Source organism: Rhipicephalus microplus, chromosome 2 (genome assembly GCF_043290135.1).
Source record: "Rhipicephalus microplus isolate Deutch F79 chromosome 2, USDA_Rmic, whole genome shotgun sequence".
In the NCBI taxonomy this organism is placed as follows: domain Eukaryota; kingdom Metazoa; phylum Arthropoda; class Arachnida; order Ixodida; family Ixodidae; genus Rhipicephalus; species Rhipicephalus microplus.
Window position 1 is genome coordinate 78,049,911 of NC_134701.1, and position 72,089 is coordinate 78,121,999.

The 72,089-nt window shown below is 46.7% G+C and overlaps 1 protein-coding gene and 1 pseudogene across 1 annotated transcript; both read right to left on the reverse strand.

The window, feature by feature from the left end:
* Positions 1–10,832: 10,832 nt before the first annotated feature.
* On the reverse strand, positions 10,833–31,334 carry LOC142789997 (uncharacterized). Its single transcript, XM_075885028.1, has 6 exons — positions 31,156–31,334; positions 30,754–30,942; positions 25,895–25,983; positions 20,917–21,021; positions 18,934–19,107; positions 10,833–11,137 (listed from the first exon to the last, which is right to left on the reverse strand). Exons 1-6 carry the CDS (start codon positions 31,332–31,334, stop codon positions 10,911–10,913), a joined length of 963 nt encoding a protein of 320 aa, XP_075741143.1. The 3' UTR covers positions 10,833–10,910.
* Positions 31,335–40,261: 8,927 nt separating this feature from the next.
* Positions 40,262–40,380, reverse strand: LOC119170916 (5S ribosomal RNA; annotated as a pseudogene).
* Positions 40,381–72,089: the final 31,709 nt, after the last annotated feature.

Below are 72,089 nucleotides of genomic sequence, written 5' to 3' on the forward strand. Positions count from 1 at the left end.
AGGTGGTTGAAACGATGTCTTAAATGAAGATACGGCATACGGCAATAAAGATACGGCAACCACACTGGCGAAAGGGGTCGATGACATGCTTGCCATTTCTCCTCTAGTACAGGAAGTGATATGCATGATACCGGAGGTACCGGTTCGTGACGGCAACCTGCAAAGAGCGGTTGTCAATGCAAACCAAAAGATATGGCGAATAAGTCGAAAGAAAGGCTTTGATCAAGTGGAAATAAACAGAGAGGTGCATAGGTGGGGTAATTTCCAACGAGACAGAATTCACTTCGATGGGAGGCCAGGTCATGAGGTGGTTTGGCGACTTGCAGGACGCGCAGTAGTTTTTGAGGAAAGGGGAGGGGGGCACGCGGTCCTTCCGGGGTCCAGGATAGCTAGTAACGGGAAAAACATTCAGAGATGCTTTTTGACAGGTGGTATGGAGAGATAAGATTCCAAAGTTGAACAATATTTAAGACACGTGGAGTCCGGGGCAAAAATTGACGTAGCCACGAGGGCCGACCAAATTCAGACGTAGGGCGTATTACATTCAGGGTAGCAGAAATAGTAGGAAGAGATAGGAAAACAGCTAAGGGAGGAGAGTCTGATAGTATATAGGTTTGTAAAAACACATCTTAGAGACATAGAACAACCGCCTAACAATCCAGACTACGCATGGGAATATTGTAATAGAACAGAAGGCAGCAGAACAGGTGGTGGTATTGGGGCATTTATTCATAAAAGTACAGACTGGCAAACGGTCAAGAAGCAGTACAAGGAACATTTATGGCTAAAAGGGAAAGTGACAGGGCAAATGACGCTCCTGTGTTTGTATACTTCTGGATGGGGGCAGAGAGGAAAACCAACAAACGGTGCAGAGCATGGGAAATGACATTGACGAACTAGGAGAAGAGTGCGAGGTGATTTTACTAGTAGATATGAATGCGCACCTATAAGGGGGATATACTCGTCCAACAGGCAGAATGACAATGGTTATGGGTGAAACACATGCTTTATTATATGTAACAGCACCGAGCAATGCGAAGGGCAGATAACATAGAAGGTGGGAAGGCTACAGTCAAAAATATATTACGCAATAATGTAACATAGAGTGTGTGATCGGCTAAGGTGATGATCATAGATGAACATGGGTCCAGAAGCTTAGGTAGTGATCAGAAACGTATGAAGCTGAGTTTCGGAAGATAAGTGAAATTGGTAGGGCGGCATTACGAGCATTCACACGGTAATATTTTTCAGAAAGGCAAATAGAAATAGCAACTAAGGAGGTTAAGAAAATAATCACGAAGGATACTAAAACAGAGTGGACGTACAAAAATCTAACTCGATTATTTAACTTAGAGCTTGCTAAAGTACGAGTCAAATCAACCGGGAAAAGCAGACACAACCCCAAGAGCTGGTGAGATGAGTAAGTTAAGAGAGCCACACTAAGACGTCAGGAAGCCTCCAGGAAACACAGGTAAGCTAAACAGAGGGGTGAACCGGATGATGATGATGTCCAAAGAAAATGGGATAGCTTTGTCAGCTGCAGCATGGAAGCAACCGATTAGACCAGTGATGAGATTAGAAGGGGGCCCAATGGATGGCGGAGGTAAACAAACAGAATAGAAAGGCAGCTTCATTATTTTGGAACTACCTCAAATCTCTGAGTAATAAGACAACCATAAAACAACGGTTTATAACAGTTATATGGATCAGACTTTAAGGCGATGAGGCAAGTGAATATATAAAATCAACGATAACAGAACAATTTATGCACCAAGAATGCACTGCATGCACCGTACCACATGAGGATGGGCCAACTAAACGTCTCCACTGGGACAAAAAGAGTGGGAAAGGGCAGAGAAAATAGTTCCTAATAGCACATCAACAGGCCCTGTTGAAAGTCCAATCATGCGAATAAAAAATAGGACCAAACTCTAAGCAAACATTAGGAGATGCAGTGAGCAAAGCAATAATGGATGGTGAAGCTCTCAATGGGTGGTAACTAAGCAAGATGAGCATATTCCATAAAGAAAAGAAGGAGAAAGCCGATATAAACAACTACCGTCCTATAACAGTGACATTAGTAGTTCACAGGCTGATGATGCAGATATTAAAGGAAAGACTACAGACAGAGTTGGCGAATGAGGGGGTGCTGAGAGAACTACAAAATGAGTTCCTTAAGCGAAGGAGGTTGAAGAACAATCTGTCTCATAGAGTCCAGAACGGAAATAAACGAACCATATGCTCTTCAAATGTGTGCCCAAAAACTAAAACACTGTCCAAATAGCACAAACTAATCTCCTGTTTCAGTACGCGAAGAATCGAGTCCACAAATCTTTCAAAAGTTGCGAGAGCATTGCATAGGCCAAAAGACATCACATTCAACTGATATAGTTCATCAGGTGTCAGAAAACGTGGTTTCTTCGTTGTCAGCAGGGTGGATGCGGATCTGCCAATGTCCTGATCGTAGATCGAGTGAAAAAAAGTAGGAAGCAGAATTGAGACAGTCAATTATGTCGTCGATCGGAGGCAGCGACTATACATGCTTTATAGTGAAGGCATTCAATCGTCTGTAATCAACGCAAAACTTCCAGAAACCATCTTTTTTGCAAACCAAAACCACTGGTGTGGCCCACGGGCTGCGCAAATTTCCAATAACACCTTTTTTCAACATGTCCTGGTGTTGTTCAGCTATAAATTTGTGCTCGGATGACGAGAGTCTGCAAGTTTTTTTTTTTTTTGCCAAACCGGATGGGCAAAGCTGGAGTCAACAGTATGCTGCAGCTTCAGAGCATGGTAAAGGCAGTCACTTATTCTTTTCGCCGCAGTCAAACAGCGACCCATGTCAGTTTTATAGTTCACCAATTCTTCTTCTCATGTGACCATAGCGTCTTGCTAACCATGCTCAAAATGTTCGACTCATGGAAGGTACTGCGTTTAGTGGTGCCCACGCGTTTCTCACTTTCCTTGTCGTTGATGGCAACAATATTATTTTCCGTGACAACATGACGAGGTTCCAGTTTTATTACTCAAGGAAGGATAACTGGCGCAGACGAAGAGTTAAGTGCCCACAAAACGCGCAGCCATTAGTACTCCAAATAATGGAATGAGGCACTATTTCATCTTTATGAACACACGGAACGGTGAGAGGTTGAATGATGGCATCAAAGGGTGATACTGCAGCTATTGGAAAAGATTCGGCTACTAAACTCGTAGACCATGGTGGTAATGCCAGTTCTTTAGAAACAACCAGTAAGTCCTCCGTAGGCACCAGCTGCTCAACTAGGGCGGGAAGGGCATCACCACCGCTAACAGAAACTTTACCCGTACAGCAGTCGACTAAAGCACCACACTCTTGAAGGAAGTCAATGCCGAGACTAACATTATGTGTACACCACATCAAAATCAGAAACTCAGTTAGGAACGCCTTTCCCGGCCAGCAACACGTTGACAACACATCCACCTACGTATTGAAGTATGTCACCGGCCACGCTACAATATCTACTGTACCCTGGTAGGAAAAACTTCGCGGCCCAAGCTATCTCTGAACGAACTACTTATAGCAGAAACTGTGGCACAAGTATTCACTAAAGCCGTTCCACACAATCCGTCTATTGATACACATATCCGGTTTTTGTCCATAGTAACTGGTGGAGGTATATAAGGTGAATCCTGTTGTGCCAGCTCTCCTTCATGGGCAGCGCCAGCTAGTTTCCCGGCAGTGGTGGTGACGTTAGCCGCCGTAAAAGTGAAGAAGGGGAGCGACGCGTTCGACTATGCGGAGGTGTGAAGCTACGGTCAGAAGCGGAGAAGGTGCCATGCCAGTTCTCTTGTCGTAAGGTGCTATTGGGATACGTGGACCACCAGGGCTTGTCATAACTGTGGCTACGTGACTAAGTCTTGACGATGGCTCGTATCTCGAGGTCATCTCACTCTGCCGATGGCAAAACAAAGCAATGTGTCCTGGAGCACCACAGCTGTAGCACACGAGAGATTAACGGTATGCATTTCGGAAAGCATCGCGAAGACGTTGTGAACAGGTGCGTATGCGTTCGGGTTCTGGTAGACGACTGCCTACTGTCGAGGATAGCTGGAGCGGCGCTGGTACGTGGAGTCTTGGTAGTGACTACGCTGCGGCCTCGGTGCTGTGCAAGAAACGTAGCTGTACTCCCCCATGCCTGCTGCAGCAACGGAAACAGGATGCTGGTGCTGATCTGGATGTGGTAAGGGTGTAGCTTCACAAGGCGACGCGTGAGTGTGTCGACTAAATTCTTCACGCACGATCTTACGTATTGTATATACAAGATCAGAGGCGCGTAGTTTTCAACACTCGTTACCGTGGTAACATTCGGTAATGACAAAATTTAGGAGCAATACGCATCTTCTTCAGCGTCTAAAAAGTGCGACAGTGCCGTATGACATATGCTACTGTACCAATGCTGTCTTTGCCGATGACAAAGTGAAAAACGCCCTCTACAATGCCATTAAATACGTGGCCGACTTTGTCCTCCTCGGACATGCCAGGATTAATGGTCTTGCATAGCTTTAGGATCGCCCCGATATACATCGTGCACGTTTCGCCTGGGACCTGGGCTGTTTGCAGCAGCATTTGTTCGGCTAGCTTCCTCTTTGCCACAGTGTCCCCGAAACACTCGTTGATTTCGGACATGAAGCGTTCCCACGTTGTCAGGGCGTCCTTATTGTTTTCATACCACGTGAGGGCCGTGCCCCTCAAGGAAACCACGTTAGTAAACGGAGCTCCCACGTCTAGAGAGTAGTAGTTGCTCACCCGCTTGTAATGTTTGAACCACTCATCCACGTTTTCGGCAGATTTGACTACGAAAAGACGGGACTCTATAAGATGCTGATGCTGCTAAGGACCAGTCGCGGCTAAGGTTGGCAGTAATGGTGTCACTGGAACAAGTGGTGAAGTACCATCAGCTGCGGGGTTCAGAGTTCCGTCGTCGCCGTGAAACGTCTTGACGGCCAGCAGGTAGCGGAGGTAGTCCAGCAATGTGGCGGCTTTAGCGCAGCTGAGCTTGTTGCAGAACCGTGTTCCCTGGTTATGTACCTTGCTCATTTGATTGATTGATTTAAGGGGTTTAACGTCCCCAAAACACCTGAAATAAATTTATGTGGCGCGAGGTGAAAAAACGGACACAGGAAGGAATAGACTGAGAGGACAGAGTGCCTAAATTTCTTTCATAAATTTCTTTCAAATGTTTCATCAACAAGCCCACATCGCCACTCTTGTCCCAAAACGCCATATGATTATGAGAGAAGCCGTAGTGGAGGGCTCCGGAAATTTCGACTACCTGGAGATCTTTAACGTGCACCCAAATCTGAGCACACGGGCCTACAACATTTCTGCCTCCATCGGAAATGTAACCGCACAGCCTGGATTCGATCCCGCGACCTGCGGGTCAGCAGCTGAGTACCTTAGCCACTAGACCACCGCGGCGGGGTGGTTAGGTACCCCGCACTTACACCATAAATCTGTTACGGTTAAGTTGACGTAAACCATGTTTATTTATGGGTAAAATCAGGCGAGGATCAGCGATGATGGCGAAGATTGGATGAAAAAATTAACTTTTTCTTCCTCTACCTTGGTCCCAAACAATGGCTGGCTCATACCATATCATAATCACGCTGCGAGAGAAGAGGTCATTGGTCCCAATTTTATCGGCGATTCTAGTGGAGATGACGTGCTCAACCACCTCTTTTACACAAGACGTGAAGGAGATTCATAAGTAGCCTCTACATCAAGTGTACAAATTCAATCACCAAAGTCTTATTATTTGAGTCTTGGGAATGACACTCGAAGCGGCTGGTACAAATTGGCTAATCATTGACAGATTCTTGAAGACGGATAATGTCATATGTTTAATCAAGTGGGTAGGTGATGGAAGACGAGGCCTGAGCGAGCAAAGCCCAATGAGGTTCATCCCCGCTTTCTTGTTATTCCACTTCACGTATGTAGCGGTTGTGTATGCCTGGAAGGGAGCCGAGCCAAACAAGCTCACAGTCATGACAAGGAGTAGTATCAAAGTGCATTTGAACTACCAAATTACTCGCGCCTTGTTCCACTCCTACCGTTATTTATTCCCAATACCACGGAAAAGGTTGCAGAAGCGCAAGGAAGGGCACGAACTGTCAGACTTTTCGGCACCAAGTGGCGCAAACGACCCGTCGTAGACGTGGGCATCTCGCCTACCGAAGTTGAAGACACCTACTAGGGCATTTCGAAAGAGCAAAATATCACCGCCATATCCACAACGCAAATGATGTTAGAGGAGCTCGCTCGGAGGTGCACGAGGCGTTTCTTGGCGAGACCATTCCTGTGCGAAGGTCTAACAAGCCGGCGCGTGGTGTGTACGTCGAAGACAGCGTTATTGGGCACTTACGGCGGCCGGCGCTGAACTGTGTTGCCCACGCTGATAGGTACGCTAACCACCTGCCGCTTTATGCCATACTGCCCGCTGCCGTGAGTAAAATGCCTAACGCTCACAAATGGCAGACGTAGAGCTATAAGCCGTTCTTCAACGAGGTTGAGAGCACGCAGGTGAACGAGCTTGGGAGGATATCGGTACCCTTGCGTAGCACTGATCGTAGAAACTTTTCACGCGCTGCCGTGCCTACGAAGCGACGACGTAGTAGGGAGGAGGCCAGCGCGTGGGCCGACGAGAAAGTGATGGATGGATGGATGTATGAATGAATGGATGTGGCTGTACCCTTTAGATCGGGCGGTGGCTAGCGCCACCAAGCTGTAACACCTAATGAACCAAAAACTATATTTATTTTTTTTCCTTAAAAAGTGAGTTTGAGGATTCGTACTTTGCAGTGAAGAGTTTAATTTTCACTCGTGTCTTGACTTTAGCCACCAATCAGATAACCTCCTTCTGGTTAAGTCTACCCGCTTAAAGTTTATTTTGCCCTCCCGGTCCCTAAACCCCAGTGCTTTGAAAAACTCTGCGCCATCATCCTGAACTATGAGGTGAAGCCCTTTACAGAACATTATCAAGTGTTCGGAAGTTTCTTCTTCCTCTCCACACGCACTGCATACTGTGTCTACCCCTTCGTATTTGGCCCGATATGTCTTGGTTCGCAGTACTCCCGTCCTGGCCTCAAACAGTAGGGAACTACCCCGAGTATTATCATAGATCCTTTCCTTGGCAATTTTCTGCTTAAAAGTTCGATAGATCTCTAGTGCGGACTTCTTAATCATGCCCATTCTCCACATGTCAGTCTCCGTTTCCTTCACTTTCTTCTTAACCAATAGTTCTTTTTGGTTTGGCCACCTGCTGTTTTATAAGTATTTACCAGTCATTTTCCTGGTTCGCTACCTCCATTTTGTGTCGACATCCTTCATGTACAAGTAGCTGAAAACCTTCCTAGCCCAACGCTCCTCCCCATTTCTCTCAATCGCTTCTCAAATTTTATCTTGCTGCTAGCTTCCCTGCCTCAAATGATGTCCATCCCATATCACCTTGTAATCCCTTATTTGGTGTAATCCGGTGAGCTCTTAAAGCAAGCCTACCTATTCCACGTTGCTTAATTTCTAATCTTGCTTGAACTTCTGATCTCATGCACAAGACCACACTGCCGAACGTCAGCCCAGGGACCACCTCTCACAACATCATACCTATTGTAATTCCACAGTGCCCTATTTTTCATCACTGCTGCATTCCTGTTACCTTTAGTCATCACGTATATTTCGTGTTCCCTCAGGTACTCGGTCCCATTGCTTATCCATACGCCCAGATATTTGTATTTATCTGTTATCTCTAGCGTGACTTCCTGTATCCTAAGCTCACTACTTTCGTTGTCATTGAAAATCATGACCGCTGATTTTTCCTTACTGAATCTAAAATCTAACTATCTCCCTCATTACCGCAGATGTCCATCAATCTCTGCAAATCTTCCTTGTTTTTGGCCATTAGCACTATATCATCTGCGTACATTATAGCTGGTAGTGCCTGATCAATAAGTTTTCCTTGTTTGACTAAAGAGAGGTTGAAGCCCAGGCCACTTCCCTCTAATTTTGCCTCTAATCCTTGTAGGTACATCATGAATAATGAGGGTGACAGGGGACACCCCTACCTAGGCACCCGTTTGACCTCTGCAGGCTTGGATACCTGTTTTTCCCACTTTATAACTACCTTGTTACCTTTATAGATACCCTTTAAAAGATTAGTGACTACATGTTCCACGCCTAGTGTGTCCAGTATTCCCCACAATTCCTCTTGAACCACGCTATCGTACCCTCCCTTGATATCCAAGAATGCTAGCCACAGGGGCCTGTGTTCTTTTTCTAACATGGTCATAGGCGGTGTCATAGGTGGTGTCACGCCATCTAGTGAGTATTCTTGCGATTACAGGAGAAAGTGCCTGAGCAGCGACTGGGGAGAAGTCGAACAGTGATCTAGACGATGAGTGTTGCCTGATGCCTTAACAGATGCGTGATGTTTTCTAAGGCAGTCATTCACGCATGCTCCTAACTGGCCTATGTAGACTTTTCTACAAAAAAAGGTGCCATATACACCTAGTCTTTCAGATCACTGTAAAAACTGTGGATGTTACCCTGTGTGTGAAAAAAACAGAAATATTATTTCGACACAAGGATCAGCTAACACGTGAGATAGCATAGTTTTACCACATCCGAAAGAGGGGACATGACTGTGATAGCCAAGCTACGATTATGCTGCATGATAAAAAATATGCGTATCTTGACACCTAGTGCTTGCCAATTATGATAAATGGCAAATAGTATGCACTATATTGTAATCTCGATTTGAGTGGTTTTTGTTGCATTCCGTTCAGATGTACATGCGTGAAAAAAATATATAATCACTTTAAATACTTTTTCTGACTGATAAAACTTCAGTTGTGAGAGCAAGTGCTCTCCTTGTCAGCCTCTTCTGTCTGTCAGTTTTTTACTGCGTTTAAATAAAGTTTTCAATCATGTACCTAATATAAATAACCCCACTTGCAATCTCACTGCAACTAGGGCCACGGAAAAAGTGTAAGGGAGCACGTGCGCAGTGCTGTCTCTCACTTTCTCTTTGTTCTTGTTTGCATTAGTCGCAGATAAATCATTAGTGAATTGAATTTTGTACCAGGTTCGGTATCTGGAAACAGAGCGGCACAGACAGTTTAAAGGGCCCCAAGCCAATTCAAGCTCAATGACAAGAGAGTTGTTTCTTAGACACTTTCACTTCTATCCCTACAGACGCTATCTCATTCGTGGTCATTACGGAGTTTTATAATAGCACACCGTGAGCCCTTGTGGCGCGATTGCTGTCACTGCGCATGCGTCGTAACGCGAGTCTGCGTTCGCGTTCGTGGACCGCACACAAAAAGTCCAAAATTGCGCGCGGTGATGGCAGCCCGCATGTGGCCCGCAAGCGTTGGTTTCGAGGCTACGGTCTCACTGCGATCGTGCGTCGCGGTTTGCAGCAGGGCAAACGCTATTCTAAAGCTCAAATGGCACGCGCTACGCCCACAACGCCCGCAGCGCTTGCAAACGGTATTCTAAATCTCCCTATTGTTTCTTCGTGAAACGAATCATTAGGCGTTGAGACACTCGGATATTCTGTTTTCAGCTACAAGCTAATATCTGCTTCTTTTTCGCTGTCGAATACAGACAAAACAAACGGAAATGATTTAGCGAACACGATAGCCAAGCGAGACAATACAAAGTGTGCGCGGATGCATAGTAACGCAAGGCGAGGCGATAATTTACAACGGAGATTTTGATATGAACCGCTCGAGAGTGATGCGTAAGGAACGACACGTAATCACAATGCTGGCGTCACGAATTGTCTTAGGAATCGTATACGATGAGAGAGAATAAAGTTCTCATACGTCACACATTCAAAGGTTGCTTGGGAGTGAGATAACGTCGAAAGTACGTTCATGTGGGCTGCTAATCTCGCACTTACCAACTTACATAAGGAGAAGCGTGGCAATATAAGAATTGCCTTTCAAGTGCAGCGCGGATTATATTACTTCAGCAACCGAACCGATAGTGCACACATGTTTATACGTGGTAGCAGTTCATGTATGTGCTTTGGTGTGCACGCAACATTATACTTGTCAGAATGGCTGCCAGTGGTCTCTTACGTAAATTCAGTCAACTTGTGCACACCAGGTGTTCGACTGGTCGTCCATTCATTGCATGTAGCCTGGACACACTCACAGTAAAGCGTTCACTACAGGCAATAACAAGGCTAGCATTGCTAGAACTCGGGGTAAAGTCAACGATGTCTGAATTACTTAACAAAAATAGTCAAAAAATAGTCGTATTATTATATTTAAACACTGGGAACAATTGAGCAACGTGAGGCTGTGTAAGGCAACTCAAAAAGGGGTGAATTTCCTTCAAGCGGACTCCCTCAAACTCGCGGCTTGATCTCAGCGTGAGTGAGTCAGAGGGAGTACACTTGTGAGTGAAATTCACCGGCACTAATAGAACGCTGTGCAGGCATCATGTATGTCAACAGCAGTACCTAGTATGAAGTCCATAATGGTAGCAAAGTTTAGCGCACATGTCCACGCCGAATCTGTGAATTTGCCTACAATAATTTACTTGTGCCGGGAAAGCCTGCATCTTTACCCCAAACACTGGTATTATTGACGCTTTCGTAAGAGGGCAAGTAGGATATCTAAGAACGGGACTTCATCTTGTCCCCTTGAAGGTGAAGTGGTTTCAGCGCATGATAATTACTGCAGTGTTCCTATGGTGTACCTGTTTTGAACACCAAACAACACCAAGCTCTGAATCACCCGTGCAACGGATCCTGCCGTACTTAACAGCAATGAACCAAGGACATGTTAGTCCAGTACCACTGCACACTTATTTGGATCTAGCGAACAACATTCTGAGAGCAGATACCATGCCCAATGCAATGCACTCACTCTTGGTGAATGCCGATGCCGAATTCAGTTCTCTCCGCTTGCCTGGCTGTTTCTAAGAAATAAGCGAAATCGTTGGGATAGGGTGGGGCCAATGAAGCATTGTTGCGATACAACGAGTCAAATATAATTATGGTGCAGAGACCGTCAGGCGGGAACGTGTACGTTGACTTGTCGAAACCCTGGCCAATGGTGCACACAAGAGATCCCGGTGGCAACGGCACCTCTGCAAAATAAAGCGCCAACTGTTTAAGGCTCCAAAACACTTGTAATGAGACGGCAGGTAACATGTAGCGCGCAAAAGAAATTCATGCAACAGTTTTTTTTGAAGGCCGCACTCCAACAGTGTTAATATGTGGTAAATATTGACAAAGAACTCGCAATATAGGATTTAACAGTACTTGTCTGAGTAGTTTTCCTATTGTATACAATTTCATCTGATTCGTACAGTGAATGCCGAAATTAGAATATACGTAATTGTGCTCTCCCCGTTATCTGAAACTATAACTGTAAAATAACAAGCACAGAAGTGAGAGGGTCACCTGAAGCAGCGTTGTCGTCGTAGGAATTTGTTGGCTCTCTGAGGAGATTGCAGCAAGTACTCGGCATGAAAGATTAACATGTAATATGTACACGGTGCTGCAATTCACTATGTTCACAGGCTGTCACGCCACCTAGTGGAATTCAGGAGCGTCCTCTCGAAGATGCTATGTAGGCAGACGCCCCCTTGTTAAGCTCTGCTAGCCTTACTCAGTGTTAACGCTTTAGCAATATACGAACACAAACCTATTTGTGTGTTTCGTGCATCAGTGAATATACCGGACAGTCCATGACACGATAAATATGATTCGTTCTTGCGAGACGCAAAGTTTTCGGGAAAATACGTAGCAATTAGCACTTTTGATTATAGCCCACAGAATACATATTAGCTTCGGGAGATATTGGATAGTTAAATATCATCATCTGACCTTTGCAGTAGAAAACTCGGCTTGTTATTCGTGCGTATAGCATTCGTCAGCGCTTTTGTAGTGCATGAATCCCTAAACATTCATGGTGCGCGGAAAGTAGCGCAGGCTCGCGATTTCCTCTTCCAGACCTTGGCAAATACGGGGCCCCTTGATTTTTTTTCGTTTGGAGATAGATGGCAGCACACCGCAAGCAGTTCGCTTTTTGCTGGGTTTCAGAGCGAATTGTTCTCCGTGTCCATATAAACATAGGGAGTGAAGCCGTATTCGTGTTGTGCGAGGTGAGTCACGCGTTGTTGGTGTTATCGGAGTCGTTAGACGGAGATAATTTCTCAGATTACTTTCAGCAGTGGTGTCCGAAAAAACCATCTTGATGTCGAGGATTTTCACTGGACGTAGAAAGCACGAAGAGGGACAGCGACGATGAACGACCAGAAGCTAACTCACGAGCAGCGAGTTGCACTACACATTCACTCGTGTGTTGATGTTTTTCACGCTTTTAAGTCACTTCGGTTGTATGTATAGTATAATATACATTAGAAAGCTCAAAATAAAACCATATTTTTTTCTTATGCATTGACTGTAGCCAAATTACAGTGAATATTACTGAGCGCCGCATGCCACCAACATGCCCGAGCTCGACCAGCGAAGCAAAATAGTTAGAACAATAAAACGTGGAGTTACGACTACAGTCAACGCCTCTCTGCTAACTTCTGAACTTCACCGGTACCATCTGAAAGATGTTGTTCAACGAATATTCATAACTTTGCACTTGCTAAAAGCGTACGCGTGTATTAGTTTCGATATTCTTGTTGAGATTGTGCTGATTCAACCTGCAACATCCGAGTGCAGTGAATTGCACACTGTTAGAATGTGATCAGGGCTGTGACACAAGCGCTACTTAAAGAGAAGTTAAATGCTTCTGTTTTGTTGAAAAAGCAACTGAATGGTGCTTACAGCGCAAGTAAAGATGACGGCGTAATATGTTTGCAAACCATGGCTAAATTAACCATTCGGTTCCATGCAGCCGTGACGGCGCACTACTTGCTAATGGCCCACTACAGCGGCAAATCCGTGAGGCAGGCTCGACGCAAGGTATCTCCGAGTGCCGTTCAGTTCATACGTCAGTCAAGTTCAGCTCGCGCAGTTTTCTGTAGCACTCGCAGGGTAACGCAAGGCAGTGTTGATGCATAGTCGATCAGCTGACATGCGTCCTTCGCACGGCGGCAACAAATGAGGTAGCGAACATTTATCAGATCCTATCTTTTGAGAAAATACAATGGTCTCATATCCATTCACTAGTCGATCAAGAGTTTATCCGCTGAAAGTGACACGGGGTGTAACTCCGTGCGTCCTATATTTTCCTATGTGCGTCCACGGGTTAATCACCATCCAGCAGTCATGTTGGATTGCATGGCGCACCACCTATTGGTGGACATTGCAAATACAGCAAAGGATTTTTGTTGTTTTACAAGGGTTTTTCAAAGAGCATGTGGTGTAACGCGACGTACCCTCTGAAGTCGTTAAAAAAAACTGGTGACCATGCTTTATTGACCATACAAATCCTTAAGTCTCATTCACACCGAAGGCGGGGCGCCAGAATCTGCAAAGCGGCAAAGTGGAAAACTGGGAATCCTTTACTCCTGGCGGCGAAAGCCGGCAAAAAACGAGGTGGCAAGTGCTATCAATCCCGGAGCCATATTTTGGCGCCAACTTAAACTAAGAATAATTCTGCAAGATCTCTCTTGAACCAACTGTGGATATAACATCTTCGAGTACATAAAAAAATTTCTTCGGTCGACAATCTTTTATTTAAATACAAAATGAAAAGCACCGTTCCTAATGTAGGGGAACGAGAGGGACACTACAGGGCACAGTGCTCTCGTCATTGCTTTTTAATCTGGTCATGGAGAAACTCCCGGCTCAGCTGGGAAAGGCATAATGTGTCCAGCACGCGTTGTACAACAATTAAAAGTCCATCTGAGCCAAACATTGATTGGCTAGAGACATTGAGGTCAACCTGCAGGAGTTGGCGAAATTGGTGGACACTTATTCTCGTCGCTGCGTCCTTCAATGCTTCCTGTCTAATTCTGAATTTGTGCGCATTCGTGGGTCGCCTAAGCGCACCACGAAAATTCAAATACCCCTGCCTAGCAGCGCTACACCTGAACACGATGAGATTCGCGTGCTTGGTCTGTGTATCTACACACAAAAACAAGTTGATACAACCATAGCTAAACTGCGTAAAGGGGGTAACATGTGGGTCGCATGTTCTGCTGGGTATTCAACAAATGTAGAGGGTCGCGATGCAAAGACGCCTTGTGGCTGGCGCATGCATTCGTCACCAGTCGAGTAATATACTCGGCTCCATACCTCCATCTGTGCAAATTTGACGTGAACTTCCATGACGTGTTTCTTAGGAAAATTTACAAGCGTGCTGTCGATCTCCCAATAACGACTCCCAGCAAGTGTCTCATGGAACTGGGGGTGGTAAATACTTTTGCTGAGCTTCGAGGGACAGACTTCCGCAATCAATAAACAAGACTTTAAGAGATGAGATCGGAACGCCGCCTATTAGCCCGTCTATACATCCACCAACTAACTTTGATTGAAGGGCGCGTACGCATCTCCGAAGTCTGGAGATCCACCCTGCACGTGTGTCCTCTTCCGTTAACATGACACGTGACGACCACAGTGATAAGCACCTCGCGCAGGTGGAGGCACTGGCCCGCCACTATGGGAATAAACCCGCAATATTTTCGCAGGGACGCCTTCTGACCCCACCGTAAGGGCACGGCCACAATCGTCCGCCAAAACATTGTCGTAATTGGGTTGAGATTCAGAGCTCAAAACATAACACATTCGGAATAATCACCATCACGCTAGCCGCCGCAGACATGGTCTGCGTGTCGTTATCACCGACTCGAGAGGGACCTGCAGAAACATTGATCAAGGGTGCATTCCTCACCTCGTGTATCACAATCTTCAAAATAGTGAATGTGTCGGGGCCCCCATTATCCCTAGTGATGAGAGCTTCGGCTCATATCGGGCCTAGAAGGCAACGAAACAGCTCACGCTGCCACCCGTGCAACCCGATCTCCAGGCAACACCTTTCGCACCTTCTGAAATGAATCCAGAACCCAATCCGATCTTCCCTTTTTGAAATATTACCGAAATATACCGATTCGACCATGTAATAGATCTTAAGCCCTGTAAGGAGCTCACAAACGCAAAGGAGCGCACACTCTTCTGCCTTTAAACCAGTACACTGCTGTGCCCGGATGATGAAAGAAACATTTTGATCCAGCCTGAACAGAAAAATACCAACACTGTGCAGACTTGATTTCAAATGATTTGCACATTTTGAAGGCACACCAATCAACGCCGAACCTGATCCAAAAACCGAACTTCACCCCTGAGGCTTGTTAGGTGACCCTGCTTCGCTGCTCCGACTTGGCAAGCCAGCAGGCCCTGATCGACTAAGCCCCTGTTGGGGCGGTCACCAACGGGCTCCACCAATGAGGAGCCCACCTACTGATTCTCAAGGCTGTGGCCCCTGCGGGCCCTCCTCAAACTTACCCATATTGCACCAACAATATAAGATTGTCAAGCAAGCAGGTTCACCGCTTTGTGACGTCAGGGTCAGCCCAGGAGGAGACAGCTACAAAGCGACCATCATTCCGGGCAGCAGCAATCAGCTATCGTGTGAGACAATCTCCACCCTTCGGGGCTACACAAGGCGTCTCTTCCCGAGCTGCACACAGGCTGGCCCTTTTGAAGAGCGCAAGAGGACCATGCGCACCGCTTCTGCGCAACACGTGGCGCTATCTCTTGATAGCCGGTGCACGTGGTTTCCACAGCTTATATTTTAAAAAACGTACAAACTCGATTCAGTTAAAAACGCGCCGTTCTGTAAGGAACTTGAACAGTTTTAAGCCAAAAGATCAAGCAACATTGTGCGTCAGCCTTGGACGCGCGAGCGTTGACATGGTCGACGCATACCAGTGGTTGTGCGCTCTTTTCCTTCACTGGCGTGACAAGACGCTTTTGATGCGTAGGCGTGTGCATACACGTGCAACGCGCGCCACGCACGCCATTTTTAGGCTGATAACGAAAACGCTTCGAGGTTGCTGAGCTGTGAGGTCTGCCAACAGTAATTGTTATACAACGCCTCCTCCATTTCATCAATGCCAGCTAGATGCGCCCGATTCAGCTGTTCACCATCCTCTCCTCTAGCGCCCTCCTGCTCTCTCCCATCACTTAGTCTTCGCGTGTGCTTTGTGGTCATGGAGGAGAGAGCCCCTCATGCAGTGCCTCATGACGAAAATTATATGAAGTATTTTTAGGGGCGAAGCTTTTTATAGCGGCACTCGTTCGTCCCTCGTAGTCGCCGTAGTAGTGTGTAACCAGTCTTACATTTGAACCTACAATGTGGTGCCGATGGGAGATTTCTTCTGTGCGTTGATGAACAATAAAAAAATCCAAGCGTGCGCGTTAACTAAAAGCCGAATTCTCCTGTCTCTCATTCCCCCTTAGCAGCCATTGGCATGTAGATTAAGCACTATCTGACAAGAAAGGGTTGCTACGTTATACTCGCTGGGCGTAACCTCCCTGGTTTTTTGGAAAGGTTTAGTGAGCGTTAGGCCGCAGTGCCATGAATACAATGAACTAGTATATACCATGAACTCGAGGTGGTTAAAGGTGGGAAGTAGACGCGAAGCGCAAGCCATAAGAAAGTGTGCTTGTGCTTCCTCTAGTTCAGTCCTTGGAATTCCCGCTGGATCACGGTGCTTCTATATGAGGAATATATGATGAAAAGATGCTAGAAGGTGGTACTTGGAGTGTTGAATAGGTGGTCGAACGGACACACAGACAGATGCATGGACGGACGCATAGATGGCTGCACGGACGGATGGACGCATGGACGGACGCAGGAGCAGATTCATGGACAAACGCAGGGATGGACGCACAGATGGACGTGCGGACGCACGAAGAGACGCACGCACGGACGGGCGTATGGACGCATGGACGGCCACACAGACGCACGCATGGATGGACGGAAGGAAGAACGAATAGACGGACGGATGCTTCGCCCTACTCTCCATCATTCACTCCGTGGATATGCTGCCATTTTTTTTTTTGCTCAGTTGTGTACAGATCTGTACGGCGGCGTCTTGGATTCCTTGTGTTTACAATTTTGCGAGATGGTGGTACTTGGAGTGTTGCATAGGTGGACGAACGGACACACAGACAGATGCATGGACGGACGCATAGATGGCTGCACGGACGGATGGACGCATGGACGAACGCAGGAGCAGATTCATGGACAAACGCAGGGATGGACGCACAGATGGACGTGCGGACGCACGAAGAGACGCACGCACGGACGGGCGTATGGACGCATGGACGGCCACACAGACGCACGCATGGATGGACGGAAGGAAGAACGAATAGACGGACGGATGCTTCGCCCTACTCTCCATCATTCACTCCGTGGATATGCTGCCATTTTTTTTTTGCTCAGTTGTGTACAGATCTGTACGGCGGCGTCTTGGATTCCTTGTGTTTACAATTTTGCGAGATGGTGGTACTTGGAGTGTTGCATAGGTGGACGAACAGACACACAGACAGATGCATGGACGGACGCATGGATGGCTGCACGGACGGATGGACGCATGGACGGACGCAGGAGCAGATTCATGGACAAACGCAGGGATGGACGCACAGATGGACGTGCGGACGCACGAACAGACGCACGCACGGACGGGCGTATGGACGCATGGACGGCCACACAGACGCACGCATGGATGGACGGAAGGAAGAACGAATAGACGGACGGATGCTTCGCCCTACTCTCCATCATTCACTCCGTGGATATGCTGCCATTTTTTTTTGCTCAGTTGTGTACAGATCTGTACGGCGGCGTCTTGGATTCCTTGTGTTTACAATTTTGGCGGTCACGCTTTCTCTTTGATAGACGCTTTATTTTGAGTTACCATGTCGCCGTTCGTGGAGCTATGCGGGCAACGAATGGGGAAGCATCACTACAATGCTTCTGCATGAGCTGCTCCTTGACGTGGTGGTGGCGTTGCTTCTAGCAACATTGAAGCAGCCCGAAGGAACAAATCTGACAGACGTAGAATATTGAAGTGAGAAACTTCTCTATCGCATCTACGAGGAAAGCGCTCGGAAGCACATGTGACCAAGCAGCGCTACCCATCATGTAGCGTCAAATCCCGACCACTGTCTGAACTAAGGCGGGCCGATGGCTCCCGTTGAGAAGCACGTGTTCAATGGATTGATTGATTGATTGACCTATATGTGAAGTCTAGCGTCCCAAATCCACCTTATGATTATGAGAGAAGCCGTTGTGGAGGGCTCCGGCAATTTTGGCCACCGGGGGTTTTTAACGTGCACCGAAATATGACCACACGGGCCTACAGCATTTTCGCCTCCATCAAAAATGCAGCCGCTGCAGCCGGCATTCGATCCCACTACCTGTGGGTCAACAGCCGAGTACCTTAGCCAGTAGACCACCGCGGTAGGGCAAAAGCGCGTACTTGCAATGATGTTGAAATAAATAAAGAAGGCGTTCTGTTATATTCAAATTTTTAGCCGTTATCATCCTCTACAACCAACTTTTTTTAGCGTAGTGGTTCGTGTCGCGTGCTGCGCAACAAGATGTCGGTGGTTCGAAGTCCTTTTTCTTCCCATTTTTGTCGCTATATGTTAAATTACTTTTTGCAGTATGCGTGATGGAAATACGTCAGCAGAGCCATGACGAACCCCCGGCATAAAACACCTTCAGGTTGAAATTTTCAATTTATCATGCTTGATAGCAAATATTGCGGCTGCCTTATCTACACACTAAATGCGGCTGGTCGCAATCGACACACTGCCGTCATGATGAGCTCCATGTCGCACCATGGTGTGATGTCACATCACGAGTGTTCCGTTCAGATATGCGTGCTGCATCAAATTAGCACCAAACGGATCCTGGTTACAAACTATCGGTTTGTGAATCATATGTAGAGGGTATGCTAAGTGCAAAACGTACGAGTTGTCGTGGTAGGAGGACCAATCGTAGCCGCCGTAGTAGATGTTGTGGTAGGTGCTAGCGTCGATGCCAGAATGTGTGTTGTCATTGTTAGTGGCATAGTTGGTACTGTCACCGGTTGACTTTGGCTCGGCGCTTGTGATGGTGTTGCCGGGCTTGGGGTTGACTCATAAGCTGGAAAATACGAGGAAGAAATGCTAAGTTGTCAAATTGTACCAATGCAATTTTCAAGCTGCTATCACAAATCCCGATTTCTGTAATTGGTGGAGAAATGGGTTTTTTTACTATAAGTCTTGAACCTTCGCAGCAACTTGAAACAAAGAATTCTAAAGAGCTTCCTAAAAATAACACCATGGGGCATATTTTTTTTATTAATGCAGTTAACGCTTTTCTGGTGAGATTTCTGTACTATATAATATAGTCATAATAATAGTAATAATATTAGAAATAAAAATAAGATTACAAATTTATAATAATAATATCTGCGGTTTAGTAAACTAATATATGACGATGTAATAATGAGCCACGTGGTAGAAAGAACTCTGAAAATTTTTATTATCTCGTTGCTAATTAAAGTGCACAGAATTGATCTGACCCAGTGCACGGGCCCAGAACACTGCGCCTCCACAGAAATGCGACCATTGTGACATGGATAAAACTCGCAACTCTCTGACAGGCAGCCAAGCTTTACAATTGCGGTGCAACCATTGCCTACCATATGTGCTTGTAGGACCACGAATACACTAAAGCGGCAAGTAAATCAAAACTCCTCCTCTAGTAGCCCGGCAGTGGTTGACACGCCCTGTTGCGGCAGAAGTGTTTTTGGTCTGTCCACCACGCCACTATACATGAAACGCTTTCCGTTTACAGGAATAAGCAATGTGAACTGCTCGTGCGTGCCCCCGGTTAACATGGCCGCACCTCCAAGAATGGTTGTCATCCTCCTTGACTATCAAGTAGTTTGCCGACCTGTATCTCATTACCTCCGAACTGACGTTTTTATTTTCTTTAAGGTAGGGTCCTTAGCTTGAACAACGAAGTTGTGTCTATTTGGTACATTTAAAAAAACACATACTCAAATATTTGATGCTGCAAGCTTAGCGAGCGTTGATGGGCTACTTAGCGATCTCGGAAGACAGAGAATATGTTTTGTCGTTGTTGTTGTTTTTTAATGTCTATAGTTCACGCCACTTGGTGTGGCGCTAGCTACAGCACTCGCTATCTATCACGACACCAGGTGTTTGCATTAGTATATCTCCAGACAGACCACAAAAATTTATTTATTGCTAGGTCCAGCGAATATACGATACTCATATACCAGCAAGACGAAAATTTGAACAACCTACACGCTTGTGCCGTTTTCGTCCCTGCTTAATGGGTACCTCTAAAAGAAGCTCCTTTTGAAACATCAAATCACAGAAGGTTAGGCAAGCTTCTAATAAAATAAATAATAGCTGCATACCAGTGCAAAATGAGCACAGTCGAAAACAGACCGGAAAAGCCCTAAGCTCAACGTCAAAATTAATGATGAGCACAGTCAAACACAGACAGGAGCCCTAAGCTCAATTTCAAAATTAATGATAGCAAAACAACATAACCATCATTTGATTAGTGCACAAGTGAGTACAATTAGTTTTATTAATTCTCAGAGAATGACTTGCTTTTTATATGATATTCGCTACATATTCAAAAAGGATCCGCCGATGCACTTTTCGTACTTTTGCGTTTTTATTAGAGCAGAACTCACGCATTCCTCTTCACAAACTACATTTTTTAAAATATGGGCTTTGTGCTTCGGGCAAGTTTATTCGCTGCTTGTGCAAGGCTATTTATAAGGAGCAGGTGTAATGTGTAACATGGTGCCTGTAAGGCAGGCGCCATGTCAAACACTGTAATGCATCTGCATTAACAGGGCCGTGAATCGGCATCTTGAAGTCACAGGCAGTGACTATGCAGTAACCAGCAAAATTTTCCTCTTAGTACCTGAGGTTTTCCCAGTTGTCGTTGTCTGGGTATAAAGGACGTTTCCACTCGGACCATTTCCGTCTCCAAAAGTGTCGTCATCGTAATCGTGGCTCGATGAAGAACCTGCACAAACGAACATGTTCTTGAGCAATCAGTCAGAAAGGTGCCTTAAAATGGTGCATAGGTTCTATATGCCGCTGCCAAGTGCTTCCTACCACTGATTAAAAATGAAGTCCAAAGACAATTCAAAATATCAAAAAAACAAAGAAGCATGCTGTACAGGCCAAGGTTTATGAAAGAGGTTTTTTTTCTCTCAATATGCCACTGCTGGCACCCATCTACATTTCACCTATTCGTAGAACACTGACAGCTGTTCGACCTGTAAGTAACTGAAAACCGCACTTCAAACAGAGTGCACACACAACATTTAGTAAGTAACTACAAAGTGTGTGTGCTTCAACTAAGCCTAACGTGCCAACAAGTGACGGATTGCCGAAGATTAGTATCAGGTTGGAGAGCTCCTAACATAATCTGCGTGCAGCAGCGCTATTTCAACATCTATTTTCAGCCAGCGCTATTGCATGGTTGTTGTAACATAAGAAAGTCGAAATAGCCAGATGCTAACCGCGGCAACAACATTTTTTGTTCTCTACGCGGCTGGCAACAAAGCAAGCACGTCAACAACGCTTTTATGTGGTTTGTGCATGCAGACAGATAGTTTAGGGCAAGGGATGTGCTAACAGCCCATTTACCACGAAACGTGGGCCTTTACACTAGTTGTGCATTGTGATATTAAACGGCCTCAGTGATGTCTAAACTGCTAACATCCTTTCCACCCCTTTACGTGAAACAGCTTTCGTAAATGAAAGTGACGTGGTCTCTCATACGTTTATCTCAGGCGACTCTAAAGAAAAACATCTTCTCAGTCGATTGTATTGATTACGGCTCCCGCCCCTACCTCTTCCTAAGCTTTCTGCACACCGTCACTGCCTCCACGGTCGGCCAGCCTTTCAGGTATCAAGCGACGATTCCAGGCGATAACGCCACAATTTATAATCACGTTATGCAATGTCATGATGTCAGAGTGAAGTCGTAGTGCTGCCACTGTATACTTTATGCCGAACGATGACACTTAGATAACGTCATGTGTCTTCACCGGACATTTTGAATCGATCGGACATGGTTATGCCTGCGGTCACTTTTGTCGTTGGGCTGTCGCAATAACGTGCTCAGTAATGGCACGCAAGCACACGCATTTATTTACCGTAAATAGGTTTCTGCAGATGAGTGCATGAGGAGCAAAACGTACAAGAAAACGGTAGACAAAAAAAAAGCAGCAGAGTCGCGTGGAGAATCTTGCAAAAAAGCATTGTGTGCACTCAACGACAACTTTTCACGACAGCCCTGTGGAACCTACGCAACCGGAGCGCATGCCTGCTACCACGCCATGAAATAGTACCGGTAAGTTTTTTTTTTTCATGTTGGCTCACTGACACAAACTGCGCTTTACTTAAACTACTCGAACAGTTGCGGGAAGTTGTACGTAAAATACACTTATCATTAATACTGAAACCATGCCATGATTCATTTTTTTTATTTCTTTGACAGCTCCTTCTCAACACACCCGTTTTACAAAGTGAGCATAACGTAGGGGATTAGTGTGCAGCTTCAGACGCACTGTTTACTTATCCAAGAAAGAAATATTTATACCGGTAACATGTTACTAAAGTGCACATTGAACCATTGATTTTTTTGCATTCACATTTTGTGTCTGAAACATTCTGAATATTTTCACGGTGAGGGCGAGAAAAACTATATTCAAGCGCAAAGCAACACTAATGTGCGGAAGCCCTGCCTCCAGGCACTTCCCTTCATTGTAAAGACAATTCATCTCCTAGTATGGTCAGTACTTGAATCTGTGTTCCTTTCAAGTTCTTTGGGGATAGAAATTTTATGGACACTCTCGGCTAGAATTTGCCGCTGGCGCCGGGGTCAACGTCATTCATCCTATATGTATACCTATCTATATATATATGAGAAAGAAAGAAAGAAAGAAAAAGAAGGAAAATAACCCAGCCAGAACTTCCGGTGCACGGAATCAAACAACCAACCTTTCGTTCGTGAGCGCGTGGCGTTAGCCACTGAGCCACGAAGATTCAGCTCCATCGACATTCAAACGGCAAGCTACTTATGTCAACGACTTAGTGCTGCCGGTGCCTATCTCGCGAAAAGTAGGGCGTTTTCAGCGTTACCAGGGAGATGGTGCGCTAAGCATGCTCAGTGTAAAAGAGGCAATAGTACAGTGTCTAGAAAATACTGAGTAGTGTGCTGAGGGCACGTATTTCTTACAAGAGAGGGGTTTGGGGGGCGCATGTGATGACTGCACTCAGATGCCACAAGCTTCGCTGCGTGTCGAGAGCGTGCCCGAACACGCGAAATTCTTCTCGTCTTGTTGCTGCCGGAGCCTCGCCACGTTTAAAATCAGTGTGTGACAGCTGCCATCTGATTTACTGTGAAGTTAGACGGCCTCATATGTTCACTGCAACACCCTGATATGTTAAAGCTAAGCGGTAATGCAAAGAAAAGATGTGTATTGTGCCGCTGTGTCAAAGAAGTTATCGGTGGAACAAGGAAAAGGTGTGTTGTTCCCCGCACTAACGGATTCAGCATGCTTTCCTGAATGAAAAAGTAGGATCAAGAGGGCAGACAGAAGGCTGAAGGCGAAGGCTGTCGTGTGAGAAAAGCATTCTTAGAATTACTTCATTGAACTGTCTTTTCGGATTAAGGTGAATGGAGTCGGGAACAAGATCACCGTTTCGGATAATTTCAAATATCAATATTTATCTAAAAAATTGAAAATACTCTTTCAAATTTCATTCACACACTTTTTCCCTCATTTCAACGTCGTACTCTCTTTCAAACGACGTAATGAGTATCATATGCGGTGAGTGTCAGATTGTTCACAGGCATGTTATCATTATTTGTTTTTACTCGAATCCTAATTGTATGCAAACTAAGAGTTAAAGGTTTTTCGGTCTTATGTGATAATTATTGCTCTCAAGAACAAAACACATTTTAAAAGTAACCCTGATGATTATACTGTCAATGGTTTTTAAATTTACTTTCTTTGCGTACTGCAACCGCTTTGAGCACCTATCTATCTATCTATCTATCTATCTATCTATCTATCTATCTATCTATCTATCTATCTATCTATCTATCTATCTATCTATCTATCTATCTATTTATTTATCTATCTATCTATCTATTTATCTGTATGTCTGTCTGTCTGTCTGTCTGTCTGTCTGTCTGTCTGCCTGCCTGTCTGTCTGTCTGTCTGTCTGTCTGTCTGTCTGTCTGCCTGCCTGCCTGTCTGTCTGTCTGTCTGTCAAATCGCATACGTCTGGGTGCCCTCACAATCACCCCCTTAACTTAAGGTACACCAAAATTAGTGTGGGTGAGTAATATAGTTCGATGAATATGACTCGCTGGTTCTCACATGAACAATTTTACAATCCTGTCACGTACGCCATCAAGCCCTTCTCGCCACATCTTCTTTTTAACGCGTGAGCGTTAAGCTGACATTAACAACGTTGACCCTACGAATGCAAATAAGAAACGTTTGCGCCCTAGCAGATGAATCGAAGCCAAGCGATCTGCGTGGAAACCAAGTATTCTACTACAGAGCCACGCCAGGTCTTCAACATACTTTGCAAGAAGAGCCAAATGTTCGTGAGACGCCAATGCTTGTTCCAGTGTTGACTATTGAATTCCTCGTATATATTTAGTGCCACTTCATAATGTATCGCTTAATAAAAAATTAAACACAGTCACCTTCCATCAGCATGCTTTGCATAGCATTAATTCCCAAGTTACGTGAGATCTGCTTCTTTTTTTTTTCTATCAGTACCGGATGGCGAAATGTATGCCACGAAATGATCTTCGTTTGGTATTTCAAAGCACCAATACTTTGAAAGCAATCGAGTAGTTCTTATACAATAAAGCATTATGCAAGGAACACTCCGAAAATGCAGGAAAATTATAGTTGGCCTCGCCCGGCTTGGCCTTTTGAAAGCTTCGCAGCGTTTGCGGAGCACAAGGATTGAACGCAGATGCACCAACTTGTACAGCAGCGCACCATATGCGGGCTCCGCCGGTAGTCATCGGCTGCGGGGCCATCTCCTAGGCTGCGCTAGGCGCACTAGGCAGTATATTTCTAGACAATGTAGCTTTAGCTCGGCGTAAAGCTCGGCGCCCATCTTGTCGCAACGCGCCGTTGCGCGGTCATCTCCCACGCGTGTTTTATTCCGAGACGACTTATCCGCGCACTTATTCAGTGATCGGGGAGAATCGCGTGCCTTCAAATTCCATCGGAATGATTGCGTTTAGTTGTCGGGTGCATGAAATTTACTTCGCTCGCTCGACAGGCCTCATTTGCGAATGAGTGCGCTTTTCAAACACAGCAAAGTAGCAACTGGGACACTTGTTACTTCGCACTCAAATCTGTAGCTGTGATTAAGTGATGTGTGGTTTTTCTTTAGAGAGTGCGTCAAGTGTCGAGCTGTAAACATTGTTTGTTAGCTCTCATTTGTGTGTGTTGTTCACGTGCGTCATTTGTGCTTGAGCAACACTGCTCGTTTTGATCTGCTTGCCGTTCTCAGCGTTAAATTTCAAGTTGTTGCTATGGCATTCATTGCTTCACCATTACGGTAAAGCTGTGGTTTTTTTCTACAGAATCTCCAAACACCTATACGTTTTCTCAATTGCTCAAAAAAGCGTTTCCTTCCTTCTTAAAGTTTCAAGCTCCTACACATATACAGCGTCTCTGTGTGTTTGTTTTTGTGCTATATGACTCAAGCTGATTTTCCGTCATCACCATAAGCTCTCACCACGAAGCATGAAACAGCTGCCACTATTTCGTGCACTGGCAACGTATATCGCAATGTTTTCAATAAAAAGTTGGTAACTTATTTATTGAGGAAGTTTGTGCACTCACCCAGTGTCAGGAAGGCCACCAGGGCCACCGCCAGCGTAGTGACGAACACACAAGCCGCCGGTACCACGAGCCACGAGTACGGGCTCGCCCTGTACGTTAATATTGTCATGTGATTACAAGATGACCACAACGTCTGTTCACAGGAGCAGCAGCACTGGACGTCGGGCTGAACTGAACGTTAGACCACGGGCACAACAAACAGTCCTCTTCTTTTTCACAAAATGACACATACTCGCATTGGCATGGCTCAACCTCGTTCCATGCCTGTGGCATTACCCCCTTCCAAAAAAAGTACCACCCTTATGCTCAATGCCGAATAAAAGTTAAAGTAATCGCGTACACGCACAAAGGTGCACGATGAAGCAGTGTCAGGTGGCTCGGGGGTAGTGTAGCTTCATCAGTGACACATGAACAATATCCGCCTGCTGGGAACACCGAGACCGCCGAGCTGTGTCTTCAAGCAGGATTTCATAGTTGACATCTGTGTGGTGCCGTAGTATCTTATGAGGACCGAAGTAGCGATGAAGTAACTTTTCCGAGCGGCCCCTTTGGCGAACAGGGATCCAGAGCCACACCAGATCACCGGGTTGGTAAATAATATGGCGAGGACGGGAGTTGTATTTCTGCGAGTCGATGCGTTGTTGTTTTCGGATCCACTCGAGCGCAACTTACGGGCTGCGTTGGCGAGCTAGGTAAAGTCGTTCGCATCAGTAGGAATATCGGTTATATCAGGCAAGAGCATGTCATCCAGCATCGTAATTCCTTCTCGGCCGTGAAGCAACCGGAGAGGAGTAAAACCCGTAATCTCTTGACCCGCAGTGTTGTAAGCGAGCGTTACGTATGGCAAAATTTCATCCCAGTTTTTGTGATTGTGGTCAACGTGCATAGTTAGCATGTCAGTGAGCATCTTGTTTAATCTTTCCGTCAGACCATTGGTTTGTGGATGGTATACGGTCGTTTTGTGATGAGCTGTTCCACTTAGTCTCATGACAACTTGCTTCAATTTGGTTGTAAAGGCTGTTCCGTGGTCAGTGATAAGAAATGTTGGCGCTCCATGGCGGAGGACGATGTTGTTGATAAAAAATAACGCAATATCATTGGCGATGCCTCGTTGTAGCGATTTCGTTTTGCAGTACCTTGTTAAATAGTCAGTAGCGACTACGATCCAGCGGTTGCCATCATGTGACTTCAGGAAGTGCCCAAGCAAGTCCATGCCGGTTCGTTCAAACGGTTGTGACGGGGGTGCAACAGGCTGTAATAAGCCAGCACGGCGCACAGGTGGGGCTTTACGGCGCTGGCTATGATTGCACGTTTTAACGTAATGATTGACATCCTGGGTGAGCTTTGGCCAGTAGTAGCGAGTCCGAATCTGGGCAAGGGTACGTGCGAATCCTAGGTGGCTGGAGGAAGGCTCGTCGTAACAGGCAAATAAAATGTCAGCACGTAGCAATGGTGGAACGATGAGAAGGTATCCAGTCGCATAGTGTTAAAATTTCTTTTTGTGGATGATGTCGTTGCGGAAACGAAATGACCCTGAACGTGCGAACGCCGATGGTGGCCTCGAGCTGTGAACTTGAAGGTATTTGATAAGTTGTCAGATCTCTGAATCATTCCACCGTTGTTGGGCCAAGTCAGATTCATTGACTGCACAAAGAAAATGGCCATCGGTATCATCGTCGCTCGACGTCGTCGCGAGGGGAGCACGTGAAAGGCAATCAGCATCAGTGTGCCTGCGGCCCGACTTTTAGACGACTGTGACCTCAAATTTTTGAATGCGCAAGCTCCACTTCGCGAGGAGCCCTCAAGTGTCCTTGAGATTGGCCAGCCAACAGGGGGCATAATGGTCCGTAACTACTCTGAATGAACGGCCATACAGATAGGGTCGGAACTTTGATATCGCCCAAATAACAGCAAAGCATTCCTTCTCAGTGGTTGAGTAGTTAGTTTCTACAGACGATGAAATGCGACTAGCATAAGCAATGGAACGCTCGCAGCCGTCTTGCCACAGGACGAGCACTGCACCAAGACCGATGTTGCTTGCGTCAGTGTGAAGTTCAGTGGCGACATCTTCATCAAAGTGCCCTAGTAAGGGTTCACTCTGAAGGCGCTGTTGATTAATTTGTGGGGTTTAACGTCCCAAAACCACCATAAGAATATGAGAGACGCCGTAGTGGAGGGCTCTGGAAATTTCGACCACCTGGGGTTCTTTAACGTGCACCCAAATCTGAGCACATGGGCCTACGACGGTTCCGCCTCCATCGGAAATGCAGCCGCCGCAGCCGGGATTCGAGCCCGCGACCTGCGGGTCAGCAGCCGAGTACCTTAGCCACTAGACCACCGCGGCGGGGCCTGAAGGCGCTGTTGAAGCTTGGAAAAAGCGGCTCACTGCTTTGGACCCCATATGAAAGGAGTATCTTCTTTCGTTAAGCGGGTGAGGGTTTCAGTGATGTTAGCAAATCTCTGCACAAAGCACCTGTACTAGGCGCAGATACGCAAAAATCGGCGCAAATTTTATTTCTTTGAAGGTGAAGGAAATGCAACAACGGCCATGGTTGTTTTCTGGGTCTGGTCGAATGCCATCGCGACTGACAAGGTGGCCGAGGAACTTTAGTTCTTCGTAGCTGAAACGACACTTCTCTGGTTTTAGCGATAGGCCTGCGGATCAAATAGTGACGAAGCTGCACTGAAGTCGTTGTAAATGTTGCTCAAATGTCTTGGAAAAAACAACAATGTCGTCTGAATAGACGAGGCAGGCTTCCCACTTCAGACCGAACAGGACGGTGCTCATCATTCTTTGAAAAGTTGGCGGTGCAGAGCACAATCCAAATGGTAACACTTTGAGTTCGTAGAGACCGTAGGGAGTTGTGAACGTTCTTTTTTCCCTGTCATGTTCATCGACCTCAATCTGCCAGTAGCCGCTGCGTAAATCCACTGATGGAAAATATTAGGCATGTCGAAGTCGATCCAGTGAGTCATCTATGCGTGGGAGAGGGTAGACGTCTCTCTTTGTCACTTTGTTGAGCTTCCGGTAATCGACGCAAAATCGAAGAGTGCCGTCTTTCTTTTTAACAAGTACGATGGGTGACGCCCATGGATTGTTCGAGGGTTGGATGACGTCGTCGTCGAGCATCTGTTTCACCTGAAAACATATTGCCTCTTGTTGTATTTGCGACACGCGGTAGGCGTGCTGTCGTACAGGCCGTTCGGTAGGGTGCGTTATAATGCTGTGCTTCACGGTTGGGGTCTGCTTGATTTTGGAGGTGGACGCAAAGCGATCACTATACGTACGTAAAATTATGCGTATCTGCCGCTTCTGGGCAGAGGATAGCTGGCAATTCACGTCAACTGTACTGGCTAATGCAGTGTCACCTTCGGCAGCAGTGGAAATCGGAGCGATGGTGGAACATTCTTCGTCATCAATGGCTTCAAAGTTCGCGATTGCTGTTCGCTTTGCCAAGTGTTGGTACTGGCCACCAAAATTCATGATCAGAAGCTGAGTCCTCTGATGTTTCAGTTGGGCGATAACGCGCGCGACATAAATCTGCCGAGCCAAGAGCACCGAGAGGTTAGTTTCCGCGATGCCACTACTCTTGTTGTCACAGTCGTTCTCCACAGTTACCAACATACTGGCTCGCGGAGGAAGTGAAATGGTGTCGTCAGCAATTCCAAATGTTGTGGTCGGCGCAACTGCATCCTTGTAACTGGCTGTATGGTCGTTAGAGAACGTTATGAGCAGGTCGCGAAAGTTAATAGAGGATCCATGCTCGCGGAGGAACTCCATTTCGAGAATCAGGTTTTAGGGCATTTGGGCAATACGACGAAGGAAGCAATGCATATCAATTCCCGAATTCAGAGCCAGGAAGTGCATACACCGAGCGGTGTCAATGGGTGACCTCCCGCAGTCCGGAGGATGGTTCCCTGTCCCCAAGGTGTCGTTACCCTTCTTAGCTATGCGGTGAGGTCAGCGCTCATAATGGAATAATCGGCACCCGTTTTTACCAGAGTGGTTGGTGGGTGGTTGTAGACAAAGGCGGAGATGCGAGCAGAGACACGTTTGTCGTCGATGGCACACGTCCGTGAAAGGATATTGTCGGATGTCGGCAGGCAGTTTGGTGGAGGGTCTTGTAACGGTCAATCAACAGCGGCCTCACACCCAGAAATCGCTGTTTTTTAGATTCCCCGGCGCGGGCTCGTCGATCCAGGCGATCTTCCTGCAAGGACGTCCGCAAAGGTCGATTGTTTGCCAGGTGACGTGGAGTGCAGTGGAGACAGCGTGCGGGCATGGCGACGCGGAAGGGTTTGGCACTGCTGGCTTGCCAAGTATTCGGCGATAACACGGGGCCGCTCACTATCTTCTCTGGGTCGACGAGCATCCGGACGAAAGTCCGGAAGACCTATGTGCCTGTATACGCACTCACGGTAGATGTGACCTGGTTCACCACAGTGATAATAGAGAGGCTGGTTATCGGGAGCACGCCATACACGAGATTTCCGTGTAAGTGGTGGGTTGCCGTACTGCGGTGGTCCTGAGTAGAATGACGGCGCCGTCTACAGGGTGGACAGACGGGATGGATAGCCAACAGCTAGTGATGAGTACGTAATGCTTCCGCGTACGTTGATAGCGGAGCTTCGACTGGACGCGGGGCCGTCATGGGTTGGACCTCGGCTGGACGCAGAGTCGTCATGGGGTGCACCGGCTGCTGGACCTCTTCGCGGACGACATCCGTTAGAGCAGCCACATGGGACTGAGAAGACACCGCGCGCAGCTTTTGCAGCTCCTCGCGCACAATACTGAGCCGAGCTCCATGAGATCTCTCATAGTCATGGCGTCAGGTGTTGGCATGACCAATGACACTGACGAAAAACTGCCAGGAAGCTCATACTGATACGAACGCTTACTTAGCATTCTCTTTATCATCGTGGCTTCGCGGAGGAAGTCCCCTACAGTGCTGGGAGGGTTGCGCACCAGTCCAGCGAACAACTGCTCTTTCACTCCCCGCATCAGGAGGCGCACCTTTTTCTCTTCGGTCATTGAGGAGTCAGCTCGCCTGAACAGCCACGACATGTCTTTAAAGAACATGGAAACACTCTCGTTCGGACGCTGATTTTGTGAAATGAGGAGTCATTCCGCTTGCTCCTTTCGGTAAGAGCTTCGGAAGGTATTCCGCAACTGGTTGTAAAACTCTCGCCAGGTTGTCATAGCGGCTTCATGGTTTTCAAACTATGTGCGCGCAGAGTTCTCGAGGTAAAAGTAGACATACCGAAGCTTTCGCTGCTTGTTCCAGTCATTGACGCTGGCGCAACGGTTGTAGTCATCAAGACAGTCGTCGACGTTTTCATAAGAGTCACCGTGGAACAGCTTCGGGGTTCGCGGAGCGTTGAAGAACCATGGAGGAGGCAGCATCGATGTCTCTTGGATTTGCGTTCCCGCACTAGCCATAGTACTGCTGATATGTGGAAGCGGCCCGAATTCAGGTGGTAGGCCTAGTTGCCGCCTGCTATGCCGTAAGTCAGCTGGTTCTTCCACGTCACGACTAGTGTCGGGATCTTGCTACTGATTGCAGAGCACACAACACTACCCAGCACCTCCACCAGAAAATGTCACGTGATTACAGAAACACCACAACGTCTGTTCACAGGAGCAGCAGCACTGGACGTCGAGCTGAATCAAAGTCAGACCACGAGCACAACAAACAGTCCTCTTCTTCACGAAATGGCACATACTCCCGTTGGCATGGCTCAACCTCGTTCCATGCCTCTGGCAATATTTACTTTTTGTGTCGCCGTTTTTCTCACGCAATGTGAAGCTGGGATGATCGTGCGTATATAAAATCTGCACCAACACACTAGTCAACTTGAATTGTTTTCAAACACTATGATCATTAAGTGCGGCACAGTGACAATCTCAAATGAACGCCAAGAAATACAATTTCCAATTTCCATTGTCGATTTTTATACAAGTATAAATGTTTTGTTACGCTCATCATGCCATTAGGTAACAATTACGATCAATAATAAGTGCAGAGTGCTTTCAAGGCTAGGCTGCCATCTCATGACTAACGCCATCTGCTTTCGTTGGTTGGCGTCATGCAGCCACAACCTTGCATCACGTATAGCCATGCGTAGAATATCCCTATAAGTTGTACTACGGCGGGGGGCATGAAAAAGAAGTGTGGCCAAAATGAAGGATTTGAGTGTGAGGAGATGAAAAATAGGGGAACATGAAGAGTATGCAATAGCCATGAAAACTATAATATAGGTAGTGTAGATAGTAGTGCAGGGGTGCATAAGGTAGGTAATGGTAATAAAGAGCTAGGCAAGCAGAAGGGAGAGTAAAAACTATATCCTTTACATTTATGGTATACTATAACAATCAGCATTTTTTTAAACCATGGCTTCTGAGCGAGCTGCACATCTGCAACGCCAGCAAGCCTACTCGCGAGCGCCAGCATTGCCAAACCACAGAAGAATCCCTTCTTCGAACTTCCTGCGATTTTCACGCTGAGGGCTACAACATAAAATTTTATTAGGCAACCATATGCCGACAATCAAGTGATAAAATGTACATGGAGGATCACTTCATAACCTGAAGGAGCAAAAGGTTTCGTAAGCTCACCATGATAAAAGATGAAGCCTACTCTAAACCAATGGCCTTGGGCCTTTCTTTATAGCATATTAGCTCGACATGAGAAATGACGTTTAGCCGTTTAAGTTCAAATATATACATGAAATAGAGACTGTCACATGAACATGCAGAAACCAAGAACACGAAAATGTAGAAGCTCTTATCACCAACATAACGTATTTCATTGGATTGTTATGCCGCAGAGCCTCCATGTACTAAACGATTTTCAAAGACTTTTACCGAGAGTACGGTAGCTTGAGACTGCGAAAATGCATGAGTGTATAAAAAGTAGTGTTAATAAAGACCACGAGATTTTCCCAGGTAAGGTTCGATGTTGAGCAAGTGAAATGTCAACTTTGTGACTTACTCTGTCTGTTCGGAACCTGAAACACCAAACGAAATATTGCTAATCAATTCGTTGACATAAAAGGCCATTATATATGCTGCTGTAAATGAAAAAGTGCTGAACCATAGAAAATGCATTCGTCTACACGACAGCATGAAAAGATATAAAGACGTTATTCAAACGAAACATTGTTTTCAATTTCCTTCCCTATAAACAAACGTCTCACGCAAACATTTACACAAATGCACAAAGTATTTTTGGACCTCTCGAAATCATACAGAATATTCATTTCGCATACATGAGAATCATTATCCAAGCAGTCCTCTCGTGAGCACATCGTTGTAAGCGGATAATATGACAGGAGTGACTTGACTTTACCGAGTGTCAGTCAAAATGACTACTCGGGCTGAAACAAACAACAAAAATACTTCGACCATCTCGTCGAAGGGAATCCTGATGCGATGCGAAGCAGCAGCGTTGCGCACAGATGGCGTCAAGAGTTGAACGGCACTGACTTTGGTGCTCCAGTGAGCGCTGGAAGATTTGTTTGAAGCGATGACTGACGCTGGTCTTGTAGGTGAGACGTACAGACAAGTTTCAAAGCGTACCTTAGGCGCACATCAGGTTTACTGCGCGTGAACCGACGAGTAGGTGGTGTAGCGAGTGGCGGTCACGGCAAGTGTTGCCGGTGAAAGACGAGGTGGCAGTTTGGGTGCAACGGAGAGCTCACGCCAGGTGAGGGAGAAAGATGTCAGAGTGCGCCGAGGCGTGAGCGTGACGTCCACGCGCAGTAATGTCATGACCTATTTGGCGCAGCGCAAACGCTTGCCGCACGCGGCACGTTCGTAAAGAGGGACAGCATTACACAGGCAAGTCGAAGAGCTGCTTCGCATATCAAAAATGGTGATGCGAAAAATTTGCGATTGTATATAAACCGAGGCAAAAGGCTCTTGACCAACTGTTGTGAACCATGAAAGGTTCCAAGCTAGCAGGCTTCAACGCATAATGCATCAGTACAAATTCTAATTAGAGGGTCTTGTTGCTTCGAAAATCTATTGTTTCGAACAGCGCTGCAATAGCAGATCGGATGAAACCAAACCAACATGGGCGTTCCTTCTCATGACAAATATTCACGGCGCGTACGCCAACGAGAATAGAAAGCGTGAGAGAACATGGGAAAAAGTTTTGAAAAATATATTCACGTGCTCCAGGCTTTGAAAAATGGGATAGTGCATCAGATAAGCGATCACTTATGGCGCTGAAATTGACGCATATACGTCCGCTATTGACTTGACGAATTTCCAGAATGATTTCGCGTCCACGCTGATGTGTAACTTAAAAATATTTCACTTGGTTGAGATTACAAATGCAGTAACGAGACTTGCAGTGGTAGAGCTGTAGGCTGCTGTATATTGTTACCATATTTCTGTTAACCCACCAACAGCACAACTTTGATCTTTAGCACCTTGATTACTCCCAATAAATTAGAGACAGCTGTTGTTCTCCTGTATTCATTGTGGGCATTTCCAGTTGTCCGTCAGTAGGTCTTCGATGTTGATTCCACAAAGAAGCAACCACTTCGATATCTGCATCTAAGCTCATCTACGTGCTTTCTGGGCCACAATTGTTTTGATTTTTATTTCACGTTCTTGATCTGGTAAGCAACACCTATGAGCTATTGGCACATATTTCAGTATTGCAACTATTTAAACATTTTTTACCATAAAATAAACTCACATCGCGATTGACGGATACCTAATAAAGCGATTTCAATGGCAGAAACACAACAGTAAATGCGGTGTTTCTTTTTGGCACCTGTATGATGTGAACATTTCTTAGCTCAGGTGGGAAATTTTGGGGTTCGTACAAGCTCTATAATGCAGCCCCAATTTTCAGCAATATTTTCTTGCCTTAGAGTTCTAAAAAATATTCAGAATAGCTTCCTTGGTTTACCTAAAGCCACATTTCTTTTGGTTGATAATTATCTTATTTACAATAAACGTGTACAAAGCTGCAGTGTTTTGAATGTTTCGAACGTGTGTAAACAGTGTAGAAGTTTATCGGTGTGAATATTTACTATCGCGTTTTCATTTCTGGTCTCATGACTCACTTCCAAGTTCGACTTAAAATTTCTGTTACAGTCCAGCTCAAAATGCTCTTCGAGCGTTGTAATGAGATCTGGTCGTTAGAAATATGCACATAAAGCGTGTGTTCGGGGGTTGCTGCATCTGAAGAGGGGCGACAACTCTATTCCCTACCATCATTAAGTCGTCCCTGCACTCTCAGTGTTTAAAACTTGTGGTTTAGGCCACACAGAGTTTTGACAGAAATGGATGACGAGGGCCTCTCATGATCTATTTAACAAAAGGTTTAGGGGTAATCTTGAACCCTGTAAGCATGGGTACTGAAGGCAGCTCGTAATGGAGAGAATGCCATTGCTCTACTTTCATTTTTTTTGCCTTCACTATGGAGCTGTTTTTTTTTTCTGAACTCAACCAGAAGGAGAGGGGGGCTGTGTTTTATCTGCCCCCGCCACTAATCAAAAATCCCGCGCACGCTGACGAATGTTCATATTATACCTTATTCTCAAACACAAACCGGAGAGCGGAAAAATAATATGGGTCACGTTGAGTAAATAGAGCGTTAGATGAAAATAATTTTTGGTAGCCCGCAACGGAGCAATTTTTGGATACTCTCATTTTGCACGGTGGATGTCGCTTTGTAAATGCTTGTTATATTTTAACGCGTAATAAGGTTGAAACTACACCAGCCCTGGTAGTCTTGTGGTTATAGCGATTGACTACTGACCTGTAAGTCACGGGATCAAATCCCGGCCGCTACGCCACGCATTTTTTAAGGAGGTGGTAGTGCTTCTCCTGCACCTAGGTTTAGGTGCAGGATAAAACGCGCCTTCGGAATTTTCGGAGTCTTCAACACCAGCTTGTGCCATAATCATATATCGTCGTTTTGGACGTTAAACCTACAAAATCGTTATGTTTTAGTCGCTACTGCCCTCAGTTACCCTTAAATACATTGTTATGCATATAAGACGAGTGAATTCCTTCGAGGGCAAACATTCATCTTCTGCTCATGCACTTCTGGTCACCCACAAATTGGAGTGACTGATTGGCACAGGAGAGAATAGGAGAAAGCGAAAATGGTGCATGGAAAAAAAGAGGGGAAAGCAAGAGGGGAAAGCAAAGCAGAGTAGAGTGTTAGCACGAGAACAAATGCAGAGGAGGAGACTAGAAGCTGAGCAAACTAAGGACTGCACATGTGCGCTTCTTCTTTTGGTCTCATTTTTCCCCGACACTGCAGCACAATAAAAACTGTTACACTATTCTGGTTGTAATACAGATGTTTCCGTTAACGGACACCTACTAACACCTTCGTTACACTCTAACTTTGACAATTGGGGTGTTCCTAAATGAACCACTCTTGCAATACGCCATTTACACCACTATCGTAAAGATGTTAAGAACAAGAAATTTTTGGGCAAATCTCCTTGTATTTCAAGTATACAATAAGCATATCAACAACAGCAAGGCCCCTTCCACTAACTGCTCGTGATTCTGCTAATGAATTGAAGCAGGAAGTAGTGCAACCGAAACGCAGTGTTCTTGATAAAGCGCGCGAACTACACAAGAGGAGCACAGTGCCGCTTATCTAATGACGCAAGAGCCAACACTCTTGTGTCTGTTCCTCTTATCTATGTCATTTGCGTGATTAGTGAACACTCACAACGTGTACTAACTTGCCTGGATGAAGGTAACGTTACGCACAATGGCGTAATGATGAGACCCCCCCCCCCCCCCGCCATATGATCGAAGCTGTTAAAGCTTGTGATAAAAGTTCCACTTTCTGAAAAAAAACCATCCGCACACTTGACTAGCCATAACCTTCACCTCAACGGGCTATCAGATTTCTTTCAAGAATGAATATTGAAGTGACGTATTTTGCAGAGGTACGTTTTATTTAATTACTGTTTCAAATATTCCTCTGCTTGTTCTTAGAAGTGCGTCATAAAAATTGGGAAGAGGACACGCTAAATAAATAGAATGCGAAAAAAAGACGTTTCGGTGACCTCGACGTAGCCTTCCTCACAATGGACTTAAGACTGCCCATGTGGTGCTGTGAAAAATGCCACCATATGCAACCCCACCGACGCGCTGCCCCAAATCGGTAGTGCAAAGAGAGTCATCTGCAAGTGAAAGTGCATAGGCCCTCCTGTTTTGTTGGTTTAAAGACACCATATCCTCAGTATTCAGGACCTGGCAATCTTCTTCCTTCAGTCCAACGTCGCTTCAGAACAGTAGGAAGCTCATCAAAATGAACCACGAATGCGATGCGAGAGATGTTTCATTTATTTCGGCGTACTGCAACTGGCAATTTAATTTGAAGTGAGCATCGCATGACATCGAGTCTGAGGCAAGCACTCCGACGTGCGTTCTGTAACGTTCTTAAGCTTGGGCACATGATGCCGAAATGATGTAGTGCATACACGAGCATTATATCTTACGAGCAGTGGAACGAAACTCGTTTTATTCGGCACGAATTGGCCGGGCAATTTTCGCCTTTGCATTTGCATTCTCCATCGATCTCTCGCTGTCTGTTCGTTGTACTGTTTTATTACGCATGAGAGAATGCTCTTCGACGGTTGCCATCCGTTTGTACATACCGCTAATAGTGACATGCGTGCCCACATTTTCGGTGTAGCATATAAGGCAAAACCGAGGCCATCGAGATAGCTGTGGCAATGGCGGAGACTAACGCTCCGAAAAACGTGATAGTGGTCGCGATGATTTCGTGATATACCTGTATGACATACGTGTTTGCATTTCCTAGTTAAAGCCGTAACTTGGAGCCTCCAAAGCCCTACATGCGTAATGCCGTGTGGTGGCGACAACTTCATATTATGGGTGGTCGTGACTATGCGATGTTTATCGCGCGCGCCACCTGTCTACTGCTGCTCAGCGCGCACCGTGGCCAGAGGCTCAGGTAAAATCAGTTACCACGGTTCTCCGTCAAAGCAACTCAAAACAGTAAGAGGAGGCCTAGATTATCACACTTTCTCATTGAATGGCTGTGGAGAACGCGAGTAATCCGCTTACCCAACCCGGTCGCAACGGTCCAAATCCAGTGCTCTCGCAGCTCTGCTTCGCAAAAGTTGCAGAAATCAGTAAAGCTGTAGGCATTTACGTCCCTGGAATCCACAACGCGATTGTTGCGTCGACGGGGGTCTTTTTTCGTAGAGTGCGGAGCTATTGCGTCTGCTTGTTTTCGCCGTCGTTCTGGCGAGTGAACCAGCAAGAACTTCACGGCGCTTCAATGACACGTCCGACTAGTGGAGAGAAATTTACAGCTCTTTTTCTAAATGTTCAATGCACAACTACACCTAATATTTAGCTGAATCGTTGTTCCGAACGCTGTAATTACACCTGGTTGCGCAGTAAACTGTGCTAGAGAGTCGGGCCAGTCGGGCTTTGCACTACTCAAAACTGCGTCGACAGGTGGCACTGCGTGTCCGCAAAACTCCAGAGCCTCACGTCTGTGGCAGGAGTCTTGTTGGCTAAATTGGGAACAAAGCTGTCCACAGGGGAGCCGAAACGCCTTCCTTGTTGATGTATTTTTTTGTAAATACCCTTTTAAGGTTGTTGTGCTTCCGGAGCAGACGTGCTTCAATCAAGACGTCGACTTCGTAGACAACGAACAAATAGACATTACTGAATTATTTTCAGCCGCGGTCTAATTGAATTGACAGCGAGATAAGTACAAGTAGGTCTTCTTAACGAATATTGTGACAGCCGATGCGTGCATTGTTGCGTGGAGCTATGTCTTTTTCGAAAATATAGGTGCTGATAAAATATCGCCTGCGTGGGCCTGAATGTGCCGTCTTTAAAGACTCATATAAATAAGACTAAAGCTTTCAGATTTACTTTTTAGGTGGGTGCAGGTCCGCTAAACTTTGCTCTTGAATACTACATTTGCGCGCTCGGACTAGCAGCTCGTCACAATGCTCACTACGATTCAAATACAATAAAAAAAAAGTATATCACAGCGGATCACTGTCACGATAAGAAACCTGCGGCCGCGCAACTCGAAACCTGCGGCCGAGCACGCGTTGGACCGGAGCTAGCCCGATTACTAGCGCCGCACAGTCTCATCGTCTACGCAACATCGGCTGCCTGCACTGCCACGTGAGTGCAGCGGGTGAAGAGCACGGGAGAGGGAACGGTTTGATGAAACCTGTCACTGCCTGTGCTGAGAAACTACATAAAACACTCTCCCGTTTGTGTGCGTGTGGTGCGCGTCGCTTCTCGAACAGTCGAGCTTATTAGTCGTTGTTTTGTTTTTTGAAATGTGCCCGGGCTCTATGCTCGTTTTGTGTGTCCTGTCGGTGCTGCTTATTAATGGAGGCCAGCTTTAAAGGTATTAACAAAATGGGCTTTATGCACCAAAAATATGCGGGAAAAACATGGTTTTAGGCCCCCAAAATTGTAAATACATGGACTAAACTCAAATCTTGACGAAACTCAAACTTTCGAAGAGATAAGTGCTGGATCTGTGCCGACGACAAGAAAGGAAACAAATCTTTTAGTTTATGATGGTAGAAAGGTACCAATCATTTAGCATAACCATGGAATCTTTCCCAAAGGGTGAGCAAAATACAGTCTCGCCTATCTAGTCCAGAATAGTTAGTGAAGTGTCAACCATCAAATAAACATGCTCCTAGGTCTCTGTATTTTTGGCATGCTGAAAGGGTAACTTGGGTGCAAAAAGCCAGAGCCCAGAAGGGTCTTTTTACCTGGAAATAACTTGAGCTAACAACACAGGGTCAATTTCTTTGTCAACACCTTAAAGGGCTCTTCATTAGGGCCGAGAATTTAGATCAGGCTCGAGGAATGCATGCACTGGGTACTCACAATCTTATCTGACAAAATATAAAATTCTACGTGACCTGAAAACAGGCGAAATGCCACAATGCACGCCGCTTGACTACCTCACGGGCGTGTGCCCTAACATAGTCGAGGAAACGTATGCATCTAAGAATGGCCCTGCGCGTCGAGTAGTACGTGACACTGCAAGAAATATTCGAGGTCACGTGTGCAATTTGTGCAATATGTTGCCTGAATAGAGGTATGAAGGTTGATAATGATATGTGGTGTTTATCGTTCCAAAACCACTATATGATTATGAGAGACGCCGCAGTGAAGGGCTCCGGAAATTTCGATCACCTGGGGTTCCCTAACGTGCACCCGAAATCTGAGCACACGGGCCTACAACAATTTCGCCTCCATCGAAATTGCAGCCGCCGCAGCCGGGATTTGAATCCGCGACCTGCGGGTCAGCAGCCGAGTACCTTAGCCACTAGACCACCACGGCGGGGCACATGAGTTGCCATCAGCACTCGGTGTTCCCAGGTGGTCTCCCTCCCAAGTATTGACCGAGCCCAATGTTGCTTAAGTTCGGTGATTGGACGAGAACCGGCGAATTCAGCATGTCATGGCCGATGGCTATTTGCATCATGCTTTCAGGACTCCTAATGAACCAATGAAAAAAAAACTGGTGGTACAAACGTTTTCATTGCGCACGCAACAACGTCCAGTGTATAATTAAAATACCTCATTATGTCTAGTCGAGTACCATTTGAGAGGTACATGAGAAGCATAACATTAGCCTGGTGGACACCTTCTTTTTTATCTACACTATACTTTCCCCTGACGACATTCCATGGCTTTGTATTCGTTCTTCACCGTCCTGCGGCAGCACAGAAGCACCTCCAGTCTCCTGCGCATGCGAGCAGGAGCCAGAGAGATGCAGAGCAGACGACCTTACGAGAATTAACACACGTGTAAAGGCTAATCGGCTTTCTTGATGATTAAGAGCGCTTGCAGCTTTGACTGTGCTGAATGGAACCTACAAGATGGAGTATAAGTTGCAGCCCGTAGAGTTCCAAAAGCTCAGTTTGCCTGATAGTCTGAATAATTGCCTCCAACAGCAGTAGAAAGAAAAATTCGAGGCTGAACAGCGTTCATATTGACAATGATATTGAAAATAGGCATTTATAGACACTTGTAGGAATTGATGCAAAATTTCCGAAATAGGCATATACTGGCACAATAGAAACAATATAAAACCTCTCATAAACCACTAATTCATGCTCATATAGCGAAGTGGCACAATAGAAACGGAAGAAACAAAATAGGCATTTGCCTATATTCCGATCTCTACTATATACGAAGATGCACTATATTGAAGCGCAGACCTGCGAATTAATATTGTAGAGCACTCGAACTAGTATCGCTCTCATGTTGCTGTGGTCACCGCTTTTTTAACTGTGTGAACGCTGAAAAAACGCCTTGAAACAATTTTTAACTAGTTGATGATAAGTAAGCATTTGTTTACCTAGCGAGGTTATTTGTGTGAACGGTTTTACCAGGATTATGACAAAGTTGTGTGAATGCAGGAAAGCTGTTCTTTTTGCTGATTGTTTGAAGTAAAAAGCTGAGTGTGCATGCGTGGTTGTGATTCAGCGAGAAACGTGGACAGAATTTTAGTGGTACCCTGGCTTGCTGGCAGTGGTTCTTGGGGACCCACTGGCCACGAACATATATTTCGGTTTAATAATACCTGCGTGGGAACGGTAGCTGTCATCCCTAAGCGTCAATCGTGTCTGAGATGCGTATTCTTGGGTTTGTTGGCAATTAATTTGCTCTTCTTTTATTGCTCAGAAGGATCGAGGACTGAAAACAAGGGTGTAGTGTCCGCGTCATTCTTTTCTGTCCTTGTTAGTTTTGTGGACTAAAAGTACCGTCATACTCGCGTTTATGGATGGGGGAATAATACAGCATATTGATTCGTGTTACGTGCGCCTCGCGAAGCTCCTTACGTGCTAATACATTCTATTTCGTCAATTTTTACCGACATATTTCTTCACTCGCAACATAGATCGCACGACATTGCCGGCAGGCGTTAATATGTAGCCGATCGTTAAGCTGTTCTTGGTTGTGAACGGATACTTCATCTGTGTGTGTGGCCGAATCGCCATGCCTGAACTCTGCAAGCGCTAGTTTGAGCATGAGTGCTGATGGTCGAGCAGAATTCTTTTAATCGGCTTGTTTCAACGATGTGTAATATTCACAATCATCTTGTTATTCAAAATTATATTTACATCCCCCGTCTTGACACATAAACTCGCTAAGTAAATTAATTTCAAATGAATTTTGCTTTCTTAAGCATAACAGTCTATGCTTGGTTGCATAAAAACACTATAAGGTTACTTATACTGCACGATATTCGTCCATGTGTGACCAAAAGATCCAAGATTACACAGCGTAAGTACCTGAACACATAACAAACATGGAAAGCTTTTTTTAGTATCTTGGCAATAAATAAATTAAGTACCTTTAGGAATCGGTTTCACCGAATATTTATTGCGTATAAGAAAATTGCGGCTAAAAGCTTCAATGATTGTGATTGGTGTATAGATTATCAGAGGCGCTTAAAGATTTATTGTGATAGCACAGCGTTCAGGAGCGCTGTTTTGAGGTTTCGGCATTTACATTGTTTTAAAGCACAGCCACTGAACATCCATTGCTTCATTAGAAAGAAAATCTCCATTATTTACCTGACCAGCAAAATTGAAACTAATGGCACAAATTTGTGCCGTAAAGGTCAAACTTCTCTCGCAGTGTGCAGCGACGTCACTCATCACTCTCTCCTTCGCCTGCCGCACGCTCGCTGTGTCACCTCTCTCTCGTTTCAACCTGTCCACTGCTGGAAATGATCGAGCGCACATCGAGTGAGCACTCTTTTGACTCGTTTATAATTGGTGGACAGGACGCCGAGAAGCGAAGCTCCTTCACCCGCCGAAGCATAGGCCAAATCGCTTTGGTCTAACCCAGCCGTCGCCGGCGTTGCGAGGGTTAGCAAAGCCGACCGCGTTTGTGAATGGCGACGTCCTGCCTGCAACACCGAAAAGGCGTGAGGTGAGCCAGTAAGGCCAAATGCAAGTATCGGCAATGAAAGACCAACTGAACCGACGAAGTGCGAGTCAAGCACGCCGATCGCATTCTAAAATGAAAACGGCACGCTAGTAACACCGACGAGACGTGAGCCAAAGAAGCCGAGCAGAAGCGCAGACAGCGGAAGGCCAACGCCGGCGAATCCTTGACGTCTTCATCGTCGGCAACTTTGCGACAGCGTCTCAAAAGCGCCTCGTGCCCTCCGCCGAATCGTCCGCTTAATCGTCTTTTGCAACGCTGCTGCGTCACATCCCATCACGTTTCTATTTTTGAAGATGTCGTCAATCATTTTAAAGTTACCTACACTGGATACCTTACAATTTCGCGTACTGTCATATATGCTCAGTGGCATTGTGCTTTTGTGCAATATAGACAATATGTAACATATGATTTTCAGCGCTTTTTATATGTTACTCATCACTTTTTATTCAGTTTATGAAACAAATCGTATGAGTACCATGGTGGATTTGCAGAAATGCACATGTGCTTATGTGAATGCATGCTTGAGCGTAGAACATAACATTCACTTACACGTGGTCCTTGCATACAGCTAATGAAGCAATACCGCATTGGAACTGATATTTCGTATTAGCCAGTGCGAGTGAGCTAAAAGATAAAGTAAGGTTCACATCTATACCATGAAAAGCATACAAATTCTGCCTAAGTGCGCTTTCTTTGCGGTTTATTATGCAGCATACACTTTCTTGCAATTATTACTGCAGTGGAGGCATCTGCCACTTGATATGCTGGGTATGCACTGCATTTATACTTACACATAACTAAGAAAGCAGTTAGCTATGAAGATTGCATACTGCATGGAATCTTCGTGAAACATTTGGTCATTGCTCGCTGTGTATCTGCGATTGAACATACTGTACAAAACAGCGTGGCCCAACTTCTCTCGAAGAAACCAGTCATCTTAGCAGCTGAAGATGATTGTGTAAACACCAGTGACAACCTGTGGTTTTGCAATTAGACGTGTATGAACAATCGCAATTCATTATTGCGACACCGGTTACATTGTTTCGTCAGATTTTGTCACTTTTACAGCCAAGGTTTATATTCTTACTTATAGTGGGTTGTAAATACCTCTACACAAATGTAAAACACCAGCTTACTCTTCCTACACGTTTTTGTTATATATATATATATATATATATATATATACATATATACATATAAATATATATATATATATATACATATATACATATATATATATACATATATAAATATATATAAGGGAAAGAAGTGTATACCTAAGGGCTCGTTTTTCCGTGTTTTAACACAATATTAATGAGATCTAACAGACAGTAATGCCTAGGAATGTACAGGGGAAGTTATTAGAACCAATCAAATGTAAATAAGAAGAAAGAAAAGTGGATGAAAAAATAACCAGCCGTGAGTACTATGGTCTATGTATATATATATATATATATATATATATATATATATATATATATATTGTAGTGAAGGAGAGGAGCTTCAGCGGCATTTCACGGCGCATCAGGGGCATCGCCATCACCATAAGCTCGTGCTTGCTGCGCTTGGCCGGACGCTGCTGACTGCTTCGCTTTCCGCGTTCTGCGCTGCAAATAAACCCCGTTACAAGTGGTGGACTCTGCTGGGTTTCGATCACCCTGGAGCTTCGGAATCGCATTTTACCATCCATTATGCCTACTGATGCAAGCGCCGCTCCAACTCCTCCACCGGCACCGCCTACTGTTCTCTGCGCCGGTTCTCTGCGTCTGCGAGATCCCCCTGTTTTCTCAGGCACAGAAGACAAGGACGTTGACGACTGGATTTCAATGTACGAGCGAGTGAGTACTCACAACAAATGGGATGACGCCGCCAAGTTGGCCTACGTCTCCTTCTACCTGTCGGACGCGGCCAAGCTGTGGTTTATAAACCACGAAGCGGAACTCCCTACATGGTCGGTCTTCAAAACGAGCCTCACACAAGTTTTCGGGTGGCCTGAGGTACGCAAACGCCGTGCCGAACAACGCTTACATACTCGGTCCCAGCAGCTTGGTGAGAATTTCACAAGATATATTGAGGACGTTCTGACCTTTGCAAGCGAGTCAACGAGTCGATGTCCGAAGAGCTTAAAATCAAGCATATCATGAAGGGCATTGAGGACGACGCTTACCAAATGTTGCTTTCTAAGAGTCCTCGCACTGTCCTAGAACTGACCGAGTTATGCCAGAGTTTTGACGAGTGGCGCAGGCAACGTCTTTCCACCCGACGTCCCTCGGTGCTCGACGACTCTTCGTCCAGCATTTCCACCCTTGGCATAGGAGAAGACCATGCCCCTCTTCTCTCCAAGACGCAAGAGTTCATCCCCGCTGAGGTCGCTCGTCAACTCTCTTTGATGTCCTGCGTACCCGATAAACCACGCAGATTGACATGTACACTCCGCGACTTCATTCAAGACCAGGTCGCACAAGTTCTTCCTCCCGCCCGTGAACCGCCCCCAGTCGCCGCACCTCTCACGTACGCCGAGGCCGTTCCTCGACCTCGACAGCCTGCGTTCCAGCCAGCGCCTATGTATTGGCCGCCGCCCTTTTCGCCGCCGACCTATTCACCGCCGCCTATGCCGATACCACCTCGGCCGCAGTTTTCTGCCCCCCAGCCGCAAGTCGGAGTCTACTCCGACCAATGGCGGACCTATGACAACCGTCCCATATGTTTTGCTTGTGGTGGAGTTGGCTACGTGGCACGTTATTGTCGTCGTCGCCAGACTGCTCAGAACATTCGACGAATGCCCTCTTTCGACCCTCAGTTTTCTTCTACGCCTTCAAGCCCTCCCTCCTCTTCCTTTCCTTCTGATCGTCCACACGGCCCGACCGACCGCTCCCCATCCTCACGTCGACGTTCGCTTTCCCCTATGCGTCACCGTTCCGGACCAACCAACCAGGAAAACTAACGGCTGCAGTTCCCGACGCACGAACTGCGTCCCCGTCGCCATGCACAAGTCCTCGCCCCTGTCCAGCTAACGTCATAGAAGTGTCAGTCGATGGGATCGTCGTCATGGCGCTTGTCGACACCGGAGCCGCTCTATCCGTCCTTTTCATTAACCTGTGCCGCAAACTCCGCAAAGTTCTGACGCCATTATCTGGCCTCTCTCTTAGAACGGCTAACGCACAAAGTGTAACACCTCTCGCAGCCTGTACCACATGAGTCGTCATCGAAGGGAATGTGTATATCGTCGAATTCGTAGTGCTGCCCTCGTGTTCCTATGACATGATACCCGGCTGGGACTTCCTTGCGAATAATAATGCCGTCATTGACTGCTGTCGCGCTGAACTTGAGCTGTCTGCACTTCCTGATGTAGACGCTGTCGAAGCCTCCCTGCCGTGTTATAAACTGTTTGTTTCCGACGACACCACCGTACCACCGCCCTCTTCTTTGCTGGTGACTGTGTCGTGTGACGCTATTTCCGACGGTGATGTTTTATTTACGCCCTCTGCCCTGTTCATTCAACGAAAATGTTCTCCACTGCCCATTGCTCTCCTTACTCTCCACCATGGCGTCACGAAGGCGCTCGTGTACAATACGCTAGAAGGGCCATACCTTTATTCTATGGTGAATGTCTTGGTCACGTGCATCCGATCGACGCCCGTCGCATTTTTGACGCTCTATCTAGTTTACTTTCTACGGACCTCAGCGCACTCATTTCTGACTCTGTTGTTGACCAGTCACTCCTTGACGCTTTCCACCGCTCCATCGATGTCGCAACGTCTTCTTCAGAACGAAGCCAGTTAGTGAACCTGCTGCAAAAGTTTCGCACTCCTTTTGACAGCCACGCTTCTGGCCTCAGTCGCACATCGAACATACAAGATTGACACAGGAAGCCATACGCCTCTACGGCAGTGCCCCTACCAAGTATCAGCGTCGGAGCGCTGTGTTATTGACGACCCGGTTGCTGACATGCTCCAGCGGGGTATTGTACAGCCTTCTAACAGTCGCTGGGTGTCACCGGTAGTTCTTGTTAAGAAGAAAGACGGCTCCATTCGGTTCTGTGTGGACTATCGACGTTTAAACAAGATCACCCGCAAGGACGTTTACCCGTTATCGCGAATAGACGACGCCCTTGACTGTTTGCAGGGAGCAGAATACTTCTCTTCGCTGGATTTACGGTCTGGATACTGGCAAGTTCCTATGGAAGCATCTCACCGACCGAAAACAGCATTTGTCACACCTGATGGGTTATACGAGTTCACCGTTATGCCTTTCGGCCTTTGTAACGCTCCAGCCACTTTCGAAAGAATGATTGACACTATTTTACGAGGCCTCAAGTGGAACACATGTTTATGCTACCTCAATGACGTAGTTGTCTTTTCCACCGATTTTGACACCCATTTAAATCGCCTCGAGCACGTCCTCACACGTCTCACCGACGCCGACCTTCAACTCAACCTCAAGAAGTGTCGTTTTGGTGTCCGACAGCTCACCATTCTTGGCCACGTCGTATCGCGGGACGGCATACTTCCTGACCCTGCCAAGCTTCGAGCAGGCGCCGATTTTCCGAAGCCAAAGAACTTGAAGGAACTTAGAAATTTTGTCAGCTTGTCATCATACTTCCGACGCTTTATTAAAAATTTCGCTTCTGTATGTGCGCCCCTTACGGACCTTCTTAGCGGCGACAAGGACCTTTCCACCTGGTCACCAGGATGCGACGGTGCATTCACCAAATTACGCCACCTGCTGACTTCACCACCCATCCTCCGCCACTACAATCTTGCCACTCCCACGGAGGTTCATACTGATGCCAGCGGTGTTGGACGTGGCGCTGTGCTCGCGCAACGAAAGGCAGGGTTTGATGAATATGTCGTCGCCTACGCAAGCCAAACTTTAACGAAAGTCGAGGCTAACTACTCCGTGACCGAGAAAGAGTGTTTAGCTGTTATTTGGGCCATTGGAAAATTTCACCCCTACCTGTATGGCCACGCATTCGACGTCGTCACTGACCACCACGCCCTTTGTTGGCTATCCACACCTAAAGACCCTTCCGGACGACTAGCTCGCTGGGTGCTCAAACTTCAGGAATATGACATCCGCGTTATTTACAGATCTGGTCGTAAGCGCACGGACGCCGACGCCCTTTCTCGCTCACCCATATCGGATGAAGGTGTTTGCCTCTCTTCCCTCGAGCCTGCACTTGCGTCATCCGCCTTGCGCAACATGACGGTGGAACAATGAAAGGATCCCTGGATCAGTGGCCTCATAAGCATTCTTTCTGATCCTCGCACTCCTTCGCCGTCTCGCGCTCTCCGCCGCCAGGCTAGCAACTTTTGCCTAAGGGATGATCTTCTTTATCGACGCAACTACCTTTCTGATGGTTGCAAGTGTCTCCTTGTGATACCCCGCCATCTTATAGCTGCTATCTGCGAAGCTTTTCACGCGGACCCACAGTGCGCCCACGCAGGCCTCTTTCAAGACATACGCTAGGCTTTGACTCAGATTTTATTGGCGTGGCATGTATAACTACGTGCGGAAATTCATTCGCTCGTGTGCTCAGTGCCAACGACAAAAGTTACCTCCCGGGCAAGTCTACCCGTCACAACCTCTTCCTTGTCCTAGTCGGCCTTTTGATCGCGTCGGCATTGACATTTACGGACCACTACCATCAACTCTAGCTGGTAAGCGCTGGATTATTGTTGCGATAGACCATCTGACACGCTATGCCGAAACAGCCGCGCTGCTTACTGCCACAGCCCGTGACGTTGAAACGTTTCTGTTGCAACGTTTCGTTCTGCGTCATGGTGCCCTTCGCGAGCTCTTAAGTGACAGAGGCCATGCCTTCCTTTCTGACGCCTTGAAGGCATTACTCAACGAATGTCGAATCGTGCACCGCACAAGTACAGCGTACCACCCTCAGACGAACGGCATGACGGAGCGCTTAAACCGTACTCTTGGCAGTATGCTGTCGATGTACGTCGCCTCTGATCATTCAAATTGGGACCAAGTTCTCCCGTTCGTCACCTTCGCGTATAATACTGCCGTACAAGCTACTACTGGGTTTTCGCCGCACTTTCTTTTGTACGGACGAGAACCTTCAAATACAGTAGACACTATTCTTCCATATAAACCTTATGAGTCCGAAAGTACAACTCTGTCCGAAACTGCCCGACATGCTGAAGCATGCCGCCAGCTTGCCCGCTCTTTTTCTACCAAGGACCAGTGGCAGCAGCAATCCCGCCAGACTGCGGACCGTTCGGCTCCAAACTGTCCACCTGGTTCATTGGTATGGCTTCGGGCACCTGCAACCGTGCCTGGCCGCTCCGCAAAACTTCTTCCCAAATACATCGGGCCATACCGCGTTGTAGAGCAAACGTCACTCGTCAACTATATCGTGGAGCCCATCATCCCATCCACAGACCTACGCTACCGCGGCCGCGACACTGTCCACGTCTCTCGTCTCAAGCCATATTACGACCCATTAGTCGTTTGTTCACCCTAATCCGCCAGGATGGCGTCTTTTTGTACGGAGGACGATTGTAGTGAAGAAGAGGAGCTTCAGCGGCATTTTTCGGCGCATCAGGGGCATCGCCATCAGCATAAGCTCGTGCTTGCTGCGCTTGGCCGGACGCTGCTGACTGCTTCGCTTTCTGCGTTCTGCGCTGCAAATAAATCCTGTTACAATATATATATATATATATATATATATATATATATATATATATATATATATATATATATATATATATATATATATATATATATATATATATATATATATGTATATATCTATATATATATATATAGTGGGAGTAATAATTCAATGAGCCAGTTAGTCTTCGTGAAGGCATGAGATATGGCACAACAGGAGCGTTGTCAAAAAGGATAAATCTATTTATTTCCCAACAGTTGCGGCAGCAACGAAGTTTGGAAGTTCATGTTAGTATAACTCATCCCCTGATGAAGGGAAGACCCCTCCCGAAACTGTTGGGAAATAAATATATTTATCCTTGTTGACAACGCTCCCTTTGTGCCCTATCTCATATATATATATATATATATGCCATCATTCAAAACCAAAACTCTCGGACAGTTGCCGGACGAGCGCAATTGTTTTTGAAAGGATTGGTGTATATTTATTGCATTGAGAAAAATGATTTTCTATGGCACACTCGAGAGCAAAAAATTTTTTTCACGTAGAAGATTGCGAAATTTTTCAGAATGCCTTCAGAATCTTCTTTGTCACACTTCTTGCACTTTTCAATAAATAAAGACAGATGTTAACATATCAGATTCACTTTTTACTCAGACGTTATGGTCGGCTGAGCTTTACACTGCAACCTACTTCGTGCACTACTGTGGTGTGGTGCGTGTGTGTGTGGGCGTGTTATGTGCCTTCCGTGTCGAACTTTGTCATTTTTGGCCAAGTGTACTTACAAATATATATTCGCTGATGTTATGCTGCTAATTCAGAGACCATAGTACTCATTTATCAACCACATATGTGCAAGCATAATAGGTGAAGTGGTGACAATATCTTTTTTCTTGTTTTTAGCTCCAAAACAGGGAAAAAGGTTCACATAGTCTTCTCCCTTAGTACAATTGATGCTTTGGCCAGTTTGCGATTTATATTTGATGGGAGGAAGTGCTATGAAAGGGACAATGAAAGAAGAGGCACACAGTATCAAGCGTTTCATACGTGTGTCTATTTTTTTGTTTTCCCATGAATGCCGCTTCATCTGATCAAGTATGTTTATACCTGTAAACTCCAACCTTTCGAGGGTGTTTTACCTATAGCTTTAGGGTGCTCGTAAACACCTGGAAAAGTAGGGTGCAACGTTTTCTTATATCCTATGTTTTTTAAAAGTTTTTTTTAAACGTCTTATGTTCAGGGTGTTTTTTAACACAAGAAAGGAGTCTCGCCTATGACACAAAAACGTACACGCTCAATTGTGTAGATTTTTTTAGAGAGTGTTTTTCTGCAAGACTTGAATGTAAGCATTCGATAGAAGTCCGTCTGGTTGGGTATGAAACTGGGAGATGATTTAGACTCCAACCAAAAGATTTGAAGAAACCCGACGTTTTGAAACTTGATTTCTTCTTCAGGGGTGACTGGTGAGACTACGTAGCAGCGGCGTCTTCAAAGCACTTGCGATGGGATATTGACCCCTCTCTCTCTCTCGTTTTGCCGTGCAGTGCAGTCCATTTGTATTCACTGGAGGAAGGGTACCGAGGGAGCGGTTGATGTTATGGGCTCTCTTCTGTATGTGCCACGACTCCAGTAATAACGTTCTCCTACTTTGCTCACTTTAAAGAATGGCGATCGCTTCAAAGTTTATCTGGTGTTCCAACGTCTCAACATGCTCGGCGACTGCGCTGCGCTTTTTGTAGAACTTCCGCACATCGTTGCCGTGTTGCTTCCAACGTCTCAGCATGTTCGGTGACCGCACTGCAATTTTTGTAGAACTTCCACATATCGTTGGCGTGTTGCTTCCGGAACCTACCAGAACGACTGAAGCAACACGTCAACGATGTGTGGAGGTTCTACAAAGAGCGCAGTGCAGTCGCTGAACATGCTGAGACGTTGGATCACCGGATAAATTTTGAAGCGACGACCATTCTTGAAAGCGAGACGAACTGGAGGAGAAGGTTGTTACTCGAGTCGTGGCACATACAGAAGACAGCCCATAACATCAACCGCTCTCTCGGAACCCTTTCCCCAGTGTATACACATAGACTGCGCTCCACGGCAAAGCGAGAGAGAGGGAGAGAGGGGCGTCAATATCCCACCGCGAATGCTTTGAAGACATCACTGCTACGTAGTCTCTGCAGTCACCCCTGAAGAAGGGACCAAGTCAGTTTCTAATCGTCGGGTTTCTTCGAATCTTTTGGTGGGAGTCTGAATAATCTCCCTATTTTGCTGCAAGTATGAACAAACAGGACAAATAGCGCATGCACGCCATTACCACTGCGGCAAATTCTGTGAAGCTGGCCTTCGTGTCAGTACAAGCTAGAGTGCACCAAAATTTCCTCACAACCCATGGTATCACGTTGCTCAAGTCATCACTGCCCAGGCAAGCCTAATATTTTCGAATAGTCAGTAAACGAACTGACGGGGCACCTCCGTTCATTCATACAGCTAAAGAAGCAGCTAGAGGAGATAATCAGATATTCACGCTAGCATTCAATGGTTCACGTGAGAAGTGCTGCCTTTCGCCGTGTCGAAGCATAATGATACGCAAATCGAGTGAATGGGAAGTAGTAACACTTACTTGGTCTGATCACGCTCGATGAAGGCGCACCTGTGGAAATGTGAGACCGTAAGAGTCCCAGTAAGTAGGCTCAACAGTACGGTGAATTTAGATAAGGTCCAGTAGCGCTACATCAACAATGTTGGCTTTCTTGCTACACATTTGTGAAAATAATTATGAACTGAAGTATATGAATAAACGTAGCGAATCTGTTGTGGATTTCAAAGAAATCTTACCTTTTATCTACATTGGGAGTTTCTTGGGTGTTATGTAAAATCTGGTGTTTTGTAGAAGCTCTATACCATAACCCAAGTTTTTAGCAATATTTGATTGACTCGAGTTCTCAAATATCCTCAAAATAGTTCGTTTGGTCAATCTAAAACCACTTTTGTTTGGCTGATTATTCCCATATTTATGATAAACGTGTGTGGAGTTCCAGTTTTTCGAATGTTTCGAAAGTGTGTGGATGGTGTAGGAGGGACCTTAAGCTCCCTCAAGAAGTTAGCCCAAATATTCAGTTCAAGTTCTTTCACGTGACGCTGCACCAGCAATCTGTGCATGCTTGCTAAAGTGTATATAAGTTCATCAGTTCAAATAATTTTCACTAAACGTCAGACCATTGGAAAATTAGAGCAGCCTTCTGAGTTTAGCAATTATACCAAGCATCTGGCAATTAGACACAGGTTTAACAGTCTGAAATTGACACCTTCTCCAGAGAATGTTGCACGTAGACAATCGGAAAGGCTGTCAAGAGAGCAAAAAGGGTCAAAGCAGAGAACACGGCAACAAAGACAAACATGTATGCAAGGCCAACTGATTGCAATTTTACCGAGCAGACGTAGCTATTCACAGAAGTTTAAGCACGTGGCCAATTGGTTGCATGACGACGTCGTTTTCAGTGCTCCAAACAATATTCAATAAATATTTTCTGCGGGAGCTCTAAAAAGTCGGCATACAAATATGGAAAACTTCATAGACGCCTGAGGTTCACCTTCAAAAATAGAACCTGGTGGCACAATCACCCCATGCGCACTGTCTTCTGCATTTGCTTCTTGACAATCTCTCAATCGTGCAGCATCCTCGTAACTTTTTTCACATTCGGCATGTTAACTCTCTATACCTACAAGACAACATTGTTAAATCTAGTTTGAAGCATATATACAGATAGATATATGCATGAACATGATGTAATGATGACAACAAAACTCGCTGATGGTGCCCAAATGGTTGCTAACACTTCAGAAGTATGCTCAGCCCGCCGATTCTGTCGAGAACAGCCACAATAACTTTGAGGCACACCGTGAAGAAGGAGAAACATTACTGAGCTCTGGTACGTTTTGAACTTTTTTTGCAATGAAGTCTGCGAAAAATCAGAGGGGCCCCGCTGTCTCGCAGCTTAATGTGACATAAAAAATGACTCTTTTACGCGCCCCCTTCATGGCTATCGCGGGCCGTCGTGTAAATACTGCCTTAGAAACAAATTCTTCCGCAAGCCCGTCACGTGACACTTACTCTTTCTTCACATCGTTTTATATTCGATATTTGTTGCAGAAGTATCCTTCTTTCTTTCGCGTTGAATGTAGTAATTTTCAGCCTTACATTTTGTAAATGTGTCTGGATGATTCAGAGGTATTATCGATTCGAGAGGCAAGTGGATTAGTTCTTATGTTTTTGTCGTTCGTGCTCCCAGTTAGAGTCAAGCTGTACGAAGGCGTCAGTTTGTTACAATACCATGTAAATTATGTATTCTTTAGAATAATATGTTACTTCAAAAACTTTCTGGGGCAGGACGACCTACATGTTGCCACTAACTTACCGTCAGGTTGACTTGAAATTCTCGATGCACCTGCAGAAAACGACAGATATTTAGTGCAATCCATGTAAACACTTTGATTCTTTTCAACCAAAAAAATTGGCTGCGATGGTAAACACAGACATGTGCATGTAAGATAATGTACACGACATTGGGGCTAATCTAGCAAAGCGTGGTGAAAATATAAGGACAAATAAATGTAAGAATGGTTTGAATTACCGTTAAAACTTACATGCCTCAAACTATTAAGGTACTATGTTCACTTTGTTAAAGGTTATTTGGGTTTCACGCCCTGGAACAACAATAATATTATAAGATATGCCGTAGGCAAATTAACCAGTTCTCGTGCAACGAGTTGGGAGTCCTCCAGGCAGAGTAAGCTTCGCCATGAGGCGCCGCGTCACCACCCCAAAGCCCACCTGCACCCTTTTTGTAAACCGGTGGGTGGCTGTCCGGCACTGGGGATCATACCGGGTACCTCCGGTAGCTCAAGCTGACGCGTACGTGCCATGCCACAGCTACGGTGCTATAGAGAAAGGCTTAGTAAATTTTCACCACCTATTTTTTAACACGAAATTGCTTGTTGCCGGGACCTACCAAGACTTCAATGATGTATTTCTGTCACGGAAGTGACGTCGAAAACATATGCGTGATCAGAACACAAATAAAAATTTCCGTCATCAGGAGTCGAACCCGTGACGTCCGCATCCACGGTAACATAAACCGGGCACGCTCTCCACTCAATTTGAACCCTGGAGACGGCTGTATGGTCCACTACAGGGGAGACGGGTGGTCCTTTAGAGGGCCGGAGGGAACGGACGGATGGGTGTTGCGTCAGCACCGTGAAATGACCATTTCCTCGCGCTGAAAACGCGACGGCCAGCTGATAAAGTGCTGTGTGTGTTTCAGGACGTGCTCAAGATCCTGTGGCTACCACTCTCAAGACTGTAAAGAAAGTGGGAGGTTTTAGGGGCGAAGCTCCTTATAGCGGCACCCGTTCGTTCCGCGTAGTATGTAACCAGTTTGACCTGCAAGGTATAACATTTCACCTCCTAGGTGGTGCCGGTGAGAGGTTTTTCTGTGCGTTGTTTAACAATAAAAATAGTGCTTAATGTATATGCCAATGGCTGATAATGGGGAATGAGAGACAGGAGATCGGCTTTTAGTCAACGCGCACGCTGCGATCCCCATTAGCAGCCATTGGCATGTAAATTGAGCAGTATCGGACAAAAAAGGGTTGCTACATTATACTCGCTGGGTGTAACCTCCTTAGTTTTAGAAAGGTTTAGCGAGCGTTGAGCCGCAGGGCCATGAATACAATCAACTAGTATATACCATGAATGAATTCGAGGTGGCTAAAGGGGGAAGCAGATACGAAGCGCAAGCCATAAGAAATTAAAAGCTGAATCCTCCTGTCTCTCATTTCACATTAGCAGCCACTGGCATGTACATTGAGCACTATCTGACAGGAAAAGGTTGCTACGTTATACTCGCTGGGCTTAACCTCCTTGGCTTTAGAAAGGTTTAGCGAGCATTGAGCCGCAGTGCCATGAATACAGTGACCTAGTATATACCATAAACTCAAGGTGGTTGAAGGTGGGAAGTAGACCCGAAGCGCAAGCCGTAAGAAAGTGTGCATGTGCCACCTCTCGTTTAGTCCTTGGATGGTCCACTGAATGGCGGTGCTTCTATATGGGGAATATATAATAAAAGGATGCGAGATGGTGGGACTTGGAGTGTTGAATAGATGGACGAACAGACACACAGACAGATGCATGGATGAACGCATGAACAGACTAAGGGGCGGATGCATGAACGAACGCAGGGACGGGTGCACGAACAGACGCATGGACGGTCACACAGACGGACGCATGGACGGACGAATGCTTCGCCCCACTCTCCATCATTCACTCCGTGGATATGCTGCAAACTTTTTTATTGCGCATTTTGATGTTTGGCCATACCGTGCGTCTCGCTTACTTCACCGTTCGTCCTTGCGACGAGGTAGCAGGAGTTACTCCCGAGGGCTCCAGGCATCAGCTCGTAGAGCATCTGCAGTGGCGCTATGACGATGGAAGTGACTGTTAAAGGTACAGATACCGATCCAGCAAAATTGGAAAGCTCTGACTAGATAAAAAAGTGTCGAAACGTGCGGCGCAGCTACAGGAGCGTCAACAGCGAGAACGCAATCACGACACCAGGGTGGCTTCTGCCAGCAGTGTATGCAGAAAAAAAGGCAGAATGGTGCCGGCTGGCTACAAAGGCGACAAACATGGTGTAAGCGGTGGGCAAAATGCTCGCGGAGCGGTCAGTAGCGTCGCATCTACCACGTCTTGTGGACGAGGAACAGAAGGTCATTATCAGGTCCAGAGAATAATTGACCCTCACCAAACTCATGGCAGCCATGATTGGTGGAGTGGTGAGGACGGCAGCAGGCATTTAATGACAGAAAGGTTGGGAGGAGAATAGGATTGTTGTGAACAACAAGCCCGGAACATTGATACGCCCACTGGGGATGATTCCAGGAAATTGTTGGGCTTAAAGGTCACAAAGCACGGTGGTAAGGAGAACAAGGTGACGAAAAATGTGGCTGCGTCCGAACGTTGTGGCAAAGAAGTGGTACGTGGACATGTTACAAGACCGATCGAGAGGAAACTGGAACTGGCTTTCTCACATGAAAAGATTCGTCTTATTCTCGGCGGAAATCTCCGCCTTGGTGATCATCACCATTGTTGACGACTACGTGATGAGATGGACGATCTGTTTTGAGACTGTAGAAGTGTTTCACTAAAAGAAGAAATATGAAGCGTGTTACAGGTGTGGTTGGCTGCGAAATCGATTGAGCGTCCGCGACAGCTCGCTTGCAAAATTGAACGGTTGTGGGGTGGCTTCTGCATTCACTCGCCATGAATCCACACCGAGGAGCCATCTATGTGGCAAGGAGCGCGTAACCGCAGACAAAAAGTGCAAAAAACTTTTTGGACACCTTATATAGTGAAGATGCGACAATGAAAAGAGAAGAAGGAAGAAGCGCGTGAGTAAGAAAAACACAGGGCCTAAGCATACGCACAAAGGCACAGCAGACGGGGTTCACAATCTTTCGAGGCATAAATCCAAGCATCGCAGTGGATTGAGAGGATGTTCACAATCCTTCTCTCGATTTCCATCAAGGCACCCAAAGACAGTGGTGATTGCTTCCGAGAAAAGTCAAAATCTCTTGAACCACAGGTTGTTTGGGTAACGAAGATAGGAAGGAAAAACTCTATTCGCAAGGATTTGGGACAGGGGTCATGAGATGGATGTGTCGGGCCCCAGGTCCAGGACTCCACTGGCTGCTGCCGCCTGCCCTACATGCCGCTAAAGTGCAAGCTGCACCTCTGGGTCAAAGCTTGCAAGCTGTGCCTCCTGTTGCTTAGATTAGAGTATTAGAAAGCTTGTACTGACTAAAAAAGGTATCTAAATTTGGTGGTTGGTTTTGTCGTACCCACGAAACGTTGCAGAACGATGGCACGCAGCCATATCACGGAAAGACAGCCCATACAGCATTAGAAAAATTCTGTGTAATCTTTGAAGGTTGGGAAAGACTCCCGTTTCAATTCTGCGGAGGAGAATCGCGTCCTTTCCAGGACAGTAAAGAGCTGTGGAAGGCACTGCATTTTTGTGCATGCCTTCTCGGTTAGCAAGAATTTCGCGAAAGGCCATTCTGGAATGGAAATTAGATTTTCTTAATAGCTTCCTCCTGGAGTATTTCAAAGGATTGAAAGTGCTGTCGAGGCTCTGCACGGTTCGCGAGCCCTCGTGCAAAAGCGTCGGCACTTTCGTTTTCCTCCAGGCCTGCATGTCCGGGACACCAGATCCCCCTATGTTTGTTTGTTAGTCTCCAGCCTAAGCATTTGCTTATTTTCATTGAAAGGCGGCCTTTTAAAAAGTAACAGCACGCTTTCTGCGAGTTGGAGACGACAATTGTCTGCAGGTCCTCTCTCTACTCCTGCGCTTTGATTGCAAGGGCGATGGCAAAACATTCCACCTTGTCAATCGAGAACGTGTACAGCAATGCACATGTTCTCATGCTGTTATCATTGCGAAGTAATGATGCAACTGACCGTTTAAAATTATACCTCGCAGCGTCCACATAGAAAACATTTGATTTGTTTTCAATGTCTTTCGGAGCTACCACACTCTCTCCTCTCTGCGCTTTTTGTTTGTTTTTACATCCTTTTCCTGGACAGCAGTGAGATCGAGATCTTGCTGCAGAAGGGTTCCGGGATTTCTACAAGAACCTCGTCCAGGTTCTGAGGGTATGACGGAAAGTCCACCCCAGCGAGTCTGCTCTGCCTGCTTTCGTATGACTGAGACGATTTCTCTGTGCAGTCAGTACCACTGTATTTAGCTCAGGGTATGTGTTATATATACCAACGTCCAATAGATTTTGGGTTGGTGTGCTTACCGGCAGCCCTAGGGCCACTTTGTAGGCACCTCTAATTATAGGCTCGATTGTTTCTTCTTCTGATTTGTTTAACGCGGGGAAAGGTGGACTATACCTAACCTCACGCTGTTCGAGTGCCTGTACTACTCTAATTGTGTCTCCTTCCCTCATTCCCTGTTTGTGGTATGGTATTATTTAGATCATTCGTGCAACTTGTTTTGTGGCTAATTTTAGTACGTTTATTGTATGGTTTGCTCGTCCATTACTCTGAAACCCGTAACCCGGAATAATTGCGATGGTTACCTCACTTTCTTTGGCACCTTAAATGCGTATGTCGACGTTTCCATTTCTTTTGTACCTTTTTTCATGTACCCTGATAATTTCAGGCTTTTCTGGGGCACAGATGATTCCGCTTGCCTTGGCAAAGTTTTGAACTGCTGTTACAGCTTTGCTTTTTGCTAGCCACATATTCACGCGTTTTTCATAGGGTGATATCCGCACAAAGGGTGTATCCTAATTGCGGCACTTCATCCAAAGGTCTCATGAGTCCTAATGTGGCGATAATATAGAGAAGGGGAGAGAGGATGGCTTCATGAGAGGTACCTTTGTTTGGCATCTCAAAAAAGTGTCCGACATGACTTGCACTACGCCTATTCAAGCCCGCCTCTCTGTAAAGAAAGCCTTTATGTAATTGTAAGTGTTTACCCCACATCCGATGTTTTATTCCCCCTCCGTACTCGGAACCTCATGCATTATTCGTTGTAGTGTTCTGCTCATGGCCGATTTTGATATCTTCAAGTGAAGCATAATCCTTAATGTGCCCCAAGCTGTCCCAATGCTCAGAATGTTCTGTGGAAAACTGCCAAACTTGATCCATTCTTAATTTGCAATTTTGTTAGCGTATTCATTTGCCTCCTCTCCTAAAGCAGTGATTATGCGGGGAAGGTTCTGGTTGAGTCACTGGTTTTTCAACCTTTTCTGTAAATGGCGCCTGCTCTCCATTAGGTGGAGCCGGAGCCTGTCGACTGCTGGCGTCTCTGCTTTTCTTGCGATGCGTTTAGATGTTTAGAAATTGAGATTATGTACTCGTACCACTCCCCAATCGACTCCGGCACAGAGTCAGGTGGGGGATCGCGTCGTCTATACCTTTTTTAGTAGGTGATCAGCACGCCTCCTATGATCATACGAAGTTCTGGAGTTGAGATGGAAATTCTTAATATAAAGTGGTCGCTGCCGGGAATCTCTTCCAGGTTTGTCCAGTTAGTGTGGTTAATATTTTGTGTGAAAGTCAAATATGAGAACGTGCCTCAACTTACTCTGTTATCCAGCCTCATAGCTGTAGTGGGTAGAGTAATTGAGTTCAATCCTAGTTTTGTTATAGCTCGTTTGAGACGCATTCCCTTAGGAGAATCTCTCCAATACCTCCAGGTGGTGCTAGTTTGATTAAAATTGCCCAATACCACAAGTCAATTTTTTGCCCCTGCAATGCCGACCACATCTGTAAGCCGTCCGCCAAAGTCATTGTGTTTACTTTTGGGAGGGCTGCAAAAAGTTATTATTCAGGTTTTCACTTTTCCTCTTTTCAGAGGAAGGAAGGCGATTATCTGATGATTTATTTGCAACTTTCGATGTGTCCTACGTTTGCTGCAATACTTTTGCTAACCAGCGAGGATACGCCATGACAATTTGGATCTTGTAAACAATAATACCCCTGCAGTTTGACCATCTTGGGCCCAAACTCCTGCAAGCACATTACATCTTGCTAAATTGGTACTGAGTTCATGTAATTTTAGAGTGCTACAGCGTGCATGTGAAAAGTGCGACAGTTTCACTGCCACCTTTCCAAATGTTCATCACTTTTCACATTATTTTCGGCCATGTTGCATAGTCGTCGAGAAGAGGCGTTTGCTAAGTGTCCTTTGCCAACATCCTACAGCATTGTTCACAAACTTTCTTTGAGTTTTCAGTTATTCTGCAAGAAACATTTTCATTTTGGCTATGAAATCGTCTAGAAGTTCATTCAAAGTACCTATGCTCTCCTTGTTTGCTTGAACCTGTGTCTGCACTTGCTTTACAAGATCGCTGCTTTCTTATTGACTAGTGGATGAGTCTTCGCCTATTGTTTCCTCGCTCGTTTCTGCGCTAAGCTCAATGTTGGGTAGACGCTTTCGCACCTCTTTATTGCCCTCGGTGGGGTTGCCTAACAACCCTAGGTTTTGTATTTTTAATTTCATTTTCTCATTTCCTTTCTGTCAAAAAAATCGCCAGTTTTTACTATTTACGTTTCACAACCTTTAGATTTCATAGCTGTGTAATATCTTGTGTTATTCTTTTATTCCGCTCGAGAATTTTTTCATACTGGTGGCTATCAGTTACTGTAACATTGGGAAGCACTGTACTCGCCCAGCTCACCTTGTTTGAGTGTCTGTTCGGTAAGTCTTAAGTACTAAGACCAGCGGTTGTTGATGCTTCTTCTTCTTTGATGGCATTGGCGAACTTGTTTTCAGGCTGATAGTTGTTCAAGTTCGGTTTGCCAGAAGTCTTCGCAGGCTTGCTGATGTTTTGTTGGGAAATCTGTGACGTTATTTTCGCTCTTGATTGCGATCATGGTCTGGAGATGAATCTAGATGTCTGCCTATTCTGGAGTGCCACTCCCTCTCGGTCCGAGCTGAAACAGTGAGGATGTTTCTGCTGTTGTTGCTCAAGTTGCGGGAATTCCTTCTACGCGCACGTACACTCTGTCTTCGAGGAGTCTCCACTCGTAATATTTGGGGATCCCCAACTTTCAGTTTCTTTCTGCACAATTTTTCTCATGTAGCGTACTGCTCACCACATATAGCATTGTTCAGGGCACATTCGTGTGCTTGAGTAGGATCATACTTCCAACAATCGGAGCTCACGTTGGAGTTCAAGGTCGCGCGAACGTCGATTCGGTGTCCAGTGATCGGCATACCTTGCAGACCTGTACGATGTTTGTTTGGGTAAGATATCACCTCTGCACTCACGAAATACACGCACCTACGGGAACGTCACCCGTAAAAGTTATAATTGCTGATTTTGAACAGCCCAGCATCCTCGCTCTCTCTATCTTCACTGTGTATTTGTAGATTTGCCATCAAATCGACTAGAGTGGTTCCGGGTGCCTCGCACGACATCCTCTGGGTCGGCCACGTACATAGTGAAGAGGTTAATCCATGCTCTGAGTTTTAATTCGCTGATCTGGCTTAGCCTGCCCGCGACTTCTTCGTGTGGCGTGGACAATATTATGATGTTCGATCCGGGGTGGACCTGTAGCAAAAAACTTTCCCCTCCAAATCTGGTCTGGCAGGCCTCCATTACTGCCATAGAGAGCTCCGATCCCAATATATTTTTTACAGTGAGGCCCTTGTGTGGTCTAAGGATAGCTTTTATGTCTTCCTTTGGGAGAGGCGTCGGGCCTCAGTGTTTTCTGCGCTGGTAATCCTGCTTGGCTTGGTTGTCCCTTGTGGCGTCGATGAACGGGTTGTTCGGTGACTTTTCGTTTTTCTTCTTCAGTTTCTTCTCGGGCTCTTTCTGGGTTTTTTAAGGTTCATTTTTTTCTGCGTGAAAGGACAGTTTGCCAGCCGTCTCCCATCCAAGTAAGAGCCACACCCGAATCGGCGTCGTTACTGTTATCGAGAGACGCGCCGCTAGACGCTGGCACATTGTTACTTCATTCCACATTTGACGAGACGCTTCTCGTGGTGGTGGTGGTGGTAAAAACATTTATTTCAGAAAAAGTCTACTAGAGAGTGCCGACGTGGCCCATCGGCGTGCTAGAGTGGCAAGACCCTATTCCGGGACGCCAGCGGAGCTGGAAGCTGCCCGTGCGCGCTCCACCAAGGAGCATTGTGCCGCTAAGGTAGAGCAGCCGAGCAGGTGCTCCTCCCAAGCCTCTCTAGTTGGGATAAAAAAGGGGGTGAGAAAGGGACGGGATTAACAGGGCACGATGCTACGACGTGATATGTGTCGGCGAGGACATGACAGGTCAAGCAGGTGTCATTGATTTCCGGCAAAAAGTGCCTGGCGACCGCCGGGCTGATAAAGATGTTTGTCTGCAGGCGGCGTAGCAGTCGTTCGTCCGCTTTCTCCAAACCGCGTGTGGGGTCCGGGTAGAGGCGGCGCGAAACCCGGTAATAAGCCAAAATTTCGCGAAAGCCCGTCAGGTTGGTATTGCCAGATTCCGTCTCGGGACATGGAGGGGCAACGGCCCGGACAGGAGAAGCGCGGGCAGCGGCATTTGCCGCCTCGTTGCCGGGCAGTCCCGAGTGGCCTAGGGTCCAGACTATACGAATGGGATGAGGGTTAAAGCGCCAAGAGGCTGCCTGTAGCAGGCTAGCTGCCAGCGGGGCAATGGAACCCTGAAGATACTGAGAACATGCCGAGTGCGAGTCCGTCAGGATGGTGCGTGAGGCAGGGTGAGAGGCGGCCAAAGCTATGGCAACCTCTTCAGCGTGCGTTACTGTGTCTGCTCGAAAGGAGAGGCCATCTACGCGTTTGCCCTCTGTAATCACGGCAGCCGTGAAGTGACCCGAGGGGGAGGGACCTGAGACGTCCACGTAGAAAACACCAGGACGATCGGAATGTCGCGTATGAAGGGCCGCGGCGCGTGCTTGTCTACGGCCAGGATGGAGGTCTGGGTTCATATTACGGGATAGAGGTTCCACCCATAGCTTTTGACGCCAGAGCTCTGATACCGGCTGCAGAGGGTCTTGGTCAGATATCGGGTTAAGGCTAAGTCTGTGTAGAAGACGGCGCCCTGAAGGCGTCTGCGACAGTCTATTGATTTGGTTAACGCGATGAGCTTCGCGCATCTCTGCAAAGGTGTTGTGTACCCCCAGAGCCGCGAATCGGCTGTTGGAAGTTGCAATAGGTAGGTCCCGAGCGCGTTTGTATACTGAACGAAGAAGGACGTCCAGCTGGTGCTCGTGTCGACGACGCCGGCGAAGGTAAGGCAAGGCGCAGAGGACGCGACTGGTCACAAACGCGTGGGCCAATCGGAGGGACTGAGACCCGTGGAGGCCGCCGCGCTTGGTAGAAACTCGCCGTATCATGCGGCTCACCTGTTCGCTGGTGCGTCTGAGGCCTGCTATTGTGCCCTTTGGATCCAAGGACGATGTGAGGTGAAGGCGAAGAACCCGAATATTTTGCACTGACGGGACGGGCCCGGACAGAAGAAAAATTTGAGGCGGTGGTAGCGGAGAGACTGAAAGAAGAGCCGATTTAGCTGGAGAGCACTCCGGGCCGCATGAACCTGCGTAGGTGTCCACCAGAAGGGCAGCCTTTTGCAGGCGTTCTACGATTTGCGCTAAGGAGCCGGTGTTGGTCCAGATTGTGATATCGTCCGCATACAGTGCGTGTTGTATTCCCTCGACCTCGGTTAGAAGAGAGGGGAGAGTCATCATCGCCAGGTTAAAAGGCAGAGGAGACAGGACTGCCCTTGAGGTGTATCCCGCGTGCCTAATAAGTACGGGCCGTGTTCCGTAGAAAAAAGGCGAATGAAGGTGGTGCGATGTGATAGAAAGGCGCGAATGTAGTTGAAAGTCTTCTGCCCGCCGTTTGTGGTAGACAGGTTAGTGAGTATAGTGCTGTGTTTGACGTTGTCGAACGCCCCGCGGAGATCGAGAGCGAGCACGGCTTTATCGTTATGGCGCATAGTAGTCGGCTCTATGATATCGTGTTGAAGCTGGAGCAGGACGTCCTGCACCGACAGATGCGGGTGAAAGCCAAACTTTGTGTCAGCAAAGGTCCTCCTGGCCTCCAAGTAGGCGGAAAGGCGGTCGCGAACCATGGTTTTCATGAGTTTGCCTGCGCAAGACGTAAGTGAGATGGGTCTCATTGCCTCAATACTAACGGACTTTGCCGATTTGGGAATGAATGTCACGACCGATGTGGTCCATTCCGTTGGAAGTGGAGAGCCGTCCCATATCGAATTCATAAGGTGGAGTAGCGAGAGGTGTGCTTGGTCGAGAAGATTTGCCAGGAGCGATACTGTGATTCCGTCGCGTCCAGTGGCCGTGCCCCGTCGTATTTTCGTGAGTGCAAATCGTAAATCAGAAAGCGTGTATGGGGCGTCGAGGTCGGTGTTAGGGGCGCCGGAATACGTATATGCTGGGCCTGCGGTATCAATTGTGCGGCAGATGTAGCGGTCACAATGTTCTCGCGCGAGTTCATCCGTAGTGCCCTGAAAGGCATGCTGAACACGGTGGAGCTGGCGTTGCGTTTCTCCCCTGGTGGTGGAGGGATCGAGAAGGCTTCTAAACAGTCGCCATGCACTCTTAGAGCTCATCTGGTTTGCAGCCTTCGAACAGGTGTCTGCCCAGTTAACATCGGAAAGTTGTGCGGAGTATGCGGCCACCTCTGCAGTGAGCACCTCAATGCGAGCGCGAAGTTTCCGATTAAAATTGCTGCGTTTCCAGCGCCTTATGAGCCCGCGGCGAGCGTGCCAAAGATGTAGGAAGTGTGGATCGATTGCAGGAGTCAAATGAGAGGTTGCAAGGGTGCGAGTGTTCGCTTGTTTTATATGGAGAGCGTATGATGCCCACGCTGCATATTTGGTCGAGAAGAGGCTGGCGGGGAATGGTTGCATTCTGAACTGAGTCCCATCGGTGAGACGGGCTTGGCCCCAGTGTTGGCGCATTTTCTGCCGTGGTGTGAACGAAATGCGGAGTAAAAAGTGATCGCTGCCTAGAGTATCGCCTAAATTTTCCCATGTAGCATCGCGGATGTGACGGGTGAGGGAGAGGTCGGGGTATGTGTCTCGCGTGACCGAGTTGCCGGAACGTGTGGGTTGTGCCGGATCGGTAAGAAGCGTCAGGCTCAGCGAGGAAATGAGCTCCTTGAGCTCTCTGCTCCGGGCCTTCTCGTAGTGGTAACCCCAGTTAGGGCTGGGGGCATTAAAGTCCCCGACAATCACCAGTGGTTGTCGGGCCGCTATACGCAGCGCCCGATGGAAGAGATGCGCAAACGAAGCCCTCGCAAGGCGAGGGGGACAGTACACGTTTAAGATATGTATTGATGGTTGGCCCCTCCGCTGAGACAGCACTGATATCATGCAGTAGTCGTAAGGAAGATCCAGATCGAGGTCAATCTGTATCGCCGTGTAAGCTTTATGCACGAGGAGGCATGTGGTGGTGCCGCCTACATAGGAGCAGTATCCAGAAAGGGATGGAGAAGGGCCAGGTTCTTGGAGCGCCAAGACGGCCGCCTGAGAGCCAAGTGAGCTGAGGAAAAGGGAAAGATGTGAACGCTTTCGCCTGTTCCCGAAGCCTCCAGGGTTCCACAGTATGATCTCGAATTTAGACGCAATGTTTGAACGGGACGTACGATTGGTAGCCATCGTGACTGTCTTAGGTTTTATATTTGGTCCTCCATGTCCCGCTCGGAATCCTCAGAGGCAGGGAGGGGCACAGAGGCCGGATTGTCCGACGGCGGGGTGGTGGTAGCCACCTTAGGACGACGCCGTGAAGCTGTACCCTCACTGCTCACCGAGCAGGAGCGGGAACGCGATGCCTTGGGTTGAAACTGCGTGATTGCCCAGGCTTGAATAGCCTGGGTAACCTCTACTACTATGCGTTGGACCGAGAAGCTGGTGAGGAGGTGATTATTCGAAGCTTCGACACGCGTGAGGCGTTCCTCTACGCGCGGGGTGTGCTCTTCGCTAGGGAGAGTTTTGTTAGCGGGCAAGAGAACCTGAGGTGCCCCAGGAGCCTCAAGAGCTTCTGGAGTAGATGTGGCACCGGTTCCGAGTGCTGGAGTACACATGGTTGCTTGAACCGGTGGTTTAATGGGAGTGGACTTAGCGCGAGGACTAAGCTTGGACGTAGCTGGCGTAGCCGCCTGGACAGAGGAGGCAATACCGGATGGCCTTGCAGTACACTGTTGTTGGGGTTGAAGTCGCTTATTTAAGAGTTCGAGTTGTTTAGTTAAAAGAGAATTTTGCTTTTGAAGTGCCGCAACTTGCTGGCGAAGGGCCGCAAGTTCGGGAAAAGGAGGATCGACAGAAGGGGGTGAGAAAGGCTTAGAAGCAGCTTTCCTTGCCCAACTGCTCGCCTGAGGTACCGCCGCTGGTGCTCCGAGCGGTGGGAATGCTTGAGTGTCGGCGTGGAGTGGTGGAGCCGAATGATGCAGGTTGATGCTGCTGTCTGGCTGTGACGAACATGAGGTGGTCCCTCGAGGAGATGTTGAGGGCTGCTTGCGTTTCCGATATTTTCGATATTTTGCCGTGCAGCCACTGGTCCCAGTCTCATGGGCGCCGTGGCAGAGGAGGCACTTGGGGTGGCAGTCGTGGGCATTGAGACCTGCAGGTGCGGGGGTTCCACATTTGGCACACTGGGTTGGAGCGGGGTGAGGACACTGAGGTGGTCGATGACCGATGGTACCGCACTTGGTGCAAACAGGAACCGTTGTCTTGTTGGCGCTGATATACGTCGCCACGCAGTGGTAGAAGAGGAAGCGGGGTAACTTCGTGCCCTCGAAAGTCACCACCGCCGCCGCGGAATCTATGAGTTTGTGGACCACGAGGATAGTACCTCGTGGCCAATGGAGTTCTGACTTTATATTCTCCGGGCTTTCAGCAGGGTTTATAGTGATGACGCCCTTGCATGTATCCCCTGGTGCCTTGGCGTGGCCCCGAACGGGCAGCTGCTGATCCCCCACTTGCAGCTGGAAGTCCCCAAGGAGTCGCTGTGCCATAGACAAAATGTTGGTGCTACAGACCAAAATGTTTTGTTCCCAGATCGGCCACACTTGAATTTACGTGGTAGTCTGGTCGCCGAGGTAGCTGCGGATGGCGTCGCCTGCGCGATCGGCCGGGACGGATATGCGTAGCTCGCAGGGAACGCGAGGTTTCACTACTACGATGAAGTCGTCGCCAGAGAGGCGAGGAGTTTGACGCGAGCGCCACTTGCGTTGCTTCGCTGGCTGCGAGGACGGAGCAGAGGTAGGCACACCACTGGAGGGATGGCGCGCCGGCATTCCTTGCAAGGCTGTGGAATGGTGGCCCGCTGTGGCTTCTCGTTTTTGTTGAGACGCAGACTTCGATGTCGCTTGCTTGCGTTGCCACAGTCTCACCATGTCGTCGAGCTATTCATCTTCTGATGGCATAGTGTTTACGGAGGATGAAATCTTTATGGACAGCATATGGCTTGAGGTAGGATCATAGCCCGTAACCACGTTAGCGGCCGCCATCGCCGGGCTGAGAGCCCTTAGCGAGGCGGCGTTGTAGCCGGGAGTGAAGGACGTCCCTCAAGTTGTCAAAACTGAACCCACCTGGACGAAGGTGTTGTCTAGGCAAAGCGGAGAACTTGGCGGTGACGATAAATTCAAGTTTCAGGGGTACCAAGGTGGATGTCCGCAGAAATAGCAGGAAATCTACGGAGGCGATGTGGAGTGCGTCCATCACCATCGAGCGCTCACAGCGCCCCCCCCCCCCGCTTCTCGTGTCGTTCGGTTAACTCTCCAACACCAGATATGCAACGGGAAGGTCTTCGTCGACGTTCATGTAGACGAAGAATCGCTACGCGGCCTTATGCATGCATACTTAGCGAAAACAGGGAAAGGAGCGCCCTCCGTTTTCCTCTGCGCAAGGCATATAGCCCGAAAAAGAGGTTAAATGGCAATCACGATTGGCTTCTGACTCGGTCAGAAAATGTCGGAGGAAGTCAGTCGCCTAGTTGTGAGCCAATCGACGCACACATACCCTTTGCCACAACCCGCACATTTTAGGGGTGAAGCTCCTTATAGCGGGACTCGTTCGTCCCTCGTAGTCGTAGTAGTAGTGTGTAACCAGTCTTACATTTTGACCTCCAAGGTGGTGCCAGTGGGAGATTTCTGCTGTGCGTTGTTGAACAATAAAAAATTCGCAGCGTGCGCGTTAACTAAAAGCCGAATTCTCCTGTCCCTCATTCCCCCTTAGCAGCCATTGGCATGAACATTAAGCACTATCTGACAAGAAAGCGTTACTACGTTATACTCGCTGGGCGTAACCTCCTTGGTTTTAGAAAGGTTTAGCGAGGGTTGAGCCGCAGTGCCATGAATACAGTGAACTAGTATATACCATGAACTCGAGGTGGTTAAAGTTGGGAAGTAGACACGAAGCGCAAGCCGTAAAAAAGTGTGCGTGTGCCTCCCCTCGTTCACTCCTTGGGATGTCCGCTGGATGGCGGTGCTTCTATATGAGGAATATATGATGAAAAGATGCGAGATGGTGGTACTTGAAGTGCTGAATAGGTGTACGAACGGACACACAGACAGATGCATGGACGGACGCATGGATGGCTGCATGAACGGATGGACGCATGGACGGACGCAGGGACGGACGAAGATAGACGTGTGGACGCACGAACAGATGCACGCATGGACGGGCGGATGGACGCACGGGTGGCCACACAGATGCACGCAAGGACGGACAGAAGCAAGAACGAATGGACGGATGGATGCTTCGCCCCACTCTCCCTCATTCACTCCGTGGATATGCTGCCATTTTTTCTTGGGTAACTAAGGTCTCCCAGTATGACACAAAAAGAATGATTATTGATCTTAAAGAACAGAAGAGAATATTACAGGAACTAAATGTGGAATTACGCAAGAAGCTTGATCAAATGAATGCACAACTAACCAGTAAACCAGGGCATGAGCTGGAACCATCTTGGGTAGCAAACCAACTGGTTTTAAAAAAAAGAGGACTGAACAAATTTAAAAAAACATGGAGGGATAAATGAAGTGCTTGAGCTGGAACCAAAGTCATTTCAAGGTATGCTTCAAAGTGTGCTGGAACACATGAAACAAGTAGGCAACGCCATTGTAGAAATAAAGGCGCAATTCGCTAGTAAGGACTGACAGATAGAATGGCTATGCCAAGTGCTAGAGCTCAAACATGCTGGCTCTGCGCCCCTATAATGATTTGCTTTTGCAGTGGAACAGTAGGCGTCTCTCGCACGAACGTCCGGTTTTACAATGCTACCTTACCAACGGCGATCGACCGCAGCGTATTGTATTCAAAGAGTGGGGCTAAATGCAAAATTAGCTGGTTAAGAATGTTTTCCGGGTTTGGAAACGAAACCTATGTTACGGCCTTTGTAAAGACAAACATTCCGACGTGGCAGCACGAGACGGGAAATTCTCAGATTGATTGTGTTTCAGTAGAGCTCGAGCCTCGAAAGTGCAAAGACCAGAATGTTTATATCCTTATTGTGTATAGTTGCTCCAGGCAACGCAAAATAGAGTTTAGGGATCTTTTCACAAAAACGAAGGTTCTTTCACCAAACAGGCTACTTTTGATTTTGGGTGACTTTAATGTGTGTCATAGAGCATAGGATTATAAATTCACACAGGTTAGGGAAGAAATTTGTGGAAATAGGCTCAACAACATGAGTTGATTCTTATTACGGGCCTGATGCAGCCATCGAAGAAAAGGAATAGCTTATCTAAAGACACGACGCGTGTTGTTACCATGGTTGACAGTGTCACCGCCTCCACGTGATGCAATACGCGGGAAGACGCTGGTAGTTATAGAGCTTTAGAGATTATAGTTGAGAATGATCTACCGGTGATCAATGAGAGAAGAGTTAAAAGTACACATAGGGTTGCCCTCAGTATCGGGTTGGAACAGGACCCGATAAATAATATTAACAATTGGAGTAAATAGGTGATCCAGTTTGTTCAGGACGCTACCGAAGAGATTGACGTAGACAATGAGGAATTTCTTGATAGACACCTCGCAAGCATGTGGAAGAAAAAGGAAGACAGAGTGAAAAAAAGATGGGGGGTAGGAATCTTCGAAAGCAAGTTGCTGCACTGAACAAAAAGACTGGAGATTATGCAGTGGAACTCACCAACCAAAAGCAAGCTAGTGTCTGTGGTCAGACGAAGAGGGAGAGTGGCAGTGCTATAGCATTGCAGTTACTGCGACATTCATTAGTCCCAGAGAAATCCAAGCCGGAGGCTCGACAGAAAGTTCAAAACGTTGTGTTTAAAAACGATGATCAGAAGACGGAATCATTAGCGAGAGTTTGGCATCACTACCTCCGCTGCGCTGAATGTCAAAAGCTCCCTAAATACGCAGGTTCGGAAAGCCCACGCCATACAGCCCTATTATGGTTGAAGAAGTCAGGGCGGAAATTCACTGACTCAAAACCAAAACCATGGCCGGGCCGCAGAAAATGAACAACAGAGTGCTGAGAAATGTTGGCGACGACTCCGTTCTCTAACTTGCAGCTCATTTGCAAGAATGCTGGGATAAAGTAAAGATACTGCAGGCTTGGAAAACATGAATATGGTCTCCATTCCTAAGCCAGAAAAGAAGCTGAGTCTTGAGAATCTCAGACCCATTTCTAAAGCATCTTGTGTAGGAAAACTGATAGAGCACGTCATCCAAACAAGACTGACAAGGTTCATGGAAGATGAAAACCTGTACCCTCATACCAATATAGGCTAAAGCTCACGCCTATCAACGTGCAATATAGAACTACAGCTGAAGGAGCAAATAAAAGACATGAAACTAAAGTAGTTGTAGGTCTGGACGTCTCCCACTCGTTTCACAATGTCATACATGAAGACTTAATTGAGAACATAAGTGTTCTAAACGTAGGCCTCAAGTCAACTAAGTGAGAAACTTTCTCTGAAATCGCACAGCCACAATCAGTCTGAGAGGACAGCCACTCATAAATAATAAATTACAGAATAAAGGGCTGACACAAGGGTTTGTAGTCTCTCCAACTCTTTATTATGACGATTACTTGGCTTCCTCAGACACTCGACGTAGTCAAAAACCTGTATCACACAGTATACGAGGACTATGTGACGCTGTAGATGAACAGAAGTAGTGACGGACTTATCGAAAGCACACTTCAGGCAGCAATAGATATCATCAAACAATACATCGAACTGATAGGGCTCAAATGCTCGGTAGAAAAATCAGAGGCTCTTTTTCTGCCATGACAAAAAAAAGGAAAAGAAACATTCCCCCCTAAAGGGGCTGTGATATTGCTTTAGGAGTGAACGGCAATAATATCTCAATCTTAGACAGTATTTGAATTCAAAGGATGCGCAACCAAGCATACAAGCAAATGAAAAAAAAAACACTGAAACTATCTGGAGATTCTAGGCTAGTGCGAACCAGACATGCCACTTGCTTAAGCGTATTTCTAACAAGAATGCGAGAATGAATGAAGTCAATCTTTAGAGGTTCGTTCAAGCTTTTTTGATATGACGTGTACTATACGTTGTCTCATCTTAAACTTTTTATAACAGAAAAAAAACAATTTTGAAGCTATTTCAAGGCATTGCGTCAAAACTGCACTAGTGCTCCCCGAAGTACTTCTACGGTTAAACTTCTTGGGCTAAGCGTCTCCAACTCTTTAAATAGGTACACAGAAGCCGCCACAATGTGACAGAATCACCGGCTATTCAGAAGTATAACCGGAAGGAAAATTGTGGAGCACTTGGGGTTGGAGCCCACGAAGTATTCCAGGCATGGAGCTAGCATGCCTAAATCAGCTAGGGCCCGACAAAAAAACACTGCTGACAAAAAGCATGCATCTGGTGTTCCCCGAAGGCAGACGTAAAGCAAGAGCTGTAGCAATGCAGGCGAGACTTTGAAGGTCGATCCGGCGTGCTTTACACGTACGCTTCAGAATACGAAGGAAGGGTAGCATACACAGCGGTTGTGGTTCGCGAGACCGAAGACCTGGTCTAGTGTTGCACCTCTAAGAACACAATCGCCATGAAGG

What these genes read in the sequence shown, in the direction of transcription:
- LOC142789997 (XM_075885028.1), bottom strand. Translation starts at nt 31,334, where the DNA reads ATGGCTAGTGCGGGAACGCAAATCCAAGAGACATCGATGCTGCCTCCT. An exon ending in GGTGGCCTTCCTGACACTGG is followed by an intron (nt 21,022 to 25,894) that starts GTGAGTGCACAA and finishes TCGTTTGTGCAG; the next exon opens with GTTCTTCATCGAGCCACGAT. An exon ending in TCCTCCTACCACGACAACTC is followed by an intron (nt 11,138 to 18,933) that starts GTACGTTTTGCA and finishes TTTATTTTGCAG; the next exon opens with AGGTGCCGTTGCCACCGGGA.